The sequence below is a fragment of the Dermacentor albipictus genome, chromosome 1 (genome assembly GCF_038994185.2).
Source record: "Dermacentor albipictus isolate Rhodes 1998 colony chromosome 1, USDA_Dalb.pri_finalv2, whole genome shotgun sequence".
NCBI lineage: Eukaryota > Metazoa > Arthropoda > Arachnida > Ixodida > Ixodidae > Dermacentor > Dermacentor albipictus.
The window spans coordinates 135,716,595-135,788,683 of NC_091821.1; the positions used below are offsets into that span (position 1 = coordinate 135,716,595).

Consider the following 72,089-nt stretch of genomic DNA (forward strand, 5'->3'; position numbering starts at 1 on the left):
CCTGCCGTGTTTGGACGCAACTGCTCCCTATGTCTGGCAACGCGGATTGGGAACGTATACCGGCGACGCAAGCGCATCACAGTATAAATTGGAGCCAGCCACCAGCATCGTCGGGCACGACACCGCTGTAAGCATGCGCTGCTCACAACTGCTATTCTTCCAGGTCAGTTACTTGAACCGTGCCCCATGTGCCAAAACTAGCAATTGCTGTCTTATTGCGGTGTCGTGCCCATTAGAGCTGTCTAGCGTTAAAAAGCTGATGTTGACTTGTTTGCAGTGTGTATCTTCTTCCCTCGTTAAACCCGCCGTGGTTGCTCAGTGGCTATGGTGTTGGGCTGCTGAGCACGAGGTCGCGGGATCGAATCCCGGCCACGGCGGCCGCATTTCGATGGGGGCGAAATGCGAAAACACCCGTGTGCTTAGATTTAGGTGCACGTTAAAGAACCCCAGGTGGTCAAAATTTCCGGAGTCCTCCACTACGGCGTGCCTCATAATCAGAAAGTGGTTTTGGCACGTAAAACCCCAAATATTATTATTATTATCTTCCCTCGTTAACTTGCTTCTCATGTTATCGGGTGATGTTGAGTCGAATCCTGGCCCAATGAGCAAGACTGAGTCCGCCGCTTTCGAATCCGCCCTGGAGACAATTGAAAAATTGGAATCTGGGTTGAAGTCAGTTCTGCTTGAATTCAAGGGCATCAAGGATGAACAAGCCGCTACTAACGATGAAATCAAGAAACTTTTAGCGAGAGTCACTGCACTCGAAGCTAGTGGAACCGTTACTGCTACCACTGAAGCGGTTCCCCCTCAGAATACCCTGCAAGATATTTCAAGCCAGCTACAGCGAATAACAAACAGATGTGACGATGCAGAAAACAGATTAAGACGATCAAACTTATTATTTTTCGGGATCGAGGATGACGAAAAAGAAGATTGGGCCACGTCTGAAGAAAAGATTAAGAAGTTTTGCGAAGAAAAACTCGAACTTCCCACAACCAGTATGCAGTACGAACGGGTTCATCGCCTAGGAAAATATTCTACTGAAAAAAAACGGCCCATAATCGCAAAACTGTGTTCATTCAAGGACAAGCAAAGTATCCTGTCCGCAGCACGTAAACTTAGGGGGACAACATTTTCAATTGGTGAAGACTTCGCACCATCAACACGTGTTGCTAGAAGAAAGCTGGTAGCTTTTGCCAGGCCACTTGAAAAGCCTTTTAAGTTGGTGCTTGACAAGCTATATATAGACAAACAAGTATATGTCTATGACACCGCTAGCGACTCGGTGATGCAATCTACCAGATAGCTAGACACAAGCCCAAGCTCGCAAAATGATCAGCTGCCTTTCTTGCCGCAAGCCGCTCTCTCGCTCTCAGTGGCCTACACCAACATCCGAAGTTTGCTACCTAAACGCGATACCCTTTGTGGTTTTTTAGACGATAGTGACTCTGACATAATAGTACTAACTGAAACATGGTTGAATCCAGATATCGACGACAATGAGATCCTGCCAACAAATAATCTTTACAAAATTTATAGAAACGACCGCATCGATAGGCGCGGTGGGGGTGTACTTATGGCCATTAAGAAAACCCTTCATTCATATTTTATCGATTCAGGGTCATCTCTCGAGATTGTGTGGGCTGCTTTTTATGTGTCCTCCAGTGCTGTACTTATTGGCGCCTGTTACCGGGCCCCAGATTGCAACCATTCCTTTTTGAATGACTTGCGGGACAGTGTCACTAAAGCGCTCCAGCTGTGTCCATCCAACCACGTTTATCTTCTTGGTGATTTCAATTTTCCGCTTATCGACTGGGAACATATGTCATCTTCATGTCACGCGTCTCTGGAACTAATCAATCTAACGTTAGATTTTAACCTGTTCCAAATAGTGAAGGCCCCTACACGCTCTTCCAATATCTTGGACTTGGTTTTCACAAACGCTCCTGACACCATTACTTCCATTTCAAATATGAGCGGCTTTAGTGATCATAACCTCATCCAACTAGCTGTTAGCATCCCGAAGCCCGTGTCTGGCACAACAACTAAACAAATTCGCGATCATAACAGAGCAAATTACGATGAGATTAACTCCCAACTAGAAGAATTTTTTTGCCAAGTGCTACTACCTTCATTTCATTGTCGATCCGTAAACGACAACTGGGTGCTCTTCAGGGACAAATTAACAGCATTAGTAGACCGTTATGTCCCGATAATCTCCATAACTAACGACAAATCCAGCCCTTGGTTCAACAAGTCTCTTCGCAAGCTAAAGAATAGAAAGAAGCGTTCTTATAACAGGGCTAAACGCGTACGCAATGCTGAGGCTTGGCAGGCATACAAAGACAGTTTAAACAATTACTGCTCAGCGATATCTTCCGCCAAAGATAAATATTACTCTCAAGACCTACCATCGCTGCTAACTTCCAATCCTAAAAAATTTTGGCAAACCATATCCCCCACAAGAGATACTAACACCATAACTTTGCACGGAACAGAAAACATACCTATTTCTAGCGCCGATTGCCCCACCGTATTCAACACGTTTTTTTCATCTGTTTTCACTCAGGAGGACGTTTCCAATGTTCCAACTTTTCCTGAGCTTGATGCCGCATACATGGAACCAATCGATATCACTGTTGAAGGCGTTACATTACTCATTAGTAACCTCAAAATATCTACTTCCGCCGGTATTGACAACATTAATTCTAAGATTTTAAAGAACACCATCGCTGCCTCAAGCAAGATCTTATGCCATATTTTTCAACAATCCCTAGCATCTGGAAAGTTACCCACCGATTGGTTAATAGGAAAAATAATACCAATTCACAAATCTGGAGATGTTCATACACCTGACAACTATCGGCCCATATCTTTAACCTGCATATGTTGTAAAATGCTCGAGCACATAATCACTTCCCACGTGTACAGCCACCTAGACGCTCACAATTTCTTTTTTTCTAATCAGCATGGTTTTAGGAAGGGATTTTCTTGTGACACACAATTGTTCGAACTAACGACTGACTTGCACTTTAACATGGACTGCAACCTTCAAACTGACTGTATCTTTCTTGACTTTTCTAAAGCTTTTGACCGAGTGCCCCACTGTCGCCTAATTTCTAAATTATCTGCCTTACGACTTGATTCTTTAACATTATCCTGGATTCGTAATTTTCTTTCTTTTCGAGAACAGTTTACTGTTGTTAACAATTTCTCTTCCCCGCCTTCTTCTGTTAGCTCTGGTGTGCCACAAGGCAGCGTCCTCGGCCCCTTACTCTTCTTAATTTACATTAACGACTTACCCAACCAGATTACTTCCTGCATGCGCCTTTTTGCCGATGACTGTATAATCTACCGTCCTATTCACACGACTGACGATCACTTGAAACTTCAAGCAGATCTTAACCTTATCGCTAACTGGTGTAACAAATGGCTCATGACACTAAACTTTACAAAGTGCGAGGTGATGTGCTTCAGCCGAAAATGTGTAAATTCTAAATATTCGTATCATCTTAATAACACTATGCTTTCTCACACTTCATCATATAAGTACCTTGGTGTTGTTCTTACAGAGAATCTTTCATGGGCCCCACACATCACTTCTACATGCGCCAAAGCATCACGTTCTCTGGGCTATCTACGACGCAATTTGCGAAATGCCCCGCCAAACATTCGAAAACTCGCTTTCCAAACATTTATTTTGCCACAGTTAGAATTCGCCTCCCCAATTTGGTCCCCTCATCAAAATTACCTGATAAATATGACGGAAATGATACAAAACAGAGCAGCCCGGTTCATATCGCGTAACTACAGTATAAACTCGAGCATTACAAAAATTAAACTAGACCTACTGTTGCCGCCATTAGATATCCGCCGCAACATCGCTCTTCTGTGCTTATTCCACAAATATATTTACACTAATAAACGAAACCGGTTGCAACTACAAATACCCCACTCTTTTTCACGCAGATTACATAATCAGTTCAGTTTCATGCGCATATACGGTAAAACAAATGCATTTAATTCATCGGCACTACCACGTGCCATCCGTCTCTGGAATGACCTCCCTGATAATATAGCCTCCATATCTAATCTCGACACGTTCCGCTCTCAGTTACTCATGCTTTTCCCATCTAATACCGTTCACGAGTGACCAATCTAGTGTAAGTTATCGTGCATTTTTTGCCATGTTGTATATCATTTTCATAAACGGTATTCCTTTGCTCTGTTAACAGTAACAAGTGTTCGTGTGCCTTCATATATTGCTTTGTATTCCTATTGCCTTCAATATTGTGTAATATGTTAATCTTTTGATAGCACTGTTCCCATTGGAAATTTGTACTTTTTATACCTTTAACTGTTTAATGTGCCCCCCTTACTTTATGCCCTTCCATAGGGCCTGTAAGGTTCTTTTGAATAAATAAATAAATAAATAAATAAATATATATATATATATATATATATATATATATATGTATATATATATATATATATATATATATATATATATATATATATATATATATATATATATATATATATATATACACACACACTGTAGTGAAGGATGTTAGCGCTGCGCACGCAGGAAGAAGACGCCTAAGAAGCTCGTGTATTTCTTCGCTTCTTCACTGGGCTTTAGCCACAAGAACATCTGCGTAGCCATTTGCGACTATCTCTGGTGCGCAAGCCTGCCATGTTCCCTCTCGAAATCAGTAATCGGATAGCTCATTAAATCGATGATTGTGTGTTCGAACTTATTCTAATACCACCTAAAAAAAAAACATTTGTTTATAATAGAACGTAATTTGTGACAGCTAACAGTTTTGATTTCTCTTCCTGTCCAGTTACTTCTGGTGTGCCGCAGGGTTCTGCCCTCGGCCCACTTATATTTTTAGTCTACCTCAACGACCTAGCTAATGTAGTTCAATCATCCGTCAGGCTATGCGCTGATTACTGCGTAATTTATCGCATAATATTATCTGACACTGATCTTGCAGCACTTCAATCTGACCTCGACGCTATAACTGATTTGTGCAACGCATGGCAAATGCATTTGAACGTTAAAAAGTGTAAAGTAATGAGAATCTCCCGAAAAGCGTCTACTTGTAACCCTACTTTTTATCACATTGATGGCTCTGTGCTAGACGAGGTTACCACGTATAAGTATTTAGGCGTTCACGTAGGTGCTAACCTTTCTTGTCAAACCCATGTTAACTACGTCGTTGGGAATGCAAAATCGCACGTTAGGTTTCTTACGCCGCAACTTTTCAAGGGCACCATCTTCTCTTAAATTAACGTTATACAAGACACTTGTAAGGTCTAAGCTTGAATATACATGCGCTTCGTGGGATCCCAGTAAAGAATTTCTTAGTAATGAAGTAGAATCAGTACAAAACCGTAGTGCGCGTTTCATTCTGTCAGATTATTCGCGCTTTTCAAGTGTATCGTCGATGACACACATTTTGAAACTTCCTAGCCTTTCTCTGCGTAGAAAAGTGTTTCGTTTATCCTTATTTCATAAGATTTTTCATATTCCACATCTTAAAAATGAACTTCTTAATGAGCCATCTTATTTGTCTTGTCGTACTAAACACCGTTATTAAGTTGAAATCCCTTTTTGCCATAGTAACTAATTTTCCGATTCATTCTTGCCAAGGACATCGAGGGAATGGAACCACCTGCCCACCTCCGTCGTCGCCATTCCAAGTGTTTCGGCATCTAAATCCGCTGTCGACAATTATTGTTGTACGTACTAGCAGCCAACAATCACAATTATGTTTTTTTTTTCACTCTCTTCTTTAAAGCCTTCGGGCAATGAAGGCAACGATATAAATAAATAAATAAATAAATAGATAAATAAATAAATAAATAAATAAATAACGCTATTGTTATTTCTGTATTTGCCAGGTAAAATTATTTTCTAATTATCATAAACGTTATACCTCAGCCGGATTTACTTTTTCGTTTAAGTTTTTATCGCTCCCCCCCTTCCCTTTGAGCTTTAACCTCCGGCTTCTTGGCCAATGCCCCGCAGTAGGTAAGTGCCAACAGTCAGGAACAAGCAAGCAAGCAAGCTTGCGCAGTCTAGGCTCCTCCTCTACATCTTAGGGCCAATCGCAGTCTTTGACCTATTTTTTATGAGACAAAATAAGGCACATACTGGTAATTACAAATATACGTACTATTCACGTACCTTACACTATTTTTCCACACACTCCGCACACTGGTTCAGACACTTCTCCCATCACAGCGCTAAATTTTAGAAATGATGTCATCAGTTGGCGACGCACGCGGCCTTCACGAACGCTCATTGTCATGCAAGTCTTCACAGCCTTTTGCGAACTCACAACACCGCCACCTCACACTTCGCAAAGCGAGGCAGCTTTTCCCATACGTGGGCTGCATATATCTGTGGATTTCGATGGGCGTCTGTCCCTTGCTCCACAGAAACCGAATCACATTTCTTTGCTCGTATGCCGTGGACGTGTGAAGCACAACCGCCATCTTCAACTAGTGTTCCTGTATATTCTCCCGCAGGGAGCAGAGTTGCGCATAATTTTACCGGCGCCTCTCGCACCGCTACTCGCCGAGCACTATCACGTGGTACGAAATGACATCAAATGTTGAATAGCACCACTGCGAAGCCAACTTTACGGGTGCGACGCCGACTTCGTGTAACGTTGATTGATGTGCTAGTATCCATTGTTTTGCAGTAAGCGAAAATATCGTGCGCTCAGGCTTATGAGACAGCTGTGATAGCTTCGAATGTTGTGAGGTTGTGGGATTGTTCCCCACCGCAGCAAGTTGTTTTTTCATCCACTTTCATTTCCATTAATTTATCGTTTCTTCATATGATCTATTAAGCACAAGTAATTTCTCCTATGTTGTCCTTGGTGTCAGTGTTTGTTGGCTTCTCTTTATATGACTAATAAAAATCGGGCCCCTCGGTTAACCCCCTTTCCTCTCGTATATATATATATATATATATATATATATATATATATATATATATATATATATATATATATATATATATATATATATATATATATATATGCATATATATGATGGTTTGGGACCAGCACTCTTTCCAAATAAAGTCGCAGCACTCCGGCCCACAATGGCACAAAACTGCGCAAGCCTCGACGTTCTTATTCGTAGTCACCTTTCAGCGTGAGTAGCGGACTCTGGTTCTTCAAATAGTGCTAATATTCTTCACTACATTTACTTACCCTCAGGAAAAGAACCATGTTAACCGAGGGGCCCGATCTTTATTAATCGTATCATGAGAAGCCGACAAGCAAGGACACGAATGACAACATAGGAGAAATTACTTGTACTTACTAATTGAATTAAGGTAATGATAAATTAATGGCAATGAAAGTGGATGAAAAAACAACTTGCCGCAAGTGGGGAACGATCCCACGTCTTCGCATTACACGTGCGATGCTCTGCTAATTGAGGTACCGCGGCGCCGTTTTCCCATCCACTTTCTGGGGTATTTATGTGGTACTTCTGGGAGTATTAGCCAGCGCCACCACTCACAAACCTTGGCGGAGGATGTGGAGCACCCCTTCTGCCTGCGGCAGAAATGATGTTCTCGTAGTAACACAAAAGTACCCAGGAAAGTGGATGGGAAAACGGCGCCGCGTCAGCTCAATTACTAGAGCATCGCACGCGTAACGCGAAGGCGTGAGCTGGTTCTCCATCTGCAGCAAGTTGTTTTTCATCAACTCTCATTTCCAGTTATTTATCACTATTTTAATTCAGTTAGTAAGTACAGGTAATTTCCCCTGTGTTGACCTTGGTGTTCTTGTTTGTTGGCTTCTTATGCTATTATATATATAGTGTTATGCGTAACGTTACGAGACAGGAAGAGAGCGGTGTAGATCAGAGAGCAAACAGAAATACCCGGTATTCTAGTTGACATTAAGAGAAAAAATTGAAGCTGGGCAGGCCACGTAATGCATAGGTAAATAAACGGGGGACTATTTAAGATACAGAATGGGTGCCAAGGGAAGGAGAATGCAGTCGACGACGGCAGAAAACTATGTGGGTTCATAAGTTACGAAATTTGGAGGCGCAAGGAGGAATCAGCAAGCGAGGACAGGGGTAATTAGATATCGCAAGAAAAGGCCTGAAGAAAGAAGAAAGCTTCTCTTTATATGACTACTAAAAATCGGTCCCCTCGGTTTAACCCCCGTTCTTCTCGTTTATATATATATATATATATATATATATATATATATATATATATATATATATATATATATATATATATATATATATATATATAATCTGGTACCTCATCTTCACCTTTACCTCATTTGGCAGCAACTACGGACTCTGTGTGCCCGACGGATGTATGCTGGTTTCGTCTGTCGATCGAGAGCCGAGCGATAAGGACGGAGCAGCCACAGGCCGAGCGTGAAACCACCGACCTCGAAGTTGTCAGCAAGTGCCGGACACGAGTTGATCAAGACTGGCAAAAGCCGCGGGCTCGGCGTGCCCAGGAGGCTACAGAGGAACTTGTAGAGCGACTTAACAAGTTCTTAGAAGGCAGTTAGAAACTCCGGTGCAGGACCCATACGCTTAAGCGTAACGTGCGTCCACGAAGTGAAAGATCAATATGATTGTATTATGACACATGTAAGGACTTTATATATATGCACTTTATATATATGTACTCGCCCCTCAGTTGCCCAGTGTGTAACTGTAAAATCAGGAATGAGGGTGTTTTGTCTGATGTCTGTCCTTCCTATGTCTTCATGTGAAGAGTAAAAGAAAAAAATAAGTGAGTGGCGATTTAGCGGTAAATGCTAGAAAAATGTATTAGCATTACGTGGCACCTCTTCGATGTCCCGGATCCAGTATTTAAAGCACGTTCACCGCATTGCAAAGTGTTGTTCGGGAGCTCACTCGAGGCACGTCTTGTCTATTCAAAGAGCGAAGTGCTAGTGACGGTAGTCCGGAGCAGGTCTCGCTCTTCTAAGCTCCCCCATCTCCTCGTTCTCTCTACCACGTGACCGGCTTTTCACTTTCACACTCAAATCCCCACGCCCACAAAAGCAGTTCGCCAACAATATCAGACACCTGTGTATAAAAAGCGCTCCCAACTTTTCTGAGACGTTGCTCCTTAACGAGATGCTTTAATACTATGTGTTGTGTTATGCGTGTGCCATGTGCGGCGGCGCCTCAAGAAAAAGAAATGGGCATGGGCAGGACATGTAATGAGGAGGGAAGATAACCGATGGTCTTTAAGGGTTACGGACTGGATTCCAAGGGAAGGGAAGCGTAGCAGGTGGCGGCAGAAAGTTAGGTGGGCGGATGAGATTAAGAAGTTTGCAGGGACAACATGGCCACAATTAGTACATGACCGGGGTAGTTGGAGAAGTATGGGAGAGGCCTTTGCCCTGCAGTGGGCGTAACCAGGATGATGATGATAATGATGATGATAATGAATATGATGATTATGATGATGATGACGACGACGACGACGATGCTGCTGCTGCTGCTGCTGCTGCTGCTGCTGCTGCTGCTGCTGATGATGATGATGATGATGATGATGATGATGTGCGGGGGTGTTAAGTGCCGTATGTCCCGTGTTGCACCCAGTCCCCCCTCACGACGACAACAAGTACGTTTGTTTAATTGTAAAAACGAAGAAGCTTACGTTCATACTCGTCGCTGTTTACATTGTTCCTGCAAGTGGCTTCGACTCTAAACGACTGCACGACGTGTTATCAGCGACACCCGGCCCTATGATTCTCACCGTAGATTTTAGCGCGCACCATCCGCTTTGGGGGAGCTTGAAGATGGACTCCAGGGGAAGGAGACTAGCATCGTTTGCCACACAGCACGACCTTTCCTGCCTCAATGATGGTAGTCCGACATATTTACGCGGGCTTCAATACAGTAACTGCCTAAACTTGACCCTGGTTTCTGGCCCTCTTTAAAGAAAGGTGCAATGGTTTTCATGAAATCGAATCACATGGAAGCGACCATATTCCCACATACCTGAAGATCAAGGGACTATTTAAATGCTCCTCCACGACCCTCCGGCGAATTGACTGAACGGCGTTTCGGTCGCACATGGAGAAAGTATGTCAGCAAGGGAACCATTCAAGTCTGAAACGCGGAATTCAAAAAGCCATGCAAGAGGCTACGCGCGGTTTTCAGCCTTTCCCGAAATATGAAGAATTTGAAGCCGAACTGCAGCGACTACGAGCGATTCGTCGGTGGGCTGAAACAAGATACAGGTGAACTAAATCCATCCATGATCTCAGAGAGGCAAGGCGGATGCAAAAGAAGATTCAACGCCGCATTGACGCACTACAATCTCAAAGGTGGAAACGTTTCTGTGAGTCGTTGGATCCACGTGAGCGATGATCTCAGATATGGAGAACCGTGCGTGGACTTCGTGCATCACTGCAACAGCGTGTTCCTTTCAAATCTCTCGCTTTGCACGAAGGTTGCAGAGAAATCGACATTGCTGAAGAATTTTGCTCGAGACTTGCCAGCTTGCAGCTACAACGTGCACTTACACCATATGCCACTCCTATGCTTCGGCATTTCCACGTGGATGTAATGTTTTCGGTGGAGGAGCTTGAAGCGGCACTGGCGACTTGCAGGCGCTCTTGGTCGTCTGGGCCGGACGGTGTTACCTTTGCGGCGCTCACCAAACTTAGGCAGAAAGCACGGCTCATGCTGCTAAAGCATTACAATGAGTCTTGGCGCAACGGTTTGGTTCCACGTAAATGGAAATGCAGCCGCTTAGTTCCACTTCTCAAACCTGGTAAATCACCATTAGATTTGCCATCGTACCGCCCCATCGCGCTGGCCAGTTGCTTAGGGAAAATAATGGAAAGAATGATATTGACGCACCTGGAATGGTACCTGGAAAATTACAACGTGTACCCAGATACTATAGCTGGCTTCAGGCGTGGGCGCTCATCCGCAGATAACGTCATCGATTTGGCCATGTTTGTTCAACATCAAAAACGGCTGAAACGACTCACTGCGGCATTATTCCTTTACATAAAAGGCGCCTATGGTAATATAGCACATTATACCATTATAGAGGCTCTGACTGAAGCCGGAATCGGTGGCCGCACTTTTCAGTGGATGTGCAGTTAGTTGATCGACAGGCATTTCTTCGTGATGACCGAGGATGGCGCCACGACTCAACACCAAACATTCCGTGGAGTACCGCAAGGCGGAGTGTTGAGCCCGACGCTATTCAACCTAGTGCTCGTTGGCTTAGTCAGATGCTCGCCCAACACAGTTCAAGTATCAATCTATGCCGACGACATCTGCATTTGGGGTCTGCTGTAACACGACTGCAGCTACGAGCACGGCTACAAAAGGCAGCTACATTAACATCATTGTACTTGCGAAAACAGAGTTTAGAGCTGTCTTCAGAGAAATGCTGCCTTGTTACATTCATTCGGAAGGCAATAAAGCGTTACTCTGTAAGTGTCAATGGGCAAGCAATTGCAAACGCTCGGAAACACCGCTTTTTAGGGGTAATTATCGACCGCGACCTTTCATGGAGCCCGCACGTTTCATACCTAAAGAAGAAGTTAGTGACAACAATACATCTCAAATTTCTCGGCGGAAAGTCATGGAGCACATCGGTGCGGTCAATGCTGCAGCTTTATAAGGCCTTGGTTCCTCGGTGTCTCAAGATACAGCCTCCCTGTGCTTAGTAACACCTGCAAAACAAACCTGCGTGTACACTAGGGACTACAAGCTCAAGTCCTAAAGACGTGTCTCGGTCTTTGGAGGTGTGCGTCTACAGCAGCAACGATTGTCATAGCTCGATATCACCCAATATCAATGTACTTGGCAACCGACGCTCTCAGGGCGCGTATTCGGCCCGTTGCCCGACTACCTTCTAACCATCTTGCCGCCTTTACCCGCAGAAAGGCCACACACAACTTTAAGTCGTATAATTCTCGCCAACCCTACCTCGTTGCCATCGAACTACATGCCTGCAGCAAGACCATCCTCACCTTTATGGTGCCTGCACAGACCTGAAATACGCCTCACCATCGCAGGAATCACGAAGAAAGCTAGCATATGCTGTCGTTCGCCCTGAAGCAGGGAACATTAGGACTTTTACATGAGGTGCACAGGGGCCGCGTACACGTTTACATCGATGGCTAAGTCACATCTGCAAGTTCAGCTGCCGCTGTGGTGATACCAACAAGATCCGTCAAAATACAGCCAAAAATGTCCCATGTATCATCAATGACAGCTGCTGAACTGGTAGCCTTTCTTGCGGCTCTTCATTTCATTCAGGAGGAACCACCCCACGCATGGTCAGTCTTCTGTTATTCCAAGGCAGCCCTACATAGTGTACTCTCAGCACTGCGCCATGGATCACATGAGTAGCTCCTTGCGGAGAGCAAAGTCCGCCATCGCATAGTTGACGAAGGACACGATATAATATATCAGTGGTTGCCTAGTTACTGTGGTATACATGGCAATGATCGAGTGGATGCAGCGGCCCGATCTGCCCATGATGGCGTCAACTGCATTGCCAGTCCTCTTTCGAGAGCCGACACAGCGAAAAAACTTTCTGCACTTGCGCGTGACCTGACATTAGCTCAACGGAATTCATACGAGTGCACAAGTGCACGCCTTCGTACCCTGGACCCTAATTTAGAGCTTCGTATTGCGCCCGACATTCCACGACGTAACTGCACCCTTCTCGTCCGTCTATGGCTAGGAGTAGCATTTTCGAATGCGTACTCCTTTCTTATCGGCATGGCCAACAGCCCACTTTGTGACTTCTGCGGGTCCAAGGAAATAATCGCACACCTTCTTTGTGAGTACCCTCGTTTCAACCCGCACAGAGCTGTCCTCTCAGCCACCCTAGACAAACTGGACGAGCCCCCAATGACAGAAAAAAACATCCTTGGAAACTGGCCTACGCGAACATCAGCGCGATCCGCTATGAAGGCGCTGCTGCGGTACCTAAAAGACACGGGACTTTCTGACAAATTGTGACTGTACACTGTGGGACGTAGGATTGTACGGTGACACTGCGTAACACTAGGAACGCCTTTGCAGGCTGCGTGACAGTGCCCACACAAACAGTTAGTGTGCGTGCGTGCGTGCGTGCGTGTGCGCGTGTGCGTGTACGTGTAAGTGTGCGCGTGTGTGCGTGTACGTGTGTGCGTGCGTGTGCGTGTAAGTGTGTGCGTGTGCGTGTGTGCGTGCGTGTGTGTGTTTCTTTCATTTTTTATCCTTCTCTCTCGGTAACCTATCGTATCCCTTTGCCCCTCCCCTAGTAGAGAGTAGCCAACCGGAGATAATTTCTGGTTAACCTCCCTGTCTTTCCTTTGCCTTTATCTCTCTCTCTCCACTTATTATCGCATTCATATGAAGTAGCATGCTATAGGCGGGCTGCCAGGCAAACTTCCCCACTTTTCATTGAACAACCTTTCTCCCGTCTCCGTGGCATATAAGGCAATGTAAATGCTCAACACCTTGCCGGAGCGTCACATGGCAAGTCGATGGAGTTTCAGATGACGGTGCGTCTGTGGCGTCTAATGACGCATCGCTTTTACAGAGTTCTGCCTGGTGCGATGCGAACCTTCAGTGCCGTCCCCTTTACAAAATTAACCCATCTTGCGGGTTCAACTTGCCGCGATCCCTCAGTAGGCAAAATCAAGCATGCCTTCCTCGCATCACGCTCAATGTGGAGCTCTTACCGAGGCTATTGACCCTGGGAAACAACAGACCCAGTCATCTGGCAGTCGCCGTAAACTGTATAGCCCCTCGGCGTAGGTTCGCCGCGCACATGTCAATTGGAAGGCCTTCTTTTGATGGCCAAATATTCGGCGATTATTTTATACGCTATTTTCATCGCACCAGGTATTATAAGGAACCAAGGAGATTTTCCATAAAACAGATTGCCGGGTGGCCGAATTTCAACAGATCGGACGCGGGAAAGTGGCGATGTCTTTTTGTACGGTTCCAGCGTCGTTGAGTGGTATAGTTATGTAGTGCGTTTTGATGTGCGTGGCGTGCGCTTGTGTGTGTTGCACTCACACAACGTTGGCGTGAAGGATGTTCCCGCCGAAGACCTCAGCAAAACGGCGCAGTATTGGTTGTAGCGATAGGTCTACTTGTGCGTATAGCAAAAGCAGCTGATTGCCGCGGAGGATGGAAAATTACTAGCAGGCACCCCAAGCACAGAGATGAGACAAATGTATGTACTAAGCGTAATTCCCATGGTGTCGGAATTAATGCAGGGCCAGAGTTCCCTCTAGTGATAGTTGTAGGCAACTTTATGACAGGTGTTAGACCGCAGTGGCACATAAGACCATGATTGGGCAGCATGAGGCGATTAGTTGGTGGACCGAGTGGCTCCTTCGAGGAGAGTAGCACGCTTGAATTTTCAACCATTTCTGTGGCGTGCACCAATATAATACTTCGCAGACACAATCGCCATAGCGCAGTATACCGACGGCACTTGCTTGTTTCGAATTCCCAAACCTGGCGAGGGGCGCCTAATTAAAGGAATTTTGGTGAGTACAAACAATGTGCGAGTTTAATTTTGCCTCCGCAACGGTGATTTGAAATCAGCTAGTGTTTATTTGGCAGAACAGTAAGCTCGCGGTCCGCGACTGTTGCCGTATTCCCCGGTGCTGCTTCAAGTGGTTTGAGATAATATATGCAGATATATACTATATATGAGTGAAAATTTTACTGGTTGCATACTATCGGCGATGCTTAATTGCGGATAAATGTTAGTGTTATTCGTCACTCAAACAAACGAGCAGTGAGTATCGAAATGCATATACAATGTAAACAAGTGATGTGTCTCAAAGGATGCTTTCGCTCTCCCTAACGAATTTCTTACAGGCACAGAGAGAAAGAGAAGAAAAGGCAGTGAGGTTAGCTAGACTTTGTACTGTTTGCTACACTACCCGCGGGAAGGAGGGGGGCGGGGCGGTGATAAAGAGAAAAGACTGGAGTTAAGGTCACTTCCCCGCATTAGACAAGGCGCAGCGAGTCTACAGCCGAGTACTTAAGCCTGTCGCCTTCGTGCGCTGTAGAAAAGCTCGTGTGGCTTTCGGGCCTGATGAGCCGTGAAGCCAGGCTGGTGTTGCTCTGGCGCTGTTCGTCGAAAGGTGAACAGTGGTTGTGGCATAGATTCTTAATCTAGCAATACTTTAGAGGACACGTAAGCTGAATGTATGATTAACAACACTAAGCGCTAACGCTGGCTACCAAAATAGGCAGCAACAGTGTCTACTATGCTCTTCCTCTCCGTTGTCAGAGAAGTTTCATTACTGATCGAAACACCGTCACACTATAGATAAGCTTTCATTCGTTTCGGCATTCTATCACTTCCGTGCGGCATGACTTCCACCATGTCGAACGTATGACTATGGGGGGGTTGCAAGGGGCAATATAAGCAATTAGCACATCCGCGCTGTTGTTACCTTGATTCGCACTTTTTTTTAGGAAAGGATATAGCCAACGCGGCCGAGCAGCATAGCGAATGAAAGAGTACGTAACAATGTGCATACGCTACCTGTGCCATGATGTCGTCGCTCATTGACTTCCTTGCTTAACGTAATCAAATACGGCTCGTTGGAAAAGACATCACAGTAAATTTTTTTTATATTCTAACGACTGCCATTATACTTTACATAGTTCGGAAATGCGACATAACGAAAATTTCAAATCACTGCACTTTTAATGTAAGAAATGACAAGAGGTGCCAAGCTACGTGTGCTTCGTGCAGTATACACATCATTTTCGTGCTGCGGTAACCAACGCAATGGCGAGTTCCGAGATTCCGTGCTGCAGTATTGTTCTGCTTCTAATGTTTCCTTAATGAAAATCATAATGCTTCTTCGATGAAAACAGAAAAAAAAATGAAACAGAACATGGACGAGCGCATGATACTGATTTTGCGTCGCTTGAATCGACTTTTCGTACGCTAAATAAATGGGACAACTACCGTTACTTCAGCTCTTTCTATGCCTGCTTCTGAACTTAAGACAGGTGACACCTCTTGTTGTTTAATAACCTGAAGTTTTCGATTACAGGTCAACGAGGTCTTGAAAAGTGTTTCTTTTTCATGTCACAGCACTTTCACTCGATGCCGGCTGTAATGAACCTTGTGCGGATTTCTACGGATTCCTTGAATTTTCTTGCGATTCCCCCGTATTAAATGAAAAACAAAATTGTTTGTCAAGAATCGTGGGAGGCCATGCTCGCGGCACCGGACTTGGAGGACCAGCGCAAGCTAGTTAACCAGGCCAGGGAAGCAGCAAAGGCCATTGGCTACTGGACTGACGAGGCCAGCCGCCTTGTGTGAAGAAGCACTCCTTTCTTGGTGCTTCAGATTATTCAACTTTTATTATCTCTCTCTCTCTTTCTGTCTCTCTTTTGTTAGTTGTGCTGCAAAGTGATGATGACTATAATTCATTTATATTTTAAACAGCCTGGAAAAATGATATGGCGGAAGATGTTTTCTTAACTTGTGGTTTTAACATACTTTGCCAGGTATGTTATTCCAGAGGAATACAACGATTCTTTTTCGTGCTGTGATGTAGGGAGAAATTACTAAGCGTTCTGATATAATTAAAATACGGCGCGCTTCTCTTCAATTTTCTACTATTAAAGTTAAACGACTCCTTTATTTTTCTTGATACAGACCTCAAAAACAAATCTGGGAGTTTCAAATCTAAGGAAGTATTCGGACAACAAAGCGCTTTAAGCCCAAGATGAGCAGATTAGAAAGCTAAGAAAAAAGAAAAAAAAAGATTTATTTACACTGGAAGCAATGTTCGCAGTGCAACGAGCGAAGACATACGGTCGCTGTCGCTTCATAAAGACAACAGAGTCGTATTATAACAAGAACAAAAAATGCTACACGAAATCGGCCGTCATCTGAGGATTTTATCATTTGCTTATGGGAAATAACAGTGCCAGTTCTCTGGAACATGTGCTTTGAGAAAAAAAAAGAAAGAAAAGTTTGGCATTTTATATGGGCTACGTGAGTGAATGGTGCTGCAAGCAAGAAGATTGAAGCTTTCATTGAAAATTGCTGACGCGGTGCGGAAGGGGCTTCGTCATTTTTTGTCGAACCCTTGTGGAAAAAAAAATTATAGGTATTATGAGCTGTAAGAAATTGACGGAAACGTCATCTTTAGAAAACTTCGCTAACTTCCAAAAATAACGTATACGCTGTCTACTGACGTATAATACATGGCGCACTGACATCCTTACGTAATTACGATTAAACTAAAGCAACTGAATTTATGAGTGCACTAATTATAAGCTTGCCCTGCGTAGTTGTGGCTGCAACAGTGACGAAACACTAGAACGGCAAAATGCTGCGCGTTTAATTCAACCGGCCCATTTCTGACTATCTAAGTAAAGCTCGAAGACAGTCAATGGCTTACAAATATTGCATTCGGAGGGGACCTCATGTTCACGCTTATCTACATAAACGCAGTGCGAATCATCATTTTCGTTGCTAAAACAAAGCCCAACTTCGGACAGCGGACGCTCGGCGGGAGATGTTATGTCGTATCTCACGGGGACGTCCTCTCTGGGCATCGTTGTCCCACCCGACCGGCTAGTTATGCGTACGCCCGCGCCCAAACCACGCTGTGGCTGTTCATGTCAGCGTCCGCGAGTTATACACTCTCCCGCTATTGAGAGTTGAACGTTGAAAAGGGAGATCAACAAAAGGGCGGCAGCCACTGCTACGGCGGCTCGGTGCTGCCATCTTGCGCACTAAAACTTCCTCCAACTGGTAACGCAACTTTTCTCTCGCCTCCCCTTTTTGTCTGTCCTCTACGCGTGCGGCCGTCGTCCTCCTCTCTCTCCTCGTATCTCGCTCCGCCGCCGCTGCGAAGCTTTGCTGTTGTTTTGCGCGCTGGCAGTTGTTTCCGTGCCAGCTCCGCACATCCTGCAAAAGGGGGAGGGCCCCTCCGGGCGAGCTGGCTTGGCGGCAAGCACTGCTGGGGCGGCCGACCGTTTTCGCCGGGGTCTTGCCACGCGGGCGTGGCTGCCAGTGAGAGCGCCTCGGCCACAGCTGTGTCCACGCCGACACTTGTCGAACGAGCGTCAAAGCAGCTCGCCCGCGCACTCCAGCGTCTTGCGTTTTTCCTGCCAGCAGCCAACCCTTGATTTGCGCCGCAGGTGAGTGTGCGATCGGGGCCGGGCCACGCGTCTCTGCGAGCGAAGCTTGCACAGGTGCGTGGCCTGCCGCCCACCGGTAACTTCGCAGGCGATGCACCGGTATTGTTGCAGTGCACCGGTAATATTGCGGAATACCAGTGTTCTCGTAGAGCAGCAGGTGATACGTGTTGCGCGGTCGAGGTACGTGGCCTTCGCTTATTATTATTATTTTTTTCATCTCTATCATGCTCAGCACTAACCGCTAAGCAAAGGCGAGGAAAATGCGAAGCCGTCCGAACTCCGCCGCCCCCTTCTGCCGGCCTCAGAGCTAGCAGTCCGCTGCGTTGGGATTGAAACACACTCGAGCATACCGCGTAACTCTGAGTCAGGTAATGAATACTTTTATTCGGACTCCCGTTTTCTAACTAGTCGAGTTGAGCAACAGGTGCAGACGGTGTTGTGTGTTGGGGCAAAGCCGGCATAGCAGACGGCGCTGCCCACGGCCCCAGTAAGGGAAAGGGAATTAGTCGCCTTGAGCAGAACCAATTATGGGGCAGCAGTGGATTGCCACAGTTTGCGCCTCGAGCACGATGTTGCCGTGGAAGTCGAAATGATTTTGCACGCCCCTCAAGGCTTCAGCCATGTCATGAACCTGGGCCTGGGATGAACTTGGTCCTGGATATGCGGCGATACCACATGCCCGGCTTTTGGCATCCTGTGTGAAAGCGCGAATGTTAAAGCGCTATTAAATGTTCGCGCGTTCACTCAAGATATTTCAACACCAACTAGCCCCAATCGGCTATACGTTACTTGTCTGCTAGGTTCGTCCTATTTATAGGCGCCAAAGAGTCCCACCAAATCAAAGCTGGCTGCAAAGGCTGACTGTTTTAACTCGCTACAAGGTGGACACTACGACACTCCACGTGTCAAATTTCCTTGATTTCTTTCCCCCCTCACTTCGAAAAATAATCCATTGTTTATGATTTCTAAGTAGCTTATGGTATATGGTATTGTCAATGTGGCAAGCAAACGCTATTTACCTCCCCTTACCCTCCCGCAGCGTCACACATGCTAATATTTAGAACGATATTAAATTATGATTGTGTCAAGTATAAAGAAAAACAATGCTTTAATTGTAGGGGTAAATAAGGGAAACGCTGATGCTGACCAGAAAGTCATGTCGTGATTTATTTTTCACGGATTTCTCCCCATATTACTTTTTTAGCATACTTTAATTCTACCTGACAAGCGCTACGAGTACATTCACGCAATGAGGCATCCACACGCTGAGCTCGTTCCACACCGGCTTCGGTGACGATCACTACTGCTTCGGGACAGTCTACGTTAACCACAGAAAAAAAACACACACACACAAAAACGCACAGGGCTTCTTTGCGTGCAGTTCTCCGGTAGCTGTTCTTTGTCGTTTCATCGCAGCTAACTCAGAGGAGGCGTCAGTCGAACACAACAGAAGCAGTTACGTGCTCGGGTGAGCGCGAATATCGGCAGCCGAGACGTAAGCGCCGCAGCGGCTGCTGCTCTCAGCGCTACCCGAGCGGGAGACCCTTGCTCGCGGCAGACGCTCTTTTTTGAACCACGAAAAGGGGAAGCGCTGAGCATGACGCCTTCCTTGCATTTCTTTTCATGTTTGCGAGTGGGGAAAGCAGCCAGGGCAGCAAGCCTCCAATAAAATGTTCTGCCCCCCGCCCTGTTTTTTTTCATTCGGTCGTCTGCTGGTGTTCGCTTTACTGAGCGAGCAACGCCTCGTGTTGATGGGATGCTTTTCGCCGGCACACTTTTTTTTTGCTCGCCTAAAACAACGCGAAGCGTGCGGAACAACTACCCAAAGAACCGAATGAACGCAAACGGGAGCATTGACGGCTGAATGACTCTGAGTGGCATATCAATGCACTGTTCACGCTGCGTTGGCTGCATTGACAGCAGAGTTCGTGTTCTGTCGGATGGAGCCCATTAAAGTAACGGGCCTTTTCACGCGAACCTTGAGCGAGTTTTGTTTTCATTTGGTTCTTCATTTCTTTTTACGCGCTCCTACTCTGCCGCCCGTACAAAAGGTCTGTGTTTTACTACTCGAGATAGGCTCGTGTCAGTCACTGAGTTTTGCTCCATGTTGCATGACGTCCTCCCCGCGTACAGTTTGTTTGTCAGTCGTGCTCTTTCAAGGCCCTCTTCTGCTCCACGGGATAGGAACGCTTCATGCACTGCCAATAACCACCTGAACAAAAAGCATGTACCGATGGTGTACTGATCGGCCGGGAAGGTCCCTTATTTCCTTCCTGTAATGTTCGTTACCTTGTTTCCTTAGAGAACAAACTTGTTATTTTATCCGGGGTGTGCCGTTTACCTATGTTAAACCTCAAATACCGAGATCATGGCTATCTGCATAAGAAGCAACGCGCATTCTAATAACCAAATGGCGAACTGCTGCGTTCTTTTCTTTTACGTCTTGTTTTCTTATCTTTTCTGCCCCTTATCCCATCCCCCTGTGCAATGTAGCCAACTGGACACTTTGTCTGGTTAACCTCTCTGCCTTTCGCCTCTTGCTATCCCTCCCTCCTAATAGCCAAATCTCTTCCAAAATGGGATGAAATGAATTGTACTCCGAGGTTTTACGTGCCGAAACCACGATATGATTGTGAGGCGTGCAACAATAGGGTACTGCGGATTAATTTTGATCTCCTGGGGTTCTGTAACGTCCACACGAACGTCCTTATTTTTTTTCTGCATTTAAATGTGGCCGCCACGGCCATGATCGGACCGGTGACCTCGTGCTTAGCAGCGAAGTGTCATAGCCACTGGGCTAACACGTCGGGTGAGAAGGGAATCGCAAGATGCGTGGTCATCGCCGTCTTGGTCGACGCGTTATGGCAATGCTGTAGCACACAGGAATAATTGATGAGCCAGCAAAGCGGAGTAGACGTTCAGGTATGTCTTTCTCAGACGACACCAATATGTCTCTTGTCGGAATCACACGCCAAAAACTATACCGTTCTGCAAATAACGGTTTCAGCAACAGTAAGTCTTCTGGAAGGCTGTCGATGAGGGCTAGCTGTGTTCTTGCCGGGTGATGGTTACGTCAGCGACACATCATTACTGGGAACCTTTGAAAAGGCTGTGTATGCTCCATAATCACCTTTTCGCAGACTGAGCAGAGTCTGTGGGGAGGTATGCAGTTAATTAGTAGGAGTTCCGGGGTGCTGCAATAATGTTGGCTGTAATAAAGGTGCCCTGCAATAGGAACAATGATTGTGGCTACTCCAAGTACGTTGGCGCGCAATGTTTGAAAGAAATGCAAAAATGTTAGGCTCATACTAAACGTTCATGATTGAGTCAACTATTCTTCTTTTACGTGGCAGAGATTGATATGTATGACTCAAGTCTGATTTTGTTATTTGTTGTTTGTGTGTCTTGTTATGTAGATATGTGTAGATACGTTAGCCGCCTCATCTGCAAAACTCTCAAACCCTTTCATGCACTTTCACTTGTTTACAGAAACTGTGTGGATTGTTAACAGTATCTCTTAGTGTCGTTCTTTCACTGTCTTCTGAGTCTTGCTTTGCTCGTGCGCGGAACTGCAAATGTTCGGGATATTTCTATGCCTCCAGTGCTCTTCGTACATTTAGCATTGATTGCCCTGCGATGAGGAGTAGCCATCGCCATAAAGGCGCCTCAACCTACCCTTTATTTACACACCAATAAAAAATATAAAGCAAGAATATGGGCTTTACTGAAACTTTGTGTGTGACTGTGTAACACTGTATGAAGAACATTTCTATTTATTCCATGCTGGAAGGTAAACAGTGCCTCTTATGCGTAACGAACACTATTACTTTGTCAAAAAGAACGAAAGGCCCGTCGCCTAAAAGAAGCACATGATAAAAGCGGACGTCGTGAGATACATTCAAAAAGTAATTTCTGTAGCTTTCGTATTGAGAATATAATGTTAGTTAAGCAGATACAGTAAACAACCGAAATGATAAGTTAACCGCATTACGTGAAGGGGGGTGAGAAGCTAAGAGGTGTGTACAAGGCATCGTTTCGTAGACGTGTAGGTCGATACGAGCGCTCGGGGGAAGCGGCAGGAATTCATCGCTCGAATCAGTGGCAATGGAGACAAGAATGACGACGACATTCAGACGAGTGTTTAGTAGGGAAATTTATGCCGGTTATTTGAACGATTCCAGCGGGCAGGGATCGCTGTAACAACGTGCGCAATTTGTGATGTCTTACGCAATGTATGTAAAAGAATGTAACAAAGTTTTTCTAACATCTCCGGAGCTTACAAGCAATATCGCGATACCCAGAGTCATAGAGCTAAATCACCGCTTGCCATTTACTGAACGATGGACCCTTCAGCATAAGTGCGCGTGCTTTGAACTTTGCTGCTTGTCATCTTTTTGCAGCCTTTTACCTTTCTCGAGTGCAGGGCATCCAATCGGGCTCAGCCTGGCTATCACTCTTTCTCTCTCGTTCTGTGTGGTTTAACCCTGAAGGCGCCGCTGTTTTCGCACCTAATCTTTTCATGTATGATACGCCGCTTATTCTGCACACTTCAGAAGTGAGCAGCTTTACTGCTGCCATTATAAACAGCCCTTTCTTTACGGGCCGGATTCGCAAAGCTTTCCGTTATAGTGCCGTCTCCTCTTTGTCTGCCGACTTCGCTAATAATATGTATGACATGAAGGTTAGCGTACATTTGCTTTTAAGAACGGTTCTAACGTAAGAGCGTTTATCTTGAGTGCGAGCTTAGAAGATGAAGGTGCGAAAATGACCGGGAACGCATAATAATAACAAAAATAGCCAAACAGGAAATCACTATTGGATTGGTTGTGTGTTTATGTACTTACGTTGTCCGGGTTGTTTATGTTCCTTGACGTCTAAAGTCCTGAAGTAATGTCCAATCAATCAGAACATCGAATCGCGCCGTACATGCATCTGTAGCTCGATGAACAGCGACGGTGAGCGAGCATGTGGCATGGTTGGGACGGGATAACTGGAACACAAGGCATTAGAAAGTGCCTGTTGGGTGACACTGACATCTAGGACAGCCTGGAGTTGTCATTGCCTTCATTACTATGTGTCAACTGAGGAGTCAGTAAAAGGTTTGGACTGTAGATACGACCTAGAGGCTTGCAATCGGGTATCTGCCTGCGCTATTACTATGTTATACGCTGCCATGGTCGTTTGAAGACTGATGTACGTGTAGTTCGTACAGTGAAGGCTGGTTTGAACTCCTGAGATACCTTAAAGCTTGAGTAGATGTTGCGAGTGCCGCCGATGGATCGATTAGTCCAGTAGTGAGGCATGCTTCTCCTGCAGATAGGAATAACAGTGAAACGTCGCAGACAGGCGATTGTGTGCACTGTATCTCCGTTCGCCCCCTTTAAACGGCCATAGCCCACCTGTTTTTAACATTATTCTTTCTAACCCACATAAATTACGCACTTTGCACTGATAGAATGATGGCAGCTCGTGAAGTCGGCTGGAACCATGGTGGGCATCCCTGCTAACATTCACTAATAAAGAAAGCGAAGCCCTGTTGGCCGAGGTAATGTAACTATTCTATAAATTATTCCATATTGAGCTTCGTCAGGGATCCGAGCGGCTGTACGCCCATGTTATGCCGGGAACGGCCGACCGTGAAGAGCGGAGGACTAAATAAAAAATACGAAAGGGATCGAGCGAAACAAATATTTAGATTGCACCGGGCCAGTTCGAATTAAATCGACTCTGTTGTTAGCAGCTTCTCGAAGAAGCCTCCACAATTTTTAATTAACTAAATTGGGATAATTGCCTAAGTTCCTAACAATGCAGTTTACCGCCAATATGTTAATAAGTTCTAAGAGCAATATCTTTAGTGTCGGTCCTTCCGCATTTCCCCCCAACCCTTTTTTTACGAAACCGCGCGAAATCTGGAAAAACAATTCCACCGTGAACTCTCATTTGCGTAATGCTTAAGTGTTTGTCTCAAAAACTCTGTGGATGTTTTATTTATTTATTTATTTATTTATTTATTTATTTAATTATTTATAAGATACCTTACAAGGCCGCTACATGGGGATTGAGTAAGGGGGGCATAGAATCAAGTAAGCACATACAATCTAGTAACTGTATTCTAGTAATCTAGTAATTGAGTGATTTTGTTCGTGTAATCATCAGTCACGCTCATAAGTATACATTATTGACGCTTTTTCATTTAGCCTGGTATAGAAAATCGAGAGCCTGTTATGTGGGACGTGATAACTTGGTTATCGCAGATTGCTCGACGCTGTTGCAAACTCTCCCTTGCCCGGGCCGGACGTGATTTGTTGGCGCTGGCAGGAGTTAAGCCGCTATAACCACGGTAAATGCGACGTGAAATCGATGCAACCACCGGTTCAGGAAGGGAGCATGTTGAGATCGTTAACGGCGTGTTTTGGAGTAGCACTGCTGTAGCGCGTGCATGTGGGAGACGGCGACGGCGTCTCTCTCTCTCTCTGTCTGATTTTTGCATAGCCCAAATTTTGCGTTTTTTGTGTAGCCTGAAAAAAGAAAGAAACAAGAAAGAGCTCTGTTCAAGATCTCGCACCGCAAACCAAAAATGATGTTTGTAAATGTGCTCTACCTCGTAGTGACAGGCTGACCGTGAATTTACATATTAAAAATTAAATAATCTCAACAATTTATCTGCTTAAAGAGATCACAAAATACAGGATGCTCCTTAAAAAATATTTTCTTCGTGTGGCCCAGGATGCTCCTGTATACCGTACAACAAAATTCACAAAATAGCGACTGCGGTTTACATGCTTTCATCCAGTTCGTGATTCAAGGAAATGAGAAACCATTCTGTTCACTACATTCACTGCATGATGTCGTCTGTGCAGCATGTAGTACGTGTGCTATTCGCCGAGACATTTCGCGGCAGGATTTCACCAAGTAGACTAATTTCTGATATTCATGATCAATATGCCGCTAACGCAGCTTCCTAAGTATATGTTCTGAGATTGAATTCCTAGATGTGACTCGTTAGAAAGAAGCTTTGTGGCTTGCTCGTACTGCGATGTAAAAGAATAATCAGGAGATAGACAACGAGTATTAGATTTCGTGTGTCCAGCCGGGACACTCCCAGCATCCGCGATAGCCTTGGACTCGATTCCAACTGCTTTGTTTTCATCTTCAGCCTTCGGAGTGCTTTCGGTGTGCCTACACTTGCGACAACGTTCAAAGCCGCCTGCGCACCAACGTTCCGTCAAACCTACATTGTTTTCAGCACTCTATTTTCGTCCACACCTGCTCTGTCTGTCGTTCCGGCAGTCGTTGTTTTTTTAGCTGTTATTCGGAGTCCCGGGGTCGTTATTTTTTAAAGATCCATTTCATTTTCCATTCTTAACGCCCGTCGTCATTGGCTCAGACGTGGCTCGGACGCTGCCGCGCTTGGGATCGGCCGCTAAGCTGGGTGCATAAGAAAAAATGAACAGTAAATTAAACTCTACATAACCCGTGCCACTGTTCGATCCTTACTGGTATGTGAGTGCGTCTTAACTGATATATTTGTTTGCTTAAATGACATGCCAGAGGTTTGAACATGCTTACCCGCATCTCCTTCACAGTACTTGGAACCATCATCATCATAATGAGTTCTACCCCAGTTGGCCTTCGTCTTCGAATTGTTGCAGCGCACAGAAATATATACAGACGCAGGCATAAATGGTACACGGGACAACACACCTTCTGTGTGTCCCTGTCTTTGTGTGTGCTCTGTAACAATTTGAACATGACATGCCAACAAGCCCATGGGCCACTCTCATTGCCTCCGTCGTTCATCAATGAACATTTTTGTTAGTCAGCTACGTGCGCGCAGAAATTTTCAAAACTGTGCCAATGTTCGTGTATGTAGCCCTCTTGTCGACGAAAGTTAGTTGAGGACGACAACCTTTACTTTCAGATCCGGTGACTGACGCTTGGCGCTCACAGATGGCTGATTTACGACACCAGTGACGCAATGCTATAACTCTACGTTCTTAATGTTACATTACTTCGAATTGCAAGAGCAACAAAACAGAGAGGAGAGACGGGGAGGTTACTCGGAAGAGAAAATCCGTCTTGCTATATGTCCTACACTGGGGGGCGGGTAACGTAGAAAAAGCATAAGGAAATTTGCGGCACGTGAAACAAATGTACAACGATAAGGACAGGACCTCTATGGAAATGCTTTTGCTTGTCGTGAACGATGTCTGATTGCCTGCTTGTCCAACTGACATGTCGGCGTCACTTGCTATTTTGTTTCGTCCCAATGTGGCTTGCTGTAGCGCCAGAATATCACCAACAAAATTTAGTGAATTTTAGCGAAGTGAATCTAGCGAGCTGCACAAGCAGCGCGCAGAGTAGAGTGAGTGGAGTGCTGTTTCGTCTGAATTGTGACATCGAAAGTCTGAACACTAAATAAGGTCCGTGCATCGCCTGCACCGGTGCACTAGGCACTCTGCCAAGCGTATACGGAATGATTTCCCGGTGCTCCTTGGTTGGACGATGCAGCCGTGGGGAACGGCCCACTGCCAGCTCGCGCCATCTCATCAATCAGGCACTGCCGCCTTTCCTCTGCCCTGTGGCGAACCGCTTTTATCCACTACCTGGTTCAAATTTCGAAATGTGGCGCGCTTTTACGTAATTAATGGCACTCACGCTGCTGTATGTGAACCCATCACGGCTCAAAATTTATAAAGAGGCGAGTAAGAATGCCGCTTTAAGTTGGTCAAAAGAGTGCCCAGTCCATTGATAAATTGAAATTGACTTTATTTAAGTACGGCTTCCGTATTAACCATGATACAGCCGTCAGTTAATTATTTGTTATTAATACATTTGATACTCTTGCGTATGTGTTGAATGAAAGTGTGAGGAATTTGGATCGCTTGTCCTTGTAGCCCGCCATTTATTTTCTTCTCTCATAGCCCTGCTTTTCTATATTTTATTTTTGCACGTTACTTGAGAGCTTGTTGCTTAGTTCACCGCGTGACATGGGGTCAGTTAGTGATTGAACTTGTCACATCAGTCGTTTTGCGCTTGAATCCTTAATTTCTAACCAATATCTTCTTGTAAAAACATTTCCTGCAACGAATGGCTATGACATTACAAGTACGAGTATATGCTTGCGCATCAAAGTCTGAGACGCATTTTCGTTTGATCCCTTGCGTGTCACTTGCAGACAGCTGTTCTCCAGAACGCTTGTTTACTGCCGCTTCCTCGTCGTTCTTACTTTTTTCGGTGTTTTCTTTTTACACTCGCCCATGACTGCAGATTACGCGGGTGTTTTCTTCAGAGCTCTCAGAGTTGTTTTCGTTGAAGTGCAAACTGGTCGATTAAGGTGGCTCTGGCGGGCGGCGCTCGTTGTTGCGAGCCACTTGTAATGCTCGTAGACGATCACGATATCGTGGTTGGGCAAGCACAGCGAGAACTCTTTGAAACAGCGCAGCTATTGGTCGCACTTATGTGCTGTTTAAACACCTAAGTCGTCCATGCGACCGCCCACCTTGTCTTCGTCACGTGTGTGAAAAAATCTGAAGTCATCGCCGTCGTAATGACACCGTGGATATAATATCTCGTTTTGGTGCGCGATGCAGCTGTTATTGAGGTCTTGACAAGTACACGGAATGTTTAGAACGGCAGAGGTATGTCAGACTGTCGCAAAGTAGAATTATTCATCCGTACCGCAATGCGGTGATGCTTCTTTCGGCGACTGACACTTTCGCACTGTGGCCGTTGGCAGAGATGGCTCACTGATACACTCAAACTGCCGGAGCTTGATGACACGTCGAGCGTGGCTGAGTGGTCCATGAGTGAGGGTGAAATGAAAGATTATGTTATCAGGAGCTATGACGTCGGGTGAACCGTGGAGGTGACGGGTCTGCGATGTCCAGTGGAAATGACAGCTTGTGTTCGTGACCTGTTAGTCTCCGAGCTCGTTCATTTTTGAACCTCTATGTATACCTGGGTTTGATTTGGTGTTCAATTGTGGGGCTGGGTTAGATCTGAATGCGGTGGAGAGTTGGCTGCCGGAAGCAAAGTCTGAGCATTCAGTGGCTTGTCGTTACAGCAGGTGGATTGGCGTATCCACCAAGATCAGAGCGGCAGCGGTGGTGTACCGCTTGTTTCGTACTATTTGGGCTGAAGCCCACGGCATAACTTTGAGAGCTGATGCCTCCATGTGTTCCAGCGATGATTAACGGGGAAGTCGCGTCACCAATGCTACGGGCCGTGAAGAAGGTTTAATTGGTTTCAGATACATCCAAGTTCTGCTGCGGGAAAAGTAGCTCGCGTTAGGAAGGAAACGTGATCAGGAAGAGAGTATGACATTTAAAGTAGTTTTGCCCTCTTTTACGACACGCTCGGACAGCTTTCAGAAGGCGACATTTGCCAACTTAAAATTTTCCACGTTTTCCCATCCACAAGACAGTGGACGGGAAAACGGCGCCGCGGAATCTCAATTGGTAGAGCATTGCAACCCGCAATGCGAAGACGTGGGATTGTTCCCCGCCTGTGGCAAGTTTTTTCATCCATTTTCATTTCCATTAATTTATAATTTGTTTAATTCGATTGGTAAGTAAAAGTTATTTCCCCTATGCTGTCCTTGGTGTCTTTGCTGCCGTGTTATGCTAGGACTAATAAAAATCGGGCCCCTCAGTTTAGTATCTTGTCGTTTATTCGTTTATACTATATATATATATATATATATATATAAATATATATATATATATATATATATATATATATATATATATATATATATATATATATATATATATATATATATATATATATATATATATATTCTTCATGTCGCAGTGTAGCAGTCAGATAGCTATGCATTGCTGTCCAAAGATCACACAGAATTGACCAATTGTAACATTATCACAATGCAGAGTTTGAACGCAATGTACATCTAGCCTGAGAGCTTCTTTTACCTTGTGCCAGCCCGAAGCGCCGCCGGTCACCTCTCTCGTTCGAAGCACACCCAGCGAATCATTAATATTTTCAGTAAGGCCTCGTTAAAGGCCGCACGTGTTCCAGTTCAGCTTCAGCCATCGTTATCGCCCTCGCAGCTCTGGGTACCTAGTTTTAATTTTATTTTAGTCAGTCACTGACCCATGCAAGTGCGCGGCGAATGCTGGAAGCCGAAACTTTGCCCGATGCCGTCAACCATCCAAAAGAAGTATTGGAAACCCGAGAGTGCGCGAAAGAGCCGTTAAATATGTTTTATTCAACGCGCCAATGTGGTATTCTTACTTATATTATTGGCATTAAGAGCCGGCTGTTCTCCTTTTTTCCATGTCTATGCGGACGTCCCCCCCCCCCCCCCCCCCCGCTTTCCTTTCCTTGCTCTCGATGCCAGATTTTTCTGTCTCGGTGCCACCCACGTCCTCTGCTTTGCGAGCAGTTTGTCTCGCAAAGCAGAGGACGTGGTGCGAGCAGTTTGCGAGCAGTTTTTCTCGCTCGCACTCACTGCATAGCCGACAAGAACGCAAGCGCCGCTATGACTCCACCGTCCTGGCGGCGAATTGCGCCTCTGGGCGGCATGTGCGCTCGCCTGGTTTGTGTGAACAGTCTCGGAGCCGTTTCTCGCAGCCCGCACAAGGTCCTCGAGCAAGCATATCCCCCGGTAAACTATGTCGCTCGGGGGCAGAAATTGTGCACGCACCTCCCGCTTGAAACCGCTCACACGGCGTGTGTCGCCTGTCTGACGCGCGCCGCCAAGCTGGCAGCTTTGGCGCGGGAGGAGAAATTAGTGGGACCACTGTTCGTTACCTTCGTCGCCCTCAGCTGTGCATACCGCCATAGGGCGCGTCACCGTCTTCTCTCCAGAAGGTTTCATATTAAAAGGGCTGTCTCAGATTATTATTATTATTATTATTATTATTATTATTATTATTATTATTATTATTATTATTATTATTATTATTATTATTATTATTGAAGGTGTAAGCTTAGGTAATGCACTCATAAAACGAGAGCATTGTGGGCCATCAAGAGCGTGCAAGAACGACGTTCTTGAAGCAAGTGCGCAAAAAAAAAAGGGGGTGGGGAGAGGGGAAGAAAGAAGAACGATTGTTTCCTTTCCGTGCGCTCACGTGCGCTTCCTTGGACGTCGGCGGCCGCAGTGTCGGCCACAGAAAACGGCTTTGTGCAAACATCGCGCGGTGCCGTCCGATTGCAGCACTCTCCTCGCGTACGCGTACACACACCCACGCACGCACGGCGGCGCAGAGCAACACCTGGGTAGGCGAGAAACAGCTCTCCACTCGCCGACAGGCGCTGCGCACAGGTGCGCCCAGCGGCGGATCCGCGTCCACAGCTGCTCTTTTACAAAGCTCCCGCTGCTTTATGGCCGGCACGCCGAGCCGCCGCCCGATAACCGAAATTCCGGTGAACGCTCTGCCTCAGGCTATGCGCGCACCAGGCGAGCAGCAGTGAAGCAGCAGTCTCTACCGTCTCACTACCGCGCATAAATGCAAACAAATAAAAATCGCGTTTTGTCCTTTAGTACCTTTGTCTGCGTACTTGCCTGCTCTACGATTCAGCACGCGTTCGAAATACAAATGCAAAGCAGATCCAACGCACATTCTGGAATCTATGGGAAGTGAAGCTTCCGTGAATCGGTTATTGGGGAAAAGCTATAAATTTGCATACTTCATTCCTGCAGCGTGCGTCTTTGGCGTGAAGGAAATTAGCACGCGCGCGCGTGCTCTAGCTCACCCGTGCTACGTCATGTGGCAACTCGTATATTGGCTTGTGTTTCTTCATTTCTTGTTATTTATTTTGAGTGTAACATCCGTTTCGTTGCCAATCCCTGGTTGTGCATGGGTATGTGCAATAGTATGGAAGATGCATCATCATCATGTGGCGATCCTCTGAAAGAGGCAGTTGGCGTTGGTGCGATAGAAGTATACGCGCGATTGTGGCCTAACAGTTAAGAAAGTAGGCATAGAAACGTCGGAAAGGTTTGCTTTATATTTGTTGTATATTGGTTGCAATGGGAACATCTAGGTATCATCTGTTTTATCACTGAGTGATTCCGTAGTAAACAAAGCCAGCAGCCTGGACACCTATAATAGTATAGTAAAGATGTTACTGCTGTCTAGCGTGCGAGGCATTCGACAAAACCGCAGCAGCAGCAGCACCCACCGAGCCAGCAGCCACTTTCAGGAAAGGTACGCAAGGAAAGCTTCGCTTTAATATGGCCAGCCGACATACCACAGGTTTTACTTTGAATTGATCTCGCATGTCTCTAGTGTGTTCACGGAGGAACAAATAAGCATTCCGCCCGCCAGTAACGATATAACGCAGAAGAACGAACATGACGTAAGCTAACTGTGACACTTGTACATGGCGTTTGCAGATTCGACCTCAGCCTGATTGCCTAACGCCGTCTGTATCTGCAGTTTCCGCAGCGCTGCACGCAAAGTTTCTTCAATGCATGGCCATTAGGACATGTTGGCACGCGTATAATTACCGCCTTTTCACGTGAAATGAATACGTAGGGAAAATACCCTTAACGGCACTTAGCGTAAGGCGGCAGAGTAAAGGCCACAAATAATAATACTATGAACATTTCTATACAATGTCCGCGGCCTCATTTTGACCCCGCGACCACCGACGAATCGCGCTTCACTCACTATTGAGAACAGCTGTGTAACCTATATCGACCCCCCCCTCCCCCCTTTCATCCTAGGCCCGTATTCACGAAATTTCCCTCGCGTAGATTGGTTCTCCATTTACCGTCATCGCGGTGATGGTTTCGTTAACACAACGATCGCTATGATGAGAAGCAGTTTCGTGGAGGCAGCTACAGACAAGCACCTTTCCGCATCGTACACTTTTTCACGCCATGCACCCCGCAGTGTACCCGCTACAATGCCCAGAATACAATACTCCAGCCATGCTCTACCACACCACTTCGGCGTGCCAGCTCGTGAGCGCCAACCCTAGAGTCCCCCCACCCCCCAAACACACACACACACACACACATCAGTGAGAAGCCTCGCTTCTATAGCGTCAACTCGCGGAAACACATCGATCGGGTCCTCAATGGGAGCGCGCCAGGCGGCCACGGCTCATGGGGTCCCGGACTGAGGACTCCACCCACGCCCAGGGCTCGTCGAAGGAGCTTGGGGTTTCCCTTTATTTTAATAAAAGTTTTTCCTCTATCTCTTTTTTTCTCTCGACCATGAGTTGCGGGAATTTAGAACAACGACCAATGAGAAAAACACTCTATCACATCTAGTTTAGTGAACACGGGTCGGATGACATGTTCCGAGTTCAAAAAGATTTTCGTTTGTAATAGCTGTTTCCCACTGGCCGACAGCCTTCGCTAATATGTCCAACGTCGCGAAACGGTGCAGCGTTTTTGTCGAAGCAGAGAGAGGAGAAACGTTTCCGCTCCAGCTGCGAGAGAACCGAAGCGGTGTAGGGTTGGGAAGCACGCGCTACCGCATGACGCTTGCCTTGCGCGCGGACGAGCAGCCGTGGCAAGCGACCGGTCGTCGGTGGAGTACGTGTTGCTCACGTGCAGCTAGGGCCCTGCAGAGTATACTGTGCTGTTTTGCAGACTGACGGCTGCTACGTGTCAGCGCATCGTCAGGCTGCGGTCACGTGAAGGGCGACGACGTGAAAATTACATGGAAGAAAATAGGAAAGATCCCACGCGACGTGCGTGTGTATAGGCGTAGAGATGCGGCTCCAAGTCTCGAAACGTCTCTCCGCGGTCTAAAGATATCGCCCACTCGAAAGCGTAGCAGCCATAAACATTGTGCCTCGAAAATGCCGTATTTCTTGTGGAAACGGACCAAGGCAAACAGCGAGGTCTCGGTGGGATCAAAGACCTTTGGGCGACGTCGAGCAGACTATTTTCCTTTCCATCTGGTCTTCCTTTGCTTTTTATTCCTCAGAAAAGTCATTGCGGGGAGACCTACTCGGGTTTCACGTGGCAACACCAGCAACGTTTCGTGAAAGTAATGGCGAGACGATCACGACGGAGGGAGCGGGCGCCTTCATTTTCTGAGGTGGGGTGTGCGTGACGTTTTTGGGTAGCCAAGGAACTTCACAAACTAAACTGCCACACTCTGCTGCTTTTGCTCCACCGGTGTGCATTATGGCAGAGTGCACATCCCCCTTCTCACAACTCCCCGCCCTCTTTGTTTTAAGATAAGACCAGATAAAAAGAACTATATTGTTACTCGAGTGACAGAAGAAAGCTTCTCAGATCAAGTTCTTATACGCTTCATCTCCCTCAGCTACATTTAACCGTCGACTACGACGCCGTTCCTTGCTTTGCTTAAAAAAGAAAAGGAAAGACACCGGCTCCTTCACTATTATTCTCCCTTTCATCTGTGATAGTTACATTAAAATGGAAAGCAAATGACGGGCGTCGAATAAGCGTAACGAACGCTTCCTTTTTCCTACTGTTCCTTTCTTTCAATTGTAACGGCGATGCTAACCGGCCGAAACGTGAAAGCGCTAGTTAGTAAACACATTGCACGATCCGGTTTATCTGAAGTTATTGTAACTGTCATTATCCAGGTACCTTGTTCACCATAATCTCGGTTGTGTTTAAACTTGAAGCCGACTTTTAATAACGCTGAGTTTCAAACACGCCTATGTTTGATCACGAAAGGCGTGAAAGGCGTAGCGATCGCGTTGTGCAACCCAGTTCGTTTGGTTGAAACGTGTGAAGTGCAGAGGCGGCATCTGAGAGCAACGTTCCAGCTTCTCTTTGCCATTTCATGACATGTTCGAAGTGCAAGCGCCGATTTATCGATTGATCCACTTGACGGAATTGAAAATTTGCAATTATGATGAATTATCATTTCATTGTGATTTTATGAGATATAAATTGCACGTGCATATCTGCCTTTAGTGTATCACGTACGTGTATTTGTGACCACTACGTTCAAACGTGTCGGCGCAGTTGCCAGAGCTGTGGCGTAGGGTTCGGGCGATCGTATGATTAAGATTGTCGCCCGGATAGCCATGAAGGTGACGCCCTGGGTACAGACGCCGAGAACATAAATTTTGACTTTCTGGGGTGAATTTAAAAATTATCTTTGCGAATGCCTGTTTGAACAAAGCCAGCATGCCCGGCATTTCCGGGAATGTGGTACTTTATAGAGTATGGGAGTTCACCCTCGGAACAGCAGCAGGTAGCACATATGAGTCATGTCGTCTTTCAGTGCTAATAAGTCGGTCATCGAGCATACTAAGGTTACAACTCACCACTTCGATCGCGCTGGGGTCGCAGCACTCGTGTATTGAAGCGTGCAAGGTTCAGGTACGCCGCCTTGGTCAAACAAGAAACTCGAGCCGAAACACAAAGCTTTGCGTTCGTAAGTGCTGCTTGACATTGGCCTGCATCCCTTGCTAATGATATGTCCGTCACCACGATTGGTTGGCATATGCCCTCACGAATAGTTCTTGCGCTAGTAGTTTTTGTGAATACGGGCCCAGACAACCAGTTCACAAAGCTTTTTGTTCGTAAGCGCTCTTTGCTATCACCTGGTCAACTTTTCTAATAATATGTCCAGAATCACGATTCCCTGGAAATTTGTCTTACGAAGAACGCTGACGTCAGAGCTTTTGGTTTATATGGACCGTAAGGTCCATAGCCCATATGGCGAAGGCGGCTGGCCAGTGGCAAAAAGCACTTACGAACGAGAAGCTTTATGAATAGGTGCCGAATTCATTAAGCTTCTTGGTATGGATTCACAAAGCAATCTTTTATTTCGTAATTGTTCTTTGCCATTGGCCGGCTGCTTGTCTAATGATATGTCAACCACCAAATCGACTGGAATGTTTTCTCCCGAGCAATTCATTCTTGCGTAAGAGCTTTTTGTAAGTTTGAGCCTATGGCCTGAATTAACGAAGCTGTTTGTTCGTAAGTACTGCTTGGCATTCGCCGGTCGCCTGTGTAAATGTGTCCGTCATCGCTTCTGGCTAGCATTCGTTCACGAACGCTTTTAACGTAATAAAGTTTTTGCGAATGCCTGGCCTAGGACGCTTTTTTGTCATAGCTTTATTATTCGTCCTGCGTCAGCTATAATATCCCAGGCTAGCTGTACTGCTAATCTTATGTGTAGTCTGATTCAGCGGTGTTCACAATATGTTCGGTACTGTTTGGCCATTATGCTACACAAATATCACTCATCATCGTCATTATCATCCTGCTATAAAGCGCGTGCGGTAAGGGAAAGGAATTGTCACGGCCGATACACTTCCTGCCCCTTTCTTGCAATTTCTTTATTGAATAGGTTATCAAAATTCGAGAAGAGCTTGAGAAACCACCGTGATAGGTTAGTGGCTGTGGCGTTGCGCTGTTTAGATCAACGTCGCAGGTTCGATCCCTGCCGCCGCGGCCACGTTTAAATGGGGGCCAAGTGCAGAAACGCTCGTGTACTTGGGTTTAGGTGGACGTTAAAGAAGCCCAGGCCTGCCTCATAATCATATCGTGGCTTTTCCAAGTAAAACCCAAGAATTAAAGTTTTATTGCGATACGAATTATACGGACACTCGAGGTAAAGTTTTGCCGTCGTTGCCGTCGTTGCCGTCGTCGTCGCAATTGCGGTCGCTGTGATGTTCCCCTATAATGTTCCGTATGCAGTGCGACAAGAATGAGCGGCTAGCGCGCCGTATGGTGCGCGTTTGACGAAGAGTGTGTGAAGGTGAGCCAATTGGGATGGTGGCTTGATGCACGTTGTTACCTGCACGCACCCAATGTTAGAGGTCATGTGGTCAAGCAACCGCTCGGGTAGGAGAGTGAGCGTCTCTTCCTCTAGCCCACACATGCGCTAGAACACATACGCGGCCCGCCACATGAAAGTGGTCAACGAGTCTTCATTCCGCTTTCGCGAACAGACGCTGCGGCTGAGCTGCAATTGATGTCCCGTGAGTGTACCTTGCCCCTGTGGGACTCGAATGTTTTCACCATGTGTCGGTTGCGTTCGTTGTCTCCGGACATACGGATGCACCTCCCGCCTTGATTACCACGGCGTGAACAGACCATGCTCTACCGTCTGTGGCTAGGCGTTGCCTTTACAAACTCATATGCTTTCCTCATAGGAATGGCCAACAGCCCCACGTGTGACACATGTAACATCGACGAGACGCTAGCACACATTATCTGTATCTGCCCGCGGTACAGTGCTGAGAGACAAGCGATGTGCAGAGTACTGGACCAATTGGACAATCGTCCACTATCAGAACTAAAAGCTTTGGGCCAATGCTCCGAAAGAACATCCGCGTTGAAGGCATTACTCGCGTTAAGGTTCCTGCGGTCTACGGGGCTTCACGACAGTCTCCAGGAATGCCGCCTCCTACCGCTCTGTAGTGTACGTGCTTTGTTTGTGCTTGTCTCCCTTTCTTTCTATCTCCCCATTCCATTCTGTTTCTCTTTTTATCCCCCTTAACCCTTCCCCCTGCGCATGGTAGCCAACCGGAACTACCTCTGGTTAACCTCCCTGCCTTTCTCTGCATTATTTTCTCTCTCTCTCTCTACGCGGCCCGCACACCGTATCTTGGAAGTAATCGGCTGCGGGTGCAAACGTTAAAGTTGAGCGAGCCGTGTTGGCTGGGGTGGGGGGGGGGGGGGGTATACATGCGCGCTGTCTTCCCGCGCGCCTAGTTTTGGAGGTCGGGCAGCCTAAGTTTTGTTGGAGTTTCGGTGAAGCAAGAGGTAGCACTAAGCGTTCGCTCTCCGTTGCCGGCAATCTTCATGACGCCACCATTGTGACAGCGAATGGTCACAGTCATCTAGTGAAAGCTGTCCATGTTTGCCTGTGAACACAATGACACCGTGGACGTTAATTAATAGGCGATTGTTTACTTCACTTTATGCGGCCGATAGAAAAACGTTTGGCAGCATGTTACACTCCTGTAAAACGTGAAGACGAAAGCCTGCTGAACACGTGGTAATGTATTAAGTTACACAATCGGAGGGGTCAGACTTCTTGCAAGGCGTAACGACCCGCAGTGTGAAGTAAACGTGTGGCGCTGTAGCTTGACCTCCTCAACGACATATGCGGACACCTAATGCACTACCTAAAGGTTCTTTCTTTCTTTCTTTCTTTCCTTCTTTCTTTCTTTCTTTCTTTCTTTCTTTCTTTCTTTCTTTCTTTCTTTCTTTCTTTCTTTCTTTCCTTCTTTCTTTCGTTCGTTCGTTCCTTCTTTGGTTCTTTCTTCCGTTCCTTCATTCATATTCAGCCATTGCATCGTTGTTTGCTTACGGGGGTATGAGCCATTCCTGATGATCTTAGTTTTTGCTTCACTGGACTAGGCGCCGCTCTTTTCGGGTATGAGCCGTTGCAACGAGCCACTTAAGGCTGTTGCCTTAATAAAAACCTTAGTCCGTGTAATTGTCCATTAAATTTCTATCGCTATGAAAGCTCCGCCTTTCAGACGAAACGGTGACTTTTCAAAATAGGAGTATATATTAAATCACTACGCAGGGGTTTTTTTCTTTAGATATAACATAGGTACCACGTGTCTCTTTCCGACATTGGACTGTACCGTGGATTCGGTCCGACTGGGGTGTGTAGATCGTTCGCGAGCCGCTCCTAATGTTTATAATCACTCAACTGCAAGCTCCTCTACTTGTAAGAGTTTAAATGCATGCGTTTCTTTTCTTTTTTCATAAATATTCAAACTATTCGTAAAGGGTAGGTGGGGCTTTAGCAAACTAAGAGTAAAATAACCGTTTCCGCGTCACGTAATATGCGCTGCTAAAGTCATTCGACACGCAAGAAGAAATAAACAGGTGCAATCTGGCTTAAGGACAATGGATAAATTAAAACGGGAGAAAAGTAATTTGTGTGTCTTCCCCTGTCTTTAGTGCGTTCTTGATCTGTTGAGTATTGCGCTCTCGCCCTATTCGCCGAATAAAGAGTTTCACCCGTGATTCACAGTTTCGGCACTGAATGGTTCTTCACCATCATTACAAACGTGATCATGTACATAGGATATTGCCGCTGTATCGCCCCATCTCAAGCAGTTTCATTTCCAGCTAGTCTCACGACCCCAAGAGTGGAGAACAATGATTTCCCCGCATCACGAAGCTGAAAGCGCTAAAATTGTGCTGCCCTGTTAACGCTTCCGGGTCGCCAAGGTACCCTTGCTGCCGTTGCTAAACGCGCCTTGAGCCGCAAACCCCAGACCTGGCACTGCGCCGGGCTCGTCCGACACACGAGAGAAAGAGCACGGCCCATACCTAAGTGGCCACCAAGTAAATACAAAACGCTGACGCTGTCGCGTTCTCGTTGCTGCAATTTAGTTGTATATTTTCCTTTTGTACACGGCTAGCATAACGGCGCAAAGGCTGGAAGAGCTGCCGGCGGTAGCATGGCTTTGCAGAGTTTATAAATATTCCTCTCAGAGCACAGCGCTTCCAGTAAAGTACCATGCTTCCCCAGAAGTAAACCGTCTAGACTCTGCTACTCTTGAGAAAAGTTGCAAAAAGTCTGCAATGCATTTTTTTTTAGAAGGTCACCGTCTTCGTCTTTTTTCCAAGTTGGAATACAGTCATCCTTTGTCCAACCAGCGTCCTGATGGAGGGCGCTACTCGTACTTCGTGAATAAAACTGCTTGTGGACACTGCGACAAACTTGAAGAAACAACCGTTTCCACGTGGTTTGGCAGGTGGATGTTATATTTGTGAATCCAAATTCATGGGCACTCTAACCACTGCCATAACTAGAACCAATGGCGGTGATCCGGGCCATTTAATACAACTGTATCGTACATTCTTTGACTGCAGTCACTCAGACGCGTCTATTGTATCCAGTCAGAGCATTGCAGAGGCAAACCGCAGGCGAATCAGTGGCAGCCAAAGCAGTATTCGCTACAATTATTCTAGCAAGACTAAAGAATGAATTCAACATGTTGTCACGTACGTTACGCACAGCAACAGCATTTATTGTGAATCATCCTTTTTTACGTATATTTGCGTCTACGCTAAACAATCACAGGCGATCAAACGTAGTCAACCGCTAAGGCGTTCCTCATAGCCCACTGTGCAGTTCCGGAGCGTTGAACGCCACAACTTATTTTTAATCCCCCTTAAACTGTCACCTATGTCCCATTGCTATATATGTTGCGTTTCCTTTACAGCGAAGCTCTATACCTCTACCGTCCAAGGAAATTTTCGTGTTGTGGTTGGCGTGGTAAGCAAAAAAAAAACTCCCCACACGTGGGCCGATCCCGGAGATAGTGCAATGCCGGGCCGACCCGCGGCGGAGGTGCAGTTCGCCATGAAGGGGCCCACATACACAGCTTCGATGGCCATCCTTCTTCACAGAGTGGAAGGGCACTGAGTTTTTTCTTCTTTTTTTCTTTTTACCTTTTTCTCCACTTCCATCTCAACACTATCTCTTCAGTCACTTAGATTATGCGAATAGCAGACATTTTTTTTTATTTGGAAGCTTGCCTTTCAACATAATCGTACAAACTGCTTCATATTCGAACAACGTTGCTGGTGTAGTTCCTTCCACATTATTAGTTTGACAGGTAGCTTCTTGTCTGAGAGGATAATGGATTCATCTGTGTCGTTCTTCCATTCTGACTGAATCCCAGTAGTCGCTTATCTTACCAGACTGACTTATTCATGTGCCGTGGAACAAAAATAGCTGAACTGTGTTTTCTTGATAATTGTCGCGTCATAGAAATCAAGACTATGTAATTTCCTGTGTTGCAGGCATTGCATACTCCTAAGATTCCGTGTCATAAAACGACTTAGCTTCCGCATTTGCCTTCGGTATGCTTGGAGAGAGGCCTTATTTCCGCACGAAATGGGGCCATCTTCATAGAAAATGTTGCCAGACGCTTCTTTTGCATCTTTCTGGACAACCATCTTCGTGTCAAAAGCAAAGGCCATAGTACCTACATTTGGTGAAGCTCTAAGCTATCACTTTCATGAAGAGAGCTCGGAATCAGTGCTTCCCTGCATATTTTCCTGATGAAATGGATGCACTTCTGCAGATATTTTACTCAGGGCAGTTCTAGTAGTAGAGAGTTACGCAGCAGCGTTGTTGTTGGCTAGCAGAAAGCGAGTAAACATGTGCTACGGACATATACAGGTCGTGTGTATCAGCACTTCGCGTAATATTTAAAAATGGCCGTTTCGAAATAAATGGACAGTTCCTTCGGAGGCAAACCGGACGTGGTAGCAACCACGGGGTGAAAGGTGATACGATGTTATTAGTCACTAATCAACAAAAATTCATTAATTAACCTTTACACATTTACTTTCAAGGGGCTCATCGTAATTGGTAAATTGAAGCGAAATCTCTATGCAAGCCTTATCAACTTTTGGATCTGGAAAATGCGATTACCTGCGGAACTCTGGCGCAGCGAATTTCGGCTATGAGAACGCGCGAAACCGCAACTGGGAAGCTGCAGCGATCGCAAAGCTGCGCGCCTCGAGGTGACGTTCTCTTTACGTCACCCAGTAGCGGATGTTGCGTTCTCCAGGGTAACGTACCTCACCGCTGCCGAGTTGTTGCGACGCCTGGTTCTTCAACCTCGACCGGCGTTACTATTGGGTAGCGTGGCGTTGGCGGCAGGTTGCAGGCGTCCGGTAAACCATGGCGATCAGGCAAGGACGAGACGACTTCTAGTGCGAAACTTGCACGGTTTATTCAATGGTTGGTGAAATATGAGAAGAAGAGAATGAATGAAGTGAAAATGTACATTGCGGGGCCCCTTAAATAGGTCACGTGACATGCAATGAGTGTGGTTGTTGAGGCGCGGCTGATCCCTGCTCGTGAGGCGGCATGGGCCCGCATCCGCAGGTGGTATGCCGCAGTGTCTGGTCGGGGAATAGGCGGTGGATCTCTGCACCCAGGTGAGGTGGCATGGGTGGGCCTCCGCAGGTGGCAACCCGCAGGTCCGGGATCGTAGGCGCTTATCCTTTCTTCTAGGCGACGTTGGTTCGCGGAAAGGGCGTATGATTGTGGATGGGCCGCTGATCCCCTTCTCTTCTAGGCGTCATTGGTTCGTGGAAAGGGCCTTCCTTTTAGCGTGGGACAGTTCGCACACAAAGGGGCCTTTAAGTACAGCGGGGCGCCAGCCGGACCGGAAACCACTCGAGACAACCACAACAAATTGGGAATCCACCCTTCGTTTCAATGAGGCATGGTGGTTGAGCATCCTTTTTGCCCGGAATGTTACACGCCAACCGTAACACGGGGAGCCAGCGGGCTGCGACAGCGAGGAGCATGGAACCGCAGCCCGCCGGTTGCCTCGAGGGGCGTGGCTTTGCGCTCGCTGCAGCCTCCCAGTTTCGGTTGCGGGCGCTCTGATGGGTAAACGCATTTTTCCAGATCCAAACGTTTAATGGCTTGCAAGGAGCTCTCGCTTCAGTTTCCCGATATCGATGAGTTCGTTGAAACTAAAAGTTGAAAAGTTTATTAATTATATTTGTTAATTAGGGATTAATATCCTTTCCACCTGTCAAACCGTGGTAGTCACAAATGACGGTATGTCTCCTAAGCAGTTGTCCTTTTCTATTAAAATGGTCATTTTCGAATGTTACTTGAAGTCTCCGTAGAAACACTCGGTAAATGGAAATATATGTGCCAGCAATCAAGAAGGCTTTGGAATTTCTGTAGTTTTCCTTTGTGACAATGTCGCAGTAAACGCGGTATTCTTTAAGGTCGTCAACTCAGAAGTGCTTCTCAACGTTTGATGCCGACGTTATGAACTAGCATGTAGAGCTGGTTTTCTCGAAGCTAAAATAATTTTCCATCACCGTTAGGCGTGCATTCGCTTCCGTCTATATATCGCGTATGCGTCCACCTAATTAGCGTTTCACTGAATTTTGCACAGCTCGCGTTGGGCGAGGCAAACGTGGGCGCCTCCACAGTACGTCCGGTTTCTTCAATGTCACAGCTGGGAGCACTCGGCAACCTCTATTTGGCAACCTAACGAATTAACGACCACTCGTGTACGTTATGAGCGCGTAGCTGCTTCACTGCCACTGAGGGAATTCGTCGGTAAGCTTGCGCCGCTTGGGCCACCTGTGTTTCTTGGCTACTGTCCCTACATTCCGGGTGGATGAGAAAGTTTGTTTACTTCCATTTTTACGTATGCACCGAAATCTAGTAGTGAGGGCGCTTCCGCATATGCGTACAGAGAGAAGTGCCCCGCAGGCCTAGTGAGGTAAATTGTTAACCCGCGTCTCCAGCAATGCTGCAGATACATTCAAGCACTTAAAACCAATAAAAAAAATACTAAGCCCTTCACAATAAAACGTGGATTTGTGGAGCTGAATGAGCGCTGCGGAAACGAGTTGATTGTCCTGTATATGCAGGGCGTCTGATTTTCGTTCAATGTACGCCTTCAGCCGACGTAATTTTTCACTCGTTCCCAGGGTACCAGTGTTGTAAGAGCTTTCACACTTTCTTCCAAATCATAAAACGTGACAATTCGTTGACGACCATGTGAATGTACCTGTGAATGTGAAGAGTACCTGTGAATGTCTGTGAAGAAGCACTACGTGGCTCTATAATATTCCGCTGTATCTCTAGTAAAAACACGTGTGCTTCGGGCCACTGGCTACGTACGTGTGAAAAGCACTCGAACTACCGTTCCTTCCATGTTTGGAAGTATGTCTTTCCTTGTGTTCTTCCTAAAATGAGAAAAGAATTTAAAGTAATGCAGGGCTTCTAGCATAGCGCAAACAAGCGACTCGCGTTACAGCTGAGGAGTACAATTTCTTAAGAAAACCAAATGTAAGAAGAAGTTGGCTAAAAATTATTTTAAAATTACCTTACGGTAATTTCGTAATATCTCACATCAAATACTCCGCTATCACGATGGTGTCTTGCGAATACCTGAGTAGATACTTATGTTATATAATAATATATATGATACTTGTACTTATATGTTATATACTTATATGAGTTATACTTATATGCGTGCGCGAGTAAATTGCTTTTACGATAAACCTGCACTATTACCACACACGATTACGTGCCCCGGAATTTTCTTGAGCCGTGATGAAAGGGCTAAATCAGTTTTCACTTCGTCGTTTGCCTACCTCTATTTGGAAACCGCACAGTCCCAACATTCTCGCGCCTAATCTCTTGACGTGTGCTGCCGCACGTTTCTCGCTACAGGCACGCGTGATGGCCAGCTCCGGAGGCGCCAAGGTATGCTGGATGCTGGTGTGGCTGTTGCTGCTCATCTTCGCCGCCTTCTGGGTAGCCGGCTTTGCCGCCTTCTGGTACATCCTGGTGTACGTGCTGGTGCCCTGCGTGCCGGCGGCCAAGGACGTGGCCGCGCTGCTGCACCGGGGCGTGCTGCTGCCGTACTTCTGCTCCGACAACATGGTCAACGGCAGGGACATCAACAGCGGCATCCAGTTTATATGCGCGGGAGGCACTGTGCCCACCTGAGCTCTTCGCTCGGCGCGTCTGTCATTGGCCACAGAATGCCGGCGGCACGCCACGTGTGCCTCTCCTCGTCCACCTCCTGCTTCTGACGGGACGTCTGCCGCCCACTCCACAGCGTGGCCGCGCATCCCGAAATGGAAAACGCAAACAAGGAGCACGTTCACTTCGTGTCGCTATTTATAACGCAGTCTTCCACTGCAGTGCTTCTCACTGCTGATATTCAAGGGCGCTCAACCGGGACAGTTGCCTGGAAAGTAAACAAAGGAGTCGCGATATTGGAGAGTAGGAAAAAAAAACAGGAAAGTAAAAAAAGAACAAGAAGAAAAAAAAACGGTGCTTGCTCTGTGAAAAAAAAATATTTTTTTCATCCCGTTGATTAGACTATAGTGGCAGTTCGTCGGCATTTTCTGTTTCGAAGTTAAATTGACCCCAGCCGGAAATTTGAGGGCAGCTCGTGTCCTAGTCAAATAAAATACGACGTATTCTTTAATGCATCATTTATTTACTGGACTAAACAAAGGCTTCATTATGTGGTCGACGAAGAAGAGGAGGCGGAGGGTGGATATGAAGGAAACAAAGTGTGTCATCATCACAGTTTAGCGAATGAAACCGCTCTACGTTGGGCGAGTGCCATCGTCATTTTCCTTAGTTCATGGTATTTTTGCAAGCGAAGGGCAGTTGGTTTGGTTTCTAAATGAATGTACTAGCAATGGAACCTGGTTTTATGGAAGAGAAGCTTTTGTATTGCTTATTGGCCTGAGCGATCATCGGCATACAAAAATACTACTATGATTCATGATAGGCGGTCTGCTTATTCTGGACTCATCCCTCTTGTTCCCTTTTTTCAGTAACTTTCTTTCTTGGCGAAGTTTCTTGCCATGTATAAGTAATGTCTGCATGTATCGCATGACCGAAAAATTGTCTATTCTTTATTGCTGAAAGGGGTCGCAGAGTGCTTGCATCCTTCTTTTTTTTCTGTTGCAATTGGTTGCAAAAAATAGTACGTAGATACTCCGTTTATTTCTGTCGGGGACGTGCATATATCACAAATATTTTCTTGTCCGAAGTTACTATTAAGTTTATGACTTCTGGTAACGCTGGTGTAGCTTGTGGTGCGTAGTTTCGGTTGAGTTCATGTTGGGTTCGTTCGTAACAGTCCGTGACTACCGGTGGCGACTAGATGTCGTGTGTATGTGTTCGTGCGTCAACCACTTGTGCCTAGCTCTGTTACATCATTATAACCTCAAAGTCTATCATTGACTAATGTGTACTGTTATTCAGATGTTCGTGACAAGGAAGCCAGTTGAGGATATTATGATTCTCTTCGGCGGTATATTTTTTCTTTGTTTAAGATGAAATAGGCTCTAATGATTAATTTTACAGTAACCATAACTACTGAGCAAGCATTCTCGTTCCTCCAATTTGTCGCACTGTTACGATTGCTTTTGTTTTGTACCGCTGAAAATGTCATCTTGCGATACAAGGCTCGGCTCCAGCGTTGAGCGTGAATAAGTAGTTTTGCTATTAACTTATCGCCAGAGCAGTTTGGTCCAATTGACAAAGAAAATAACGATTTGGACAGGCTTAGTACGTTTATTCAGCATATTCATTTAATTCCAAGCTACGCTAGGCTACAGTTATTTGCTGCACTGAAATTGCAAAACTGACAGACAGGTTTGCTTCTGTTGGGCCGTCGCGGCAGAGCTCTCGCTTCACGTTGTTGAAAGTCTTTGTTACCTTTGTTTGATCTCGAATGCAAGCTGAGGACAAGTTAGAAAGGCTTGCTTGGTATTTAGGGTACGTGGCACGTCGCTCGGGGAAGACCTTGAAGTGAACACTTCGATAGCACTGCAGTCTTTCAAAGAGCACCTTACAAATGAAAGCACAACTTGGGCACGCTACATACATTGCACGGAACAATATTCGTGGTTCGGTAAGATGATTCTATGTTCAACTTTGCAGGCCGATAATTATTTGAGCGACGAGGCACGAGGACAGAAGAAGAAGGTTCTCAGTAGAACCGTGTACTGTGGATTTGCTATTACGCCTGGCAGTTAAGCAGGTTGTTTTAGTGTATGCCTGGTTGAAGATATACAAATCGCTACCATATATGTATGGAATGTCGAGTGTTGTTTGCTGTATTTGTTTTTGGAATCACAAGGTTGTGTGAGCTGACCTTTGCAAAACGAAGTAAACCATGTGCCTTTCACAATGAAGTCATCTTTCATTGCACACAGAATGCAAATTGCGCTGTGCAAAGCCAAAATATGGAGTTGTTTCTACAGCGATATTTTCTGTAGCATAATTTGTTTCGTTGTAGGAGATGTCGAAACTTTAAGATAATGACACTGAACGCCAATTCCCCTAAACCGCCATTTAGTTTGGCGGATTGGTCTACCTTAATTCATTGTTCCATCCGCCTCTCCTTTTTTCCCATGTCCCGTCCTGACTAGTTTAATTTCTTCGACTTCATAACATTCTTCTATCGTGTGTATATGTATATATATATATATATATATATATATATATATATATATATATATATATGTATATGTATATGTATATATATATAGAACATAGAACAGCGTACAGAAACGGCAGCGTTGTCATCCGGCAATATATATTTGTGACACACGGCACGTGAACGGCGGGACTGTACTCTTCAAGAGAGAGAGAGAGCAATTGATAAATTGATGGTAGGGAAGTTAACCAGGACGGAGCCCGGTTGACTATCCTACACTGGGGAAAGGTAAAAGGGGGCGGAAATAATAAAAGAAGAAGAGAAAGACCACTGGGGATATCGTTCGGTCACTCAGTCCGGATCACAGACGCTGACTCAATCCGGTAACTTTCAAATATCTCAGCAGCGCTTTTGTGGCCTTTTGTAATTACGATATGCGAGGCCATGGTCCCAAGATCTTGTTCAAGGTGAACGGTTTTCTGTCTAACTGATTGAGAGCTGTGCAGAGGTCACGTCTTTCATTTTCAAAAGATGGGCAGTAGCACAGTAGATGTTGCACAGTTTCCTCGACACCGCAGGCATTGCACTCGGCGTTAACAGCCATTCCAGTCAAAAAGGTATATGCATTGGTGAATGCGACGCCCAAGTGTAAGCGGCACAGCATGGTTTCCTCATTACGCGGAAGCCCTAGTAACAGGCGCAGTTGCATAGATGGATCGAGGGAATGTAATTCATGTTGGGTGAATTCAGGTGTGTGCCAATGTCATACGGTGCGCTAGCGGGCTTAAGTGTTGGGCTGCGTCAGTCCGCGATAAAGGTACAGAAACAAGGGTTGCTCCTTCGTGTGCTTTCCTAGCAGCTTCATCAGCGAGGTCGTTGCCGGAGATACCACAATGGCCAGGCAGCCACTGAAACATGACGGCGTGTCCTTTCGCGATCATGTGGTGGTGCATTTGTCGTATCTCCGACATGAGCTGTTCACAGGACCCGCGACGACGAGATGACAGAAGACATTGTAAGGCCGCCTTCTAATCGCAGAATATTGCCCACCGATTAGCCGGTTGGTTAATATGATCAACGGCACCTCGGAGGGCAACAAGCTTCGAACCGGTCGATGTTGTCAAGTGAGAAATCTTGCATCGGATGCTTAGTGATCGTCATGGTATAACCACTGCGCCGGTGGAGCTGGTCTGAGTGGAAGAGCCATCCGTATATACGTGGACTCGGTCAAAGTAGATATTGTGCGAACAATCCAGTGCTGCTTGCTTCAAGGCCAAGGTCGGCAGGAACCCTGGAACCGTAAGACGCACTTGATGTTGTTTTAAACACCACAAAGCTGAGGTTGAACGTGTTGAGAGTGTGAAGCCCGATGACAGGGAGGCACGATGGATGTTGACCTCGTTGGAGAAGGACTCCTGTGGTCGTCGTTCTGGAAGGCAGGCAAGAGAGCTTGATTGCATCCGTGAAACATGACGAACATGGGCCCTAAGCGTCTCGGTGCTAATGTAAGTCGTGATCGGATGGTCTTGAGCCATTATAATGGTTCCTGCTGTTGAGGCGCTCAGCGGAAGGCCTAGCCAAACACGTAGTGCCTGTGCTTGCACGCTTGGAAGTTCTCGAAGATTTGACTTGCATGTTTTAGCAAGCACGGAAGAGCTATAGCGTAGGAGTCTGATAAAAAGTGCTCGATATAACTGTAGCATGGAGCCTACTGACAATTCCCGTGTTTTACCACTTTACCTCCCCCTCCCCTCTCCCCCCAGCGTAGGGTAGCCAACCGGATCTTTTTCTCTGGTTAACCTCCCTGCCTTTCCCATTTCCTCTCTCTCTCTCTGTCTCTGCCAGCGATGAACTTGAAGACGTGAACAATATATGTGAGCTCCTTCTTAAAGTGGTCAACCTGAGGGGTCCAAGAGAGGTCCCGGTCAACAATGACACCCAAAAACCGATTATTTCTCTTGTAGGAGATAAGCTGGCCATTGATGCATACTAGATAATGAGACATCACTTTTCGCGTAAAAGCGACTAACGCACATTTTTTCGTTGAGGTAGTAAGGCCTTGTGTGTGAAGATAGTCAGATGCCTGTGTTGCTGCTTTCTGTAGCCTTGTGCGAACCTGCAGGCGAGGACCGCTGATGTCCAGATGCACATGTCTTCGGCGTAGATTGAAACACTCACTGTTTCCGGTAGGGATTCGGCCTGCCCGAGAAGCGCGAGGTTGAAAAATTAAGGCTTAGAAAACTACCTTGGGGAACGCCTTGGCATGTGTAGTGGTCGGTAGTCGGACCATCTTCCGTAAGTACGAACAAGGACCTATGTACCAAGTAGTTTCTGTCATAGCCCAGGGGCTCATTGCGAAAATTATTCTCTCTGAGGCACTTTGTGATCACTATTGACTCCTCAAATTTGGCACCTTATTTCTGATCGGCGACCTATGCACTACCTCGCTCGTCCGAAACCTCGCCGCTCATGTGGCACTTCCCACCTCGTCTACCCATGTGGAAGTTTGGCGTTTCACGGCGGTAAGGAAGTGGGGAGGCACGGATTCTTCCGTCTCTTTTCTATCCTGTACATCTTTCACTCCTTGCCGCTGTATTCTTGCTGCGAGGAAAACATTAATACTCACCCTACATTTCAGTGGATACTCCTGGATTTTCTGAAATCGGCCGGGAGTCTTGGCTTGTCGTGATTTTTCTGTGACTATCCTGTAACTTCATCAGACTATATTGCTTGGATTCTGGTTTCCAACTGTCCAAAATTTAGCGAGACAGTCACAACTTTTTGGTAAAAATCCTTAGTTCCGACTTGACCGAGTCAGTTCGGCCAAATGTCCGGACTTTTTTTTTTGTATTGAATAACAATGAAAAAAAACAAGATATCCTTTCTACAGAGCTTGGCGGCTCGGCTGCACATTCTTCCCTTGCGTCTTCTGTTGCGCTGTCACAGACGTCATGGCGATTTTTTATTGTCATGGTTCTAGTTATGCTGTACATTCTAACCGTTCGCAGTATCTCTGTTGTGGTAGCCGTGTTACAGGCCACTACTGCCACTTTCTTGTTTTAAATTACGACATGATAGACCTTAGAACAATTTTTTTTTTCGGAACAGTGTTGCAATAGCTGCTCCTGGGGATGACAGCGTCAGTGGACTACAACCGCACCCGGCAGAAGAAATGGTAGAAGCAGAATATTAAGCGCAGGAAGTCTTGCACAGTTTCGAGCGATATCATTCGGAGTAACTAGTCACAGGTTCGCACGGAGAAATCTACAACGAGATGAAAACTTTTTTCATTTTGGAGGAAGCGTTTCCCGGTGGGGAACACTGTAAAACAATTTACACCCTAAAAAGGGAAAAAAGTGTGTAAATTATTTTACAGTGAAGTGGAGAGGCGCGGCTATAGCTTGCTCCTCTTTCCTGTTCTGCTTTTCGTATTTTACGGCTGGCTTCATTTAAGTTCTTTCACCTCGATGCTGATTTTCGGAGCGTGGCGTCAGCCCGTCAAAGCAGCTAGCGCTGCCTTATAAAAGCGCGATCTCCCCCTGGAGATCGCGCTCTCCAGGCGGAGCATTTTGAAGTCGAAAGCCTTACATGCCGCATGAAGCGAAAAATCCGCCGTCCGTTGTTATCATCCGATGGTACCAAAACCCACGTGACCAAGCAATGACGTCACGTTCCTGGCGCTGGACCTGCTGCGGCTCGCACTGCGAAATCCCACGGTGAACAGCCATGGCATCGGACGGGCGCCCTTGCCCACACCCAAAAAATCGACCTTGCCCACTCTCAGCCTACGGAACAGTGCTCTATACTCTCGTTACGTGGACATAAGTGGCAGTTTGTCGACGATGGCACACGTATGCCTTTTTGAGCCGTACTCAGTTTCACTCGGCGCATGACAAGTTGAATGAACACAACTAGCGCCAGTTCCTCGCTTTACATAACCCCTCGCCTCCAACAATGTCTTTAAATCGCCAGCGCGATATCTTCGCACTAATTGGTCTACATAGCCACTGGAAAAGTAGCATGCGCGATAGGCACGTAGGAACACCGCTATCAACGAAATAGTTTTTTTTTAGAACTGCGACATATGTACGTAGTGTGTGCATAGCTCAAGAGCCGCACCCTTCTCGGATGTGTTTGCTTTATATATTCGTTTTCCTGCCCGAATATTAACCATGTATGTGCTTGAATTCAATCACTTGCAGGGAGATACTGTCTCTTTTTCCATGCAGTAAAGAAAGAACGGCGGATTGTGTGAAAGGAAGAGCCGCCCAACTCTGTGGGACCGGTGTTCGATTCCACTCTGGGCACTGCGCATTTTAATGCGAAGCCTTCGCGAATTTATGGCGCTTTCAATCTATCTATCTACCTACAGGCAAGTACCCAGCCCCCTCCCCCCCCCCTCCACCCGAAACTAAGCCACATAACCTTCTCCCTCCCCCCTCCCCCCACCCGCGCCACCACTCCTCACACACATTCCTAAAGCGCCGCCAAATCATTCTCGAGACTTGACAGCTATTCGGCGGTCGACATTTTCTGCCTTTATAACTCCTTTCGGATGGCGGTAGTTATCGGCATCTCCTGAGGTGTGAAGGCAAGTTTTCTAATCGATTCGGTGCCCGCGCAATTAATTCAAGAGCCGTTCAGTTGTCACCATCTATTTGGTGCAGGTCGAGGTATCTCTCCTTTATGCCTCTCTCACTTTCTGTCACCATCTATTGCAGCAGTCACGCGCATCGCTGTTGCTTCTTTAGTTCAACCATCTTTGTTTAGACTGATCCAGTGACCAGGAAAGGGATTCAGTTCGTAGTCAGTTGGTCCGTATGCTCGTGGAACGAGTTGCGGCCGGAGACAGACAGTTCTAGTTCATTGTTTGCGACCAAACGTAAACGCACTACGCACGTAAAGAAATAGCGCTGCCATCACTGCACATGCTCTGAATGTTATTGGGTTTCTGCAGTTTACGTACGTTATGATAAAGTACGTTATTTGGCTAGTTTAACGTTCAAATGTTTACGTACGCTAAGAAATAGCATTGCCGAGCGTGGCGGCACCCATGGTTCCCGCTTCAGCGTGAATTCGAGTGATGGCTGCGCTCTGACTCGCATTGATCGCCAGTAAGTATTGAAATGAGCTTTCGCTTTCTCTAAACTCACCTGCAACGTTAGTTATGAGCGCATAGCGCGTCGAATTTCTGAGATCGTTCAGCGATTCCGGCGCCCGCACGCAACGAGATGCGTCGGCATAACAACAACACGATGATTGGTAATGGATTGTCGAGGCTTGTATAAGTTTGGCACGATGCAACAGACGGCGCCCTGTTTTATTACGTCTTCCTTATGTTTGCGTTCCCGTACGATAAACTAAAAGTCTTGAAAGGAGGCGCACCGTAACGTCCCGCAAAGGTGATTACGATTCACGTGCGTTAGGCGACAAACGCTATTCGAAAACTGCAGGATGCCAGTTGCGCTTAGCTTTTCCTTTTGCTTCATTATTTCCTCGAGCGACGGCTCGCCACGGCGCTGGCATATTCTAGGAACCATATACCCGTGATATAGGTTAGATAAGGTGGAAAATAAAATCATGGGAAACAGCGTCCATGATCAAACCCTGGAGTAACCGTTAAACCCATAAGCAATATGAATGTCGCCCGTTACCTCGTCAGGTTTTTCCCTAATTGTACAACCCTTTAATGTGAAATTGGCAACTGGAAACAAGAGTCGCAAGGAGCTGAGAAACTAAGCTATCTACTGAAGGAGAGAGCTGAGGCAACAGCCACATAGGAAGGAAAAACGAAAATTAACAAATTCAACCATTGCTTGTGAAAGTATTTATGGATCAACACCTTCTTATTTAAAAAGGAAGTGGAGAAAACGCCTCCGGAAATGGAGAAAGATTCCGTGTGTTTTGAATGACGCTTCTACCGTTATCAGTCTAACCGCCTGACGTAGCCACGTCTCTGCTATGCTTATGTGTATGTTTTTCTAAGATTCCGTGGTGGGCGGAGTACGTCTAGAACCGCAGCGTCCTGCACTCTGCGCGGCTGTACGGGACTGGCAGCCACGCATCGTCACGCAACTTCCCAAATAACAATACGAGTCGGTTTTGGTACCTAACTTGGGAAGCAAAAGAACTGATTGTTCCGCGAATATATATTTCTTTGTATTTCTTCCAGAGCTAATTAAAAGAAACGCTACTAGGAATCGTTCTTTTTTTACACTTTCGCTTGTTTACTTGTTCTTGCCGGTGTTCTTCCTGCGCTTCTTTCCTGCGCGAGTCCATTTTATGTGGTTGCTTGTTTGTCAACAAAAAGGAGAGGTCTATCTCATAGGCGTATACCTGTGAGTTACACCTTACATTATTTCTATTTTGCGGGATTACGCGTTTTTATGGCGAGCAGTGGGCATTATTCACAAGTAAAGGTACCCTTCCCTCTTATTTGCACAAAAATGTTACCTTGGGTTGCACACCCCCTCGAAAAAAAATCCTGGGTACGTGCCTATCTATCTATCTATCTATCTATCTATCTATCTATCTATCTATCTATCTATCTATCTATCTATCTATCTATCTATCTATCTATCTATCTATCTATCTATCTATCTATCTATCTATCTATCTATCTATCTATCTATCTATCTATCTATCTATCTATCTATCTATCTATCTATCTATCTATCTATCTATCTATCTATCTATCTATCTATCTATCTATCTATCTATCTATCTATCTATCTATCTATCTATCTATCTATCTATCTATCTATCTATCTATCTATCTATCTATCTATCTATCTATCTATCTATCTATCTATCTATCTATCTATCTATCTATCTATCTATCTATCTATCTATCTATCTATCTATCTATCTATCTATCTATCCTACGCCGCGATGCTGGCCGAGCCTACCAACTTGAGCAGTTCGGACACCGCGGAACGCCGGGTGGTCGTTTCCTCTGTACCAACTGCGATTCAAAAGCAAGTTTCTAAGGGTGTGCAATATTCGAAACTTTCGAATAACGAATCGAATAGCGTTCTATTCGATTCGATCTTCGAATCAAATAGTCACTATTCGTAAATGCGAATATTTTTTTAGTACTTTTCGATTATTTCAGAAAGTCAACTGCGCCCAATTAAACATAAAATTGGAGAAAAGTACGCTAAATTTTCACCCCTGTAGGTATAGCATAGACAGAAAACATGAGAACTTGAGTAATGGAGCAGGCTGCGTCGCTTAGGTAGCCATAGCTTACAGGCTACACAGCGATCAATGGCAGTCTCTGTAGAGTCATGTGCACGCAAAGAAACTGCTTATTGGGTCCCAATGCTCCATTTATGCTTTTAATAAACTGCGTTTCATGACGTGCTATGCAGGGCGAGAAACTTACTAACAATAAAGGGACCTTGAAACGATTTTGACGCTTTTCTAAAAACGTAGTAAGGGCAGGTCTGTCTGATCGTTAAGTGACAGATTTAAATGGCCCATATAAACCTGTAATTTATTGCAGGTTTTAAAAATGTGGCATCGCGACCAATCGCAGTGGCGGCGCTGCCCTGTGTTTTTATCCGTCTCCTCCCAATTCATCCTCTTCTGCCGCCCAGGCCATGCATTGCGGAAAGAACCCCGAAGGGCAAGATCACTGAGAAAGACCACATCTGTCGAATCTTGGTCGGCCGTAACAAAACGACAGCAATCACCAATAAATACAGTAAACTTTCGATTGACAACACCCCGGCGTCTTCTGTCGGGAGGCAGTGCTGTACAGCTCAGACTCGACGGACCACCTCAACCTGGTCAACCGAGGGAGAAGGGCCAAGGCCGCTGGGCTCCTGGACTGAGGTGATCACCCAGTGCAGAGCTACCTACGCTCATATGCTCTTTTCTATAAAGTTTGCTCTCTCTCTTCTGTCGGTGATTTGTGCGACCAGGACAGGCAGGTGACTGTAATGCCGATATGGCTATAATTAATACATATCTGCAAGATGCTGAACAAGCTGGAAACACCAGCAGCTTGAAGTGCTCTGCAAATATTGAATGCACTAAATCCAGTGCTTGCTAGGGACGTTTAAGCACCATTGCTCGACTGATGGCCCCCTTCTGGACAGAAGTTAAAGCTGAATCTATCTTTCAATGGAATGACAGAGGTCTCAGGACCTGTATATTAGACTTTCGCCAATTCGTTTTTACTAATCGCTTCCCCGTACTGGTCATTTGCGAGCCAAATACATTGACACCACTCAGACTGTCTGGTTACGAAGTTTTCATGAGGTGCGCGCGCCAAACTAATCATCCACATCCGCACGGACTTTACCTATGTCGCTCACGCGGTACAGCCTCATGACGGAACCAATATGCCTCCCTGCAAGTCAAAAAGAAGGCTGTCATTTACACTAATTCGAGCCTACATATCCCCAGTGGGTCACTTTGACGACTATAGGCTTAAGAAAATATCACTAATGACTAATGGGGCCTAAGTTATCACAGGTGACTAACTCGTATCATCATCAGCTACGCAGAAGCACTAAATTTGACTCCAGAGGCAGGAGTCTTGCCTCCTTTGTTGCCGACCATGATGTGTGTTGCGTGAATGATGGCAGGCCTACATTTCTGCGACGAACGACCTATACTAGCTGCTTAAATTTGACTTTGGTTTCAGGGCGTCCAATATGGCCTCGAGCGTCGAATGGTTTACGGACATAGAGACACACGAAATCGACCATATTCCAACATACATAAATGTTAGCGCATTTGAGCAATGCTCCTCTACTGTCTTGCGTACAATTGATTGGTTAAGGTTTCATGGGCATATGGATGACACATGTCGGGAAGGCCTTTCCCACAATATTGGAGATGCACTCGCAAAAGCAATGAAAGCATTTATTTGCTTGCTTACAAGGTCACCAAGGCGAACAGACTTGGATACGTGGATATATTATTGGTTGGCCGTGTGCGGCACGCCGACAGGCGGAAAGAAGGTATTGGCGCACAAAGTCCGTTTTACATCTGAGGGCTTACCGACGCATACAAAAGAAAGTCCAACTTCGTATGGCTAATTCAGAAGACAAGTGATGGAAATATTTCTGTAAGTCATTTGATCCCCGAAGATCGCTCTCGCACTTATGGAGAACGGTTAGGGGACTTCGCTCACGTCAGCATTAACGGAAGCCTTTTGCTGCTCAGGCCCTCTACCAACGCCGCTCGCAGCTTGAAGTGGCTGAAGAGTTGGGTTGCCCAGGTTGCTGGGTCTGAGGTCATCATTACTAACTCAGCACTAAACGATGTCCCCGAGGCACGTGTACTAGAAATGAACTTGCTGGACGCTGCGTTGGCGACTTGCAGGCGTTCTTCGTTACCAGGATCAGCTGGCATCACGTACGCTGTTTTATGCCACCTTGGTCATGACGCACGTGGTGAGCTGCTCATCTACTACAATGAGTCTTGGCACAACGGCGTCGTTACTAAACAATGGAAATCGAGCTGTTTGATCCCCATTCTAAAACCTGAAGAATCTCCGCTTGATTTATCATCATATCGTCGGGCTGCGCTTTCGAGCTGCGTCGGCAAAGTGATGAAAAAAAAGATTCTTGCTCGCTTGAAATGGTGTCTCGATCCGGACGCCATGGCGGGCTTTCGTCGAGGTCGCTTGTCCATCGACAATGTCATTGACCTCGCTGCCTGGGTGCAACAACAGAAAAGCTTCAAACACCTATCAGTGACACTTTTTCTAGATGTCGAAGGAGCATATGACAACGTCGCTCATGAGGCCATACTGAACTCACTTGAGGCTGTGGGTGTTGGTGGCCGGATGTATTCAGGACTGTTTGACTAAGAGGTGCTTTTTCTTGCATACCGAAGACGGCCCAACTTCGGAACATTATATCTGCCATGGTGTGCCGATGGGTGGAGCGTTGAGCCCAATATTGTTAAACCTCGTCCTCATAGGACTTGTGAAGTACTTACCACGGACAGCTCATGTCTCAATATACGCTGACGACATTTGCATCTGCCTCTGCGGTGACTAGCGGTCTGGGCCTGGGCGTTGAGCTAAATGAGCGGAGGCGCATACGTGATCATGTACGGTGGTGACACCTCGTGGCATTGATGTAAACCAGACAACTGCAGAGCTAATGTGGCAGCTACCAAGTGTATTAACGCGATAGCGTTAAAGGCCCCGTTGTGCAGAAAAGCCGGTGTCGAGGCCCCGCGTCCAGCGTCGACCTTCGTTTCAGAAAAAATAAGTCCGAACCATGTATACCCAACCACGTAGGCCCTCTGCGTAGCGCAATGAAGGTACTGGACTAAATAAATTTATCAAAGTAAAACATGTCAGAAAAATCGTGAATTACGACTTACACACAACCTAGAGACATGACGGCATCGGATTGCGGTTTGAATGTACGAGAAAACGTAATTCTGTTACGCGGAAACACACACATAAACCAATTTCCCAGCGTTTTTATCATTCATAGACCAGCGTCGGCGTCCAAAATTTGCGGGCACCCAGCGCGCGCGAATATCGGAGGCCACGGAGTGGTGCGCCTGGTTCCTTGCAACACCTCCAGATGGCACTCACTTTCGCCGCATCGCGGCCCACACAAGAGGCTGCGTTTCTACCTGAAAGCTCGCCTTCGGGCATAGCGTTCGCTGCCAGCGTTTCCCGGCAAACATTACGGTTACATAAGCTGCAGTTGCAGGGAAGCACGAGAAGCAGTCGGGGATCTCTGAATGCTATCGCATTCAACTCTTAAAGGCGAAGCTTAAGCGTACTCCAATTTTTTCTACTTTGCTGCTGGTGTAAGTTTTCGGCAGGAGCGTAACCGTGAACACATTGTCTATTTAAATGTTTCAAATGTTTTACACTTGGTTACAGCATTACTAGCTTTGTGTTTGGCTGGTTAAGCCCTGCGCTACCAGGCGGCTGCACCGTGCAGGCTGCTTAGGCCGCTCACGTTTAAGCTAACGCCCCTTCGTCACAGCGGTAGTAGTATGGATGGGCTTTAGTTTACGCATCCGCCCATCCGTCAAAATGGCCAGCTTGCCTGCGGCTACCAGAATACCGGACGCGCTCGGCGCTTCGAAAGATTGCTCGCAACGCACGCGGCTTGAATACCTCTCGCAGGGGATCGACAGCCAGGCGGCTAACGGAGTGGGTGGAGAGGTTTCACTGGCTGGCTCCAAGACAACACAAGTATAGACGAAACGACGTCACGTCATGATGCAGAGCCAGGGAAGTGGGAGCTTAGCCCCGATCACTCAGCGAACGAGTTGAGGAGAAAAAGCATGGATGGGGAGGAGGGTAACTTGTAATCGTTCGTAGCTCCCTCAATATGAGGCGCTTCTCTTAAATGTTGGAGCGAATGTTTTAATGTAGCTGTGCCCTGCAGGTCTATAGAATTTGTCCAAACCGTTTCAAGGCCCCTTTAAGAACACTAGGAAGTGAACATCGTTGTATATTTATTGTGTTAACGGCTGCTCATTATTAGAATACTATTCGAAAATTATTCTATTCGATTCGCTTCTTGGACTATTCGATTCGTATTTGATTCGGTCTCAAAAATCACGATTCGCACACCCCCACAAGTTTCCCACGAGCTTTGATTTCTGATCGCCAAACAGCAACGCGCCGCCTTCTTTTCCCTCCCCACGGTCGCACCGCACTTTCACGCCCCTTCTCGTATTTACCAGGCCGGTTAATCAAGCATCAAATACTTCTCTTTCGTGTTGCACACGGAGTCTGACTACGACAAGCGGAGCGCCGAACTCCAGCATGGCAGCGTCATTACAGCGACGCTAACAAAGAAGCTCTTAGGGGGCCGCAGCTTGGTCAAAACGTGCGTCAAGTCAGACTTTGCTTTCCTCGGGTGTTTATGCTTGAGCAGCACGAGGATGGCGGGCTACTATGGTACTACTGAACACAAATGAATAGAAACGTGTTGGCATGCAATGATCAAGCAACTAAGCAATCCCAGGTTCTTTCTCACCCTCAGCATTTCCGACGTCCACAATGAACGCCTCCTGGAACTCATTGTGAGAGTCAAAGAATCGGTCGAGGCGAACCACTGTAGGGTTGACGCCTTAATCAGCTACCTGCAAAGTGATTCGCATAACTATGATTCCCACTGGGATCTAACGCAGTGTCTCAAAGCGCGAGCTGTCACGATGAAAGAACACGAGAAACTGGCACGGGGCACACGCACCAAACATCTCAAAGAGATAATCGGCTTTGGTCCGAGAGGAGTATCCGTACGATCGTGGTCTAGTAGTTAGAGCATTTTGCTGTTGTGCTCGAAGGCAGAGGTTCGATAGCACTGTCGTTCAAGAATTACCTTTTCTTACAACGATCTGTAAGAAGCAAGACAGAAAATAGTATCTACCTAAATACCTACCGCGAAGTGTGTGGAATGAGACAAAGAATGTTTTGCATTCAAAGAACCAGCTTGCCATCGGGAAGACGTAGGCCATTTTAACAAAGCGTAAAGTACTTTAGCAGCGAAATTGTGGTGGTGGTGGTGGTGTTACTGCTGCTGTTTTTGCTTTTAACGTGGTTGGCCCCTCGGACAGAGCTTCTAATTAATCCGCCCGAGCATCTCTGAGGTTGACAAATGATGGGACTAGCAAGTGTACAAAATACGTCTCCTTAAAGTGCCTCGACCGGCCAGTCGCGCGGCAATTTTGCGTGTATTTGCGGGCTTCTTTCACGCTCGGAAAAACCCCTTTATGTTATTACGTATTGAGCAACAGAAAGCTCTATCGGTAGTTTTTCATGTCGCTCTACACTTTTATCATTGAAACTTTTCATCTAATGATAAAATTTGAGAAGTTGATCAATTAATTAAGGTTATTTATCTGATTAGGCGCAATGAAAAAAATCGTTTGAATATCTGACCAAGCGATGACAAACAGCCTTACCTCTGTTCTCCAGCTACGTGGAATTTGCATATAAACTCTGGCTAAAATTAGCTGGGACACCCTGTGTATTGACACTTTTTCTCGGAGAAAGGAAAACAGTAGGAAATTTAGCAGGGTATTCTGTTGGTCTAGTTGGTGCATAGCTTAAGAAGGGTGTGTTGCGCAAGGTTAGGCACCAACAGAAGAAACAACCTGAGACCAAAGGAGCGCTCTTCCTCTTTCCCCTTGTTTCTTCTGTTTGTATTTGACTCTGCGCTGCACATCCTTCTTAAGCAAGCAATAGGCATAGGACTCCACTTCAGAAATTGGTTGCGAGCTAACTTATGAGGCTAAAATATTCTCCACACTCAGCGTTTTTCCGTAGTTACTTCCCTTCATTATTGCAGAAGGTCGTTTAGCGCTGGAGTGGTAATCGAGGTCAAGACTAACAAAGAAAATATTGTTACAGGGTTAGCCAACGTTATGAATACAGTCTTTGAAAACCTTTTAGTCAACGAAAACTGTGAGGCAAGAGCACAGGGACGATGAACCAGTGACCACTGCCGCGAAATATGTTTATGCATAACGTACTGTGGGGTTGTAATACTACAATGCATACTGCAAAAAATATGGCCAAAAAATCAGGGAGTCAATAAGAAAACGCTCTAGTCGACAAGAAAGGGGGTGATGTCAATGCCACGCTTCTTTTCACCGTGTGAACAAGCAGCGCAATGACAGTGATTTTTTTTAACATTCCAGATCTTCTGATCAAGTATTTAAGACACGGTTGGGTAAAAGCCATTGCGCCGCTACAGCTGACCTCAAAGTCGTTCTCTCCCATATGTTCACTCGGAGCATAGGAGCACTTCCTCAATATAGAGCGGACAGTTATAAACTCAGGTCTACATACTAATCAAGTGGGCGACGTGCTTGCGGAAAACTTATTGTGGATTTCAGGGATAGATTTTAATTGGTGCCACCTCATCCCAAGCAGACATCTTGAAATGAACTGTCTTGCTGGTAACATGTGAGAAGAGTCAAAGGCTTCCACTGCAATTATTGGAAAATTTTGGAGCCATAACATGACAACATATGTCGCAGTCGCGTGATCATATAATGGTTCTTGGGCGTGTGTGCTATATCATCTCTATAGCTTCCAAAAAACCGCGCTTTGCAACTACATTGCTACAAATAGGTTGATCATTATTTTGCCACTTCGCAACCCACCCTGAATAACGGAATCAATATTGTAAGTATTTAGACCACCACAGATGGCGAAATCCACAGCATCGCAGCCGCACAAAGCCTAGCCATCACAATAGAAAATGTGAAAGCTTAATACGCGCATTTAACAACGAACTGCGTGTAAGTAGAGCGTACAACCACTTGCATACGATACTCAAACCCACTGTTTTAATTGAGGATTTCAACGCCACGCTGTCTTTTTCAGGTTTAAACATTACAATAAGTGGTTCTTGCAAGCAATATGAACTATCTTTCTGAGGATACAAAGTAAGGTTACAGAGATTATATATATTCTTTTTCTTGCAACACCGAACTTATGTGGTTCTATTGGGACCCAACATATTTAACTTCTTTTTGGAAGTAGGGAGTGCTTGAAACCTGTTCCCCCTCCGCCGCGGGTCAGCTCGGCATTGCACTGACTCCGGGATCGGCCCCCCATGCATGCCTGTCCCCGCGAAGTGACGAAGTGACATGGGCGTAAGCCGGCCAGGGTAAATTTGGGTTTCATGGCCATCAGATATATTGAAACACAGTGCCGCAGGCGCATTATTATAGTTGCGAGAAGTGTCAAGAACATTTAAAAGTCCATAAATCTGATCATTGTAGCTTTCTGCAAGGTAAAAAGTTTTAATAGTGGTCATTTGTTCTTTTTATATATATATTAAAAAATATTCGTATTTCCGTGTTGCCTTTTGTTATCGTGCTTCGGCGCCTCTTGCGTCAGCGTTTGGAACATGACGCTTACAAAGGGACGTGATTTGTACTTCCACAAGAACATTTTTTGTTTGCTCTCTTTATACGTTGTGTGTATGTGAACTTTAGAACTGTTGTCACCATATTTGTTTGTATCTTTGCTTGACACATTTACATCATTTTGCGCACTTATGTCGGTTAATAGAACTATAGACTATCGGCGACATCTTCTTGAACACAGGTCAGAAATATCCTCAATTCGAAATAACAACTGGCGAGCACAGATTCGGTTAACACTTCTTCAAGCGCCGAATTTCTGAAAATGGGGACATTATTCACTGCAAGACATTCTATTATCGGTGGAGTTCATTATTCGCGCCAAAAACTCGGCAAGCTTCTCAACGTGGCTGAGAGAGGGCAGTAGCAGTCCTGCAGTTGCCGAGCGGTCATACTTCGCGCGGGAAGGCGGGAAATGCGACAAATAACTGCGGCAGCCACAAGCGCCACACGCTTTGTTACTGCCTATCTTCCTGCTATCCTGGTCTTGCGACAAAGGACGTTGCATTAGCTCACTGGCGGCACGGACTACGCCGGCCCCCGCATGCCTTGTGAACTATCAACTTTGTTCGTGCGTGAGGCCGGCTTGACCGGCAGGTTGTCAGTGTGTTCATGTTTTCGTTCCATATTTCTTTTTGTTGATGATCCTCACTACTTACCCTCGTACGCGCATCTTGGGGCAACAATCAAAACGGCAAAGCCGGCGGCCGCAACACACGCGCCAATGTTGCTGGGTATGATCTCTGTGGCGGCGTCTATCGTCGTTTGAAAATGGTGCGCCTCCTTAGTTCAAACGTGTTTCACTTATATTTTTCACGGAAAGGGCAGTGAGGTTGCGTGTGGAAGGAAAAAGGGGAAGGATAACCCCTTTGAATCGGATACCAGTCCTTATTTATTTATTTTAATTTATTTACAAGTGCCTCACGGGCCTTCGGGGAGGCATAGTGTTTGGGGGAAAGTGCGTTAACATATTCGTAAGGAATTAGGAAGCGAAGCAAGCACCAGCATAATAAACCTAATATTCGCGCAACGCAGCAGTATGGAACATTAATGCGATATTAGCAAACGCAATATAGTAGCGTAGCAACTATTCTACGAGTCTGGGGGGGGGGGGGGCAGCCTCCGCGCCTTTATGTTACTCCGTCCGTCTCCCTATACATATATATATATATATATATATATATATATATATATATATATATATATATATATATATATATATATATATATATATATATATATATATATATATTCCATGACGAAAGCGGGACCCCGGCGTTAACGTTGGTAGGAAGTAAACGTTTGGCACATTGGTCCTTTCCTTTCGTATACAATGAAAAATCCATCACCCAAGAGAAACATTTAGTTGTATCATATATATATATATATATATATATATATATATATGTGTGTGTGTGTGTGTGTGTGTGTGTGTGTGTGTGTGTGTGTGTGTGTGTGTGTGTGTGTGCGGATTATCACTGAATTGCAAGAGACTGAAGAATGCGTCACTGAGAATTCTCTTTGTCATTAACAGACCTGGTTATCAACACACATAATTAACCATTACAATCCACTGTTAAAAAGATTTCTTGAAGGGGTTCGCTGAAATGAACCCGAAAGTCAATATAATTTGAACTCAAACTGTCCAGTGAATTTGAAATAACGCAGGAGTTTTGAAACACCATAATCCAAACTAACGTAAAGTAAATCATATACCCAGACGATTCACATTTGTCTCTTCTCCGTGCAGGTGAATGATAAAGAGTGGATTTATCAACAGGGTGCAGAAGAATATATTTATATGTTTATTTTTACTGCAATCCCCAATGGGGATTTTGGCTGGGCAGGTTATGAAACAAAACTGATCTCTAAATTTGATAAAATGTAAAGAATACAGGACCAAAATTTTGTGAAAAAAAAAACGAAGACAGTTTTAATTACTTAAGACGCAGACAGTTCATTAAAAAAATATCCGACTTTCTTCTGTAGGGGAACTTACAAAATGCGTCAAATGTGCACATTAAAAATTATTTCCGTCATAAAAAAATGAACATGTTCAAGTTGTTTATTAATAAAATATACATGTAATGGCGGCCAAAAGTTCACCTGCCATTTTAGTGGTGGCACTGCCTCCGGTAGATCGCAATAACCTAGCACCTATAAAAAGTAAGGCTCTGAAAAGTCTCTCGACGACCATATATTTTCATTCTGTTGAGGTCAATTCAACCTTAAATATCACGCAAATGGAAAGCCGTAAAATTATTGTCGTCAATACGACAATCGTAAACAAGCATTTCAATCAGGCATTTTACGATAAAATCATCCATCATTCATCATCATCATCAGCAGCAGCAGCAGCAGCAACAGCAGCAGCAGCAGCAGCCTCTTTTATCCACTGCAGGATGAAGGCAGTAGACATCAAATCTCCCTCTGTGAGCTCCTTGTGATCTCCAATTACTCCTGTCCTGCGCCAACCCGTACCAACTAAGGCCTGTGAATTTCTAAATTTCATCACCCCACCTAGTCTTCTGCCGCCCTCTACTGAGCTTCCCTCCTCTTGGTACCCATTCTGCAACCCTAATGGTTGCAGAATGGGTACCAAGTATCTGGGTATCAAGAATGGGTATCTAACCTACGCATTACGTGACCTGCCCAGCTCCATTTCTTTCTCTTAATGTAAATTAGAATATCGGCTATCCCTGTCTTCTCTCTGATCCACCACCGCTCTCTTTCTGCCTCTTAACGTTACGCCTAACATTCTTCGTTCCATTGCTCTTCGCATGATCCATAACTTGTTCTCAAGCTTCTTTTACAGTCTCCAAGTTTCTGCCCCATATGTCAGCATTGGTAGAATGCACTGATTGCATTGAGGAGGCTCCGGGGCCCGAGCCCCCTCCGGAGTTTTCCGAAGTCTAACCTCCACCCCCCCACCTAACATGCCATTGCCAGAGTTTTGTCCCCCACACTATCAGAGGTTTCTTTTGCCTTGCCTCGATCTTTTCACTTAAAATTTTATTGTGGCTCATAGCTTACTGCATAATTGTTGGCGCGGACGTGCACGGATTTTAATTCTGGTAATAGGAGAACAAGCGCATTACAAGTACCAGCGGCGGCTGCCTCTCCGTATTTTCACACTTCAACAACTGTAAACACGATGCACATACACAATATATTTAACTGTATACAGAGGAAAACATTTATTATATATTTAAAGAGAAGGAGGTAGCCAATTAGGAATTATTTGTAAAGGTATAGATTCACCTAGCTTCATTTTGCTTTGCGTGGTTTTCTGACCCTGAAAAAAAAAAAGCTGTAGAGGTTAGTGACCGCTTCGGCAGAGTCTTATCAGCGGCGTGTGAAATCTACGTGAATTATATGTGTCTCAGTATCGCTTCTCTTCACAGTAAGCAAAGCTAACGACTCATTAAAAACAATTCTAATAATTTACAACATTTATTAGGCATGGAAACATCCTCACTTGCATGCAGAGGTCATAAGTATATACAAGGTGTACCAATGAACTATTATGCACCAAGATTAAAAAAAAAGCAATGCGTTACTCGAAGAAAACCTAGTGCATACTGTTTTCAGTACAGTGGAGTATTTGCCAGTAATATTGTCGGTACTGAGATTTAATTAGATAGTTCTAATTAATTACCTAACTCGAAACGTACTATCGTATTCATTGAAGTGGCAATGATGCACTTGTAGGCACAGCCAAGGGACATCTAAATGCGGTATTTTCAGCGACATACTAATTACGTACTAATTTTTCCGACTGATAAATAAATCCCGCGAAATATGGCGAATACCACGTGACTGCGACTGCACCCGCATCATAAAGCAGCGCCCTGGAACAGGCTCCTTCTGACTTAGCGAGTACGATATGCGCCCTTCCACTCTGTGAAGAAGGATGACCTGCGAAGCTGTGCATGTGGGCCCCTTAATGGAGAACTGCACCTCCGCCGCGGGTCGGCCCGGCATTGCTCTATCTTCGGTATCACCCTACGCATGCGGAGTGCTTGACGCCTGCTTCCCCTCTGCCGCGGGTCGGCCCGGCATTGCACTATCTCTAGGATCGGCCAACGTGTGGGGAGTTTTTTGCTTACCACGCCAACAACAACACGAAAATTTCCTCGTTCCGTTTCTGCTCGCGGTGTTGCCTATCGAAAGCTCCCTGCTCTTCAGCAGTACGTATGACGCGTCGACTACCCATGTCAAAGCCGGAGAGAACCTGCTGCGCGCCTGCTCGGCTGAGACGGAGAGCAATGACGTCACTACTGGCGCAGCCAATCGCGCACCTCTCTTTCGCTTTCTTTTTCCTCGTGGATTCGCATGGGGTTGCGCCGAAGTTTTCGGCGCACAGGCGACACACGGACTGACGGACGAATCGGCTAGCCGTATGGAGCTTCGCTGTGAAACACCGTGATCGAGCTAGTGCCTTATCTGCCGCGCATCGGCCGAAGTAACACGTCGCGCTTGGCGTTAGTTGGAAACAAGCTGTGATAGCTGTTGTCTTAGCGTAGACAAAGCTCATGGATGGTTCTTTTTTTCTCACCCCTCTCACCACAAAAGCGAATTGACAACGTGAGTGCAAATGTTTAAACGTGCATTTTGTTTCCTCCCAGTCACCATGCATTTCTCTAATGAGCAGAAGGTAAAATGATCCTTGCCTTGGGAACTGCAAATCACAACAAGAGGCAGGCCACAAATATATATTGGTCATGGAAGTGTGGCGGTAAACCAAAGGCGTCGACTATCATCAGAAATGATGAAAACCTGAGACAAAAGGGCAGCTTCAAGAAACAGACTGAGTTTTAGCCTACGCACCGATATTTTAGTATTTATGGCGTCAAACCTCCATGCTACCGTGCGGGACGTGGCCGCCCATGGTAGCATTTCCAAGTCGTCAGTTTGGAGGATTCTAAACGATGGCCTTACACCCGTACCACCTTAACCAGCACGAATGATATTAAGATAGTGACCTGTAGAATCGTCAAGATTTTCTAATTGGGTCCTCACAAAAGCCGACGAGTCACCGGACTCTTTAGCAACATTATGGGTACAGATAAAGCCAACTTTCACAGAAACGCGCGGGTAAATTCGCAGAATGCACACTATTGGAGGGACTACAATGCACACTGGGTAAAGCTCAATCGGCCCCAGTACCAGTGGTCGTTCAATGTGGAGTGCGGAATTTACGCCGGTGCTATAATCAGTCCCATCTTCTTTGATCACACACTGACTCGACAACGTTACGTGGACGAAATACTTGAAGGAGTGGTGGATGAGCTTCTCAGTGATGTCTCGCTGTTACGCCTCCCATTTGTGTGATATTAGCAAGATGGAGCACAAGAACACAGCAGCAGCCGAGCACGAAACTGGCTGGATGCGACTTTTCATGCGCAATAGATTGGAAGGCACGGGCCCTTAAATTGGCCGGCTAGGTCACCTGACCTCTCTCCACTCAATTTCCTTCTTTGGGGTTATGTGAAAGATCGTACTTACATGATCGAGACGGACGTCAGATTAGCTCAAGACAAGGATAACGGGTGTCGGCCGTAGAATTCTATTGTCGGTCACCAAGAAAGCCACTGAAGATGTCATAAAGCGGACTCGGTACTACGTAGGTGCAGAAGGATACCTATTCTAACACGTCCTCTTTCTTGGCAGCAGCTGGTGTTCAACGCTGCTTACGAATTCATAGATATAAGGGCACACTGAACTATGATGTTTTTTTTGTTTTGTTTTTGCTTCTTTTTTTGCAATTCGGCTCATTTAGAGGTGATTATTTACTTTCTTGAACGCATCGGTTTTGCCTTTTCTCAACACGTCGGTCGCTTCCCGGTCTGTTTATTTCCCTTTTATTTTATGGCATAAACCTGTTTTTCCAGCACGTATACACTCTCATAAAAACTAAAACCGTCACTTTAATTTGGCTTTGGTCCGAAGCAAGTTTCTGGCGTGAAATCTAGCTGGACGTTTACTCTGTCGATGCGGTGCGATCAAAACCGGGATTTTGAAACATGCTATGCCGATTACATTGCTTTTCTCGCTTCGTGTGTGGTCAGAGCGGCGCCATGTGGCGCTTCGGCTGCGTTATCAAGGGGCTTTCGTTATCAACAGTCTGCCTTGAGAGGCGGATAATAAGTGTAATGTAGAGAAGCAGGACGCGCTGCGAAGCCGCAAAAGCTTCCATTGGTGCTCCTTCCGTACCATTACGAAGGTGATGCGCTGTCTCTTCAGGTTTGCGACAGGCAATGCAGCTGCCTTCAGTGAGCTTATTTGAGGGCGCTGGTTATGATGTTGCTGGGATTGAAGTCACGTGGTATTTTTCATATTTCGTGAGGTTTCTGAGTCAGTCGGAAAAAATTGCACGCAATTAGTGCGTCGGTGAAAACACAGCAGTTGGATGTCATTTGTAAGTGCCTGGGTGTGCCTACAAATGCAACATTCACACATTGTTAATTAGGACAGTACTTCTCGAATTACATAATTCATTGCAATTGTCGAAATAAATTTCAGGAACAAAATAATTACTGGCGGCTGCTCCACTGTACTGGAAACAATATGCATTAGCTTTTCTTCGAGTAACACGACTGCTCTTCTTTATGTCTTGCTGCATGACAGTTGGGGCACCCTGTATAATTTACTCAGTAACCGAAATGAGGCCAAGGCGGATTCCCTCAAAATGAGAATCAACAATAGCCATGCACAGGGGAGTTAATTCTCGGACTCACAGAAAAAAATAAAGGCAGAGGAAGGCTTCAGTTCTCTCGGAAAGGCGAAGCAGTATTAGTGATTGCGAAGTAGACGACAATTAAACGAAGGAAGATTGCACCAGCGAGGGACGCCAGACTATTGGTGCTGGGAGAGGACTCAGGCTGTGTAACTGAACTGCCTCCTACTATGAGGTCTTGTAAACTCGCCTATAAAACAGTAACTTCAGCAAACAACCTTTCGAGGTTACACGAAGTTTCATCAAGTGCAAGAAATATATATATATATACATATATATATATATATATATATATATATATATATATATATATATATATATATATATATATATATATATATATATATATATATAGAGAGAGAGAGAGAGAGAGAGAGAGAGAGAGAGAGAGCTAGTCAGCCCCCCCTCCCCACCCACTGAATACAATGCAAACTTGCCCCCTATGACTGATTGTACACCTGCCTTTTCAAAGATAATGGTAAGCTTCCAGTCAGGAGCTGACAGTGTCTGCCGCATGCCCTCCAAGCCATTTTTATTCTGTAAATTTCCTTCTAACGTGTCCCCTGTGAGTAATTGGCCTAAGTAAACGTACTCCTTCACAGGCTCTAGAGGCTGACTGGCGATCCTGAAGTCTTATTTCCTTGAGCCGCTATTGATCATTATCTTTGTATTCTGCATATTAATCTTCAACCCCACTCTTACACTCTCTCTGTTAAGGTCCTCAATCAATTGTTGTAACTCGTCCCCAGTGTTGCTGAACAGGACAATGCCATGTGCAAACTGAAGGTTGCTGAGATATTCGCCGTTGATCCATTACTCCTAATCCTTCCTAGTTTAATAGCTTGAATACTTCTTCCAAGCACGCAGTGAACAGCAATGGAGAGATTGTGTCTCCTTGTCTGACGCCTTTCTTTATAGGTATCTTCCTACATTTTGTGGAGAATTAAGGTAGCTGTAGAATTTTTGTAGATATTTTCTAATATATTTAGGTCAGCGTCCTGTACTCGTCGTTTACGTAATGCCTCTACGACCGCTGGTATTTCTACTGAATCTATGAAAGCCATACAGAGAGGCTGATTGTACTCTGCGGATTTCTCGATAACATTATTAATGACATGGATGTAATCCATTGTACAAGAGTATTCCTTCGTTAAGCCAGCCTGTTACCTTGGTTCACTGAAGGCCAGTGTTGCCCTTAATCTATTGGAAGTTAGCTTGGCGAATATTTTGTATAATAGTGGAAGTAAGCTAATGGGCGTTTAATTTTTCAGTTCTTTAACGTCTCTCTTTTGTGGATTAGTATAATGTTGGCATTCTTCCAGTTCTCTGGAACCCTTGAGGTCGATAAAGAGTTCGTATAAAGGGCCGCACGTTTTTCAAGCGTCAAGTCTCCGCCATCTCACATTAAATCGACTGTTTTCTATCTCCAACTGGCACTTTTTCCTGTTTCATGTCTTGCAAGGCCCTTCTAACTTCATGGTTAGTTATAGAAGGAGCCTCTGTAACCTGTTCATTGTTACTTTGAATGGAGGGAACGGGGCCGTTCTGGGTACTGTACAGGTCAGTAAGAATTCTTCCACTGCTTTTACTATACCTTCGAGATTGTTGATGATAGTACCCTGCTTTTCTTTCAGTGCATACATTTTGGTTTGTCCTATGCTAAGTTTCCTGCTCACTTATTGCATGCTGCGTCCATGTTTTACTGCTTCCTCAGTCTTTCTCACGTTATAATTTCGAATATCCCTTATTTTCTCCATGTTGATGAGTTTTGACAGTTCTGCGAATTCTATCTTATCTCTTGAGTTGGACATTTTCATTCTTTGTCGTTTCTTTATTATGTCCTTTGTTACTTGGGGAGAGCTTACCTACTGGTTGGCTTGGTGTCTTACCTCCCCCTTTAACTGCTGCTTCTGAAGCCAGCCTAGTTAGATTTCATTCATTACCTCTATGTCATCGTCATCTCTCTGTTCTAAGGCTGCATATTTGTTTGCAAGTACCAGCCTGAATTTGTCTGCTTTTACCTTTACTGCGTCTAGGTTGACCTGTTCCTTTCTGATCAATTTTACTATTTCTCTCTTCAAATTGAGGTGAATCCTAGACCTCACTAATTTATGATCACAGCACTTTACCCTACCTAAAGCTTCTACATCCTGCACTATACTGGGATCAGCAGAACGTATGAAGTTTAGTTCATTTCTTGTTTCAACATTCGTTCAACGTTTCAATTCGCGTCGCGCATGCACTCAGAATACGCAAGCTTTGGTGACAACGGAAAGCAGATAGAACAATAGATAACATTCGAGAAACGTCCAATACATGCGGGTGCGTCCGCGCTGAGCGGGAACATTAGTTAGACAGTGGAAAGCGGTCACCCGAAAAAGATAAAGCACACATGCCAACATCCCAAACAATGTCTGATAGTTCTTCAAAAGCTCCTGCTGAGCTAGCTTCACTCGAGAGAGTTCGGGTGTTAAACGTTGACAATAAAGTTTATAACATCATAAAAGTTGGCAAATACAAAATACACACACAAGTGGCAGTATAGAAAAAGAAAACAAAGTACAGAATTTCACCACACTGGTATCGAAACAGAGACTCAGGACTTCGTTGAAGGACTAGTTAATTACTTAGACTGTGCGACTCGTTAACCACTCTCGGAAAGGTGTACTTTAAGAAATCAAAGTGTGCGCGAAAGCGGCTAGATGTTAAATTATGCTTTGGCGGTTGGTATATCTGGATCAGAAGGAGATTATTTTTAAGGTATCAGTGTTGTAGAGCTCATTAATTAGCTGGTAACAAAAATTTAGACGGGAACAGAGATTCCTCTAGGACATGTTAGGCAAATTAGCCTTGACCAACAGTGCTGTTATTAAATAGCGTGCCAAAACTGTTATACGTAAAGCAGGCGAAATGTTTTTGGTACTTTTTCTGTTCTGATTATAAAAGGACCCGAGATTCTAGAAGCAAGGTCTAGTAGTCCCAAGACAACAGTAGCATAGCGACTGAACAGCAGCGGTTGATAATTTTAAAGCTCCTCGAAGAAAGAACTGTTTCCGGTTTGGGTTAGCTGTAACTTGGTCAATGGGCTTTGACCAATGAGGGGTATTATTGATTCAATGTACTAAGTATTTAAAGTGAGTTGTTTCAGCAAGAAGCAGATTATTTGCACAACAGCTAAATTTTAAAGGCTTTTGTCTCAGAGTAACACTCACAAGAAGCATTTTCCAAATTTATTTCTATTTGTCACTATTGACGCCATTCAAAATCCTTCAGGAAATCCTGATTAAGCTTGCGTCGGTCAGAAGCACTTTTTCAATTCAGACTAGCTAACACAATCATCAGCGTACAACTTAATTTTAACTTAAATATCCATTACTATGTCATTAATGAAACAATATGTTGTTTGCAAAGGCCACTCTTCAGAACGACCTTCAGTATACTCTGGCGTCCCACAAGTACTTGGGTCACTTTGGATATTCATTTATTTCTTAATATTTCATAATATTTCATAATATTATGAAATAAATGAATGTCAGAAATAAAGTGGCCCAAGTATTGTGGGACGCCAGAGTATACTGAAGGTTGTTCTGAAGAGTGGCCTTTGCAAACAACATTTTGCTGCCTATTTGTTAGGTAGGCTAACTCCCAGGTTATTTATTGTACGTGTTTGAGGATTTCAATTAATTTCTAAAGTAACACTCTGTGGTAAACTTTGTCAAATGGTTTATTGAAATCTATGAAAATTGCGTCAGTTTGGTTACCATTATTAATTGCAACAGCGAAATTACAAACGGTTTGAATTAGCTAAGGAGATATACAATAACTTTTTCCAAACCTGTGTTGGTATCTTAATAATACGTTTATATTACAGATTATGACAACTTATATTTTGCGTTTACTTTCAGATCGCAAGATTGCAAATGCAGTCAGATTCAAAAGAACACAAATAACCTAGTTTACATAGCATGAAAAGGCATTTCATTAACATCATTCATAAAATTTTCTGGTTCTCGACATTCGTGATATGAGAACTTACTTCTTCGCCGCATATTGTTAACATGGTGGTGACAATTACCACGTTATTTGATGGCAAATACAGGTCAAAAACTGCGCTTCCGCCCTTCATCTCCCTGAAAGCCACCGTAAAGTATTGATTAGTCTGAAAGCCATGAGAAAAGAAAGCGATTTGTTCACATTGGTGTCAACGAGCTCAGCCGCTTCGAGATCTACGCCTTTCTATATAGACTATACAAACATAAAATTTATTGCAATTGGTTTGGTAAACTATTTACTGCTAAACTTGCGAATGTCTTCTAATCTAATTCATTTAGTGATGCCGCAAAACCGACATCCTTTCAACCCATTCAAATAGGTTTTGTAGAGAACAAAAAAGAAACATCAATTTTGTGAGCACAATGGG

General features: G+C 45.5%; 1 protein-coding gene across 1 annotated transcript; it reads left to right on the top strand.

Moving 5' to 3' along the window:
* The first annotated feature begins 18,190 nt into the window (after window positions 1-18,190).
* On the top strand, window positions 18,191-45,802 carry LOC139050056 (uncharacterized). The gene is made up of 2 exons (XM_070526220.1): window positions 18,191-18,363; window positions 43,311-45,802. The coding sequence occupies exon 2, from the start codon at window positions 43,320-43,322 to the stop codon at window positions 43,587-43,589; it is 270 nt and encodes an 89-aa protein (XP_070382321.1). The 5' UTR covers window positions 18,191-18,363; window positions 43,311-43,319; the 3' UTR covers window positions 43,590-45,802.
* The last annotated feature ends 26,287 nt before the right edge of the window (window positions 45,803-72,089 follow it).

Coding starts and splice junctions, on each gene's coding strand:
- LOC139050056 (XM_070526220.1), top strand. CDS start 43,320: ATGGCCAGCTCCGGAGGCGCCAAGGTATGCTGGATGCTGGTGTGGCTG.